We start from the raw sequence: 52153 nt of genomic DNA on the forward strand, positions 1-52153 counted from the left end.
CAACCTTTTGGCGCATGGGACGATGCTCTAATCAACTGAGTCACCCGGCCAGGGCGCGTGACTATTTTTATAACCGGCAATTTGTACTTCTTCATCTTTCAACTTTTCCGCCCATCCCCCCCACCTCCCTCCCATCTGGAAAACATCAATTTGCTCTCTGTATCTCTGAGTTTATTTCGGTTTTGTTTGTTCATTTATTTTGTTTTCTTGGATTCCACATGTAAGTGGAAATCATACGGTATTTGTCTTTCTCACCATGGATATTGAGCACAAAAAAAATAGCAAGTTTCAAAATAAGACACGCTCTGTAAGCTCAAAACCACCAGGACTTATAAGACTAACGCACAAAAATCCGCTGTGTCGTATACACCAGCAATAAACAATCCAAAAGGAAATTCAGACAGCAATTCCATTTACAGTAATATCCCAAAAAATTAAATACCTGGGAAGAGATTGAAACAAGGAGGTGAAAGACTTGTGCACTGAAAACTACAGAACGTTGCTGAAATAAATGAAAGAAGACCCAAATAAGTGGAAAGACATCCCTCTTAATGAACTGATAGATTTAGTTTTGTGAAAACGGCAGTACTACCCAAGCAACGTACAGATTCAATACAATTCCTATCAAAATTCTAATGACCTTTTTTAAAATATATATATATATATTTTTTAAATATATTTTATTGATTTTTTACAGAGAGGAAGGGAGAGAGATAGAGAGTTAGAAACATCGATGAGAGAGAAACATCAATCAGCTGCTTCCTGCACACCCCCTACTGGGGATGTGCCCGCAACCCAGGTGCCCTTGACCGGAATCGAACCTGGGACCTTTCAGTCCGCAGGCCGACGCTCTATCCACTGAGCCAAACCGGTTTCGGCAAAAAATATATTTTTTAATTTATTTCAGAGAGGAAGGGAGAGAGAGCTAGAAGCATCAATGAGAGTGGGGTGGGAACTGGGTGGAGGGGAGCTATGGGGGTAAAAAAAAAAAGGAACAACTGTAATAATCTGAACAATAAAGATTTAATTAAAAAATAAAAAATAAACATCAATGATGAGAGAGACTCATGGAGCAGCTGCCTCCTGCACGCCCCACACCGGGGACCGAGCTGGCAACCTGGGCATGTGCCCTTGACTGGAATCGAACTTGGGACCCTCCAGTCTGCAGGCTGACGCTCTATCCACCGAGCCAAGCCGGCTGGGGCCCTATGTGATCCTCTATTCTTTGTGTGAGGTCCTCACATTCGTTAAGAAATCACTCCTCAGGCGTTGGAGGCCCCTTGGTGTCCATGGAGAGTCTTGCTTCTCCGACTCTGTGAATGTCCCAGCCCATCTGTCAGCCCGGAGGTCAAGGCTGCCAGGACACACGCTGTAATTAGCCAGTCTGTGGCTTCCCCAGCTGCCTACGCTCACTACTTGTCCCCTTCCTCCCACCCCCCCACCCAGGCAGGGGGTCCACACACACACACACACACACACACAACAACCAGACGAGGATCCTTGCCAACCTCTGTTCCCGCGGACCTAGAATGTGCTTCTGTTTCCCCACAAACATACACATCCTAGCCCCCATCAGCGGCAGCTGGGAGCCCTTGTGAAGTTGGTGAGTAACCAGAGCTCTGACCCTGTGGTCAGCCTGGAAGAGACACGTTCTTGAGAATGTAGTCTCCACGTGGGGGGGTGTAGCCCAGCCCGGCCTTCTGCTTGGGGTTGAGGTGGGGTGAGGTGGGGTGGGGTGGGGTGGAGGTTGGCGGAGGAGCCAGAAGTCGCTGCTGGAGGGAGTGTAAGCTCGGGAACAGGGCAGCAAGGCACCAGAGCTTGGCTGCAGGGAGATGAGTGCCGGGCAAGGTCCTGCTTGGGAGCAGGGCACCTGAGGCCGGGGAGCCTGGAGGACCCCAGGGGGAAGGAAGGGATCCCAGCTGGAGAAGAGGGGGGCCCCCGGGCCTGGTGCTGACCCCCAGGCCCCCAGGTTCCCAGACGGACAGACAGGATGCTCAGCCAGAGGAGCCAGGACTGCAGGTGGGTTCCAGCTTGCTTCGCTTCTGAGGCTGGGCGGGGAGCTGGCAGGGGGCAGGGGGCAGGGGGCCAGCCAGCTCCCTTTGCCTGGCCTGTGCCCATCTGTGAAGTGGGAGACTCTAGGATTTAGGGGGGGGGGCCTTCCCATAGACATGCTGTGGCTCCTATCTTGGAGTCCAGGCTCTGGGCCAGGCCGTGAGCTGTTTGGAGGTCCCCACTGCCCCCCTCTCTCCCGTAGGAGGACCCAGAAAGAAATGAAACTGTTAATGAAAGCGCGAGGCGTGGGGGGGTGTTGCCCCAAATGGGAACAGGGTAGGGGCGATGAAATGTTTTAGACTCAATGCCAGGAACAGGGGGTGTGAGGGGGCCGTGGGCTCCCTGGGCATGAGATGGGCTCTCCAGAGTGGTACCCGGCTGTGCTGAACAGAGAAGGCATCCGTGAGCCCTCGGACGGTGGTGCAGGCAGGAGGAGGAGGGCAGGGAACTGGAGAGCAGGTGCCTGCGGCCGGCCCTGAGCTTGAACCTTGGCCTCCTGAGCTGCCAGGGGCCCATGCAGTTAAGTGGCCACCAGGTGGCAGGCTAGTCCTCAGGGAAGGGGCCACATTGGGGCCCGTAGCGTTGGTTTCTGCTCTTTGTACAGAGACGTGAGGGAGGCCATGCCTAGCTCACAGCAATGTACCCGCCGTGGGGACTTCAGGCCCCGTGACAACAGGAGAGGGCTGGGCTGGGCTAGGCTAGGGGCTATATTACAGAACCTTGTGGGTTGCTGACATCCCTTCACTGTGGGCATGAGCCCCAGGACATAGAACAAATTGTCTTAGAGAAATCTTAGCCCGGCCGGGCGTGGCTCAGTGGTTGAGCGTCCAGCTAGGAACCAGGAGGTACCGGTTTGATTCCCCGTCAGGGCGCACGCCCAGGTTGCGGACTTGATCCTCTGTGGGGGGCGTGCAGGAGGCAGCTGATCCATGATCCTCTCTCATCCTGGACGTTTCTATCTCTCTCTCCCTCTCCCTTCCTCTCTCTGAAATCAATACAAATATTTTTTAAAAGAATAAATCTGGATTATATCTTGAATGCAGGGAGTTGGGGTAGAAAGGACCCCACTCTTCTGGAGGGAGGGCTTGAACCAGCTGGTGTCAGAGCTGGGGCAGGGCTCCAGCCCCTCTCCCTGCCCCTCCCCTCCCTTCCCTCCCCTCCCTAGCTCTCTGGGGGAGTTCTTTAAATTTTTTTGTTTCAATGACAGCTTACAGTCAATATTATTTTGCATTGGTTTCAAGTGTACAGCATAGTAGTTAGAATTTACAAAGTGTTCCGCCCCCCTCCCCCGACCCCCCTGATATTTCCACTGCCCACCTGACACCATGCAGAATCATTACAGCACTATTGACTGTATTTCCCAGGCCAGTGATGGCGAACCTATGAACTCATTTTTTTTTGGTTGATTTTTCTTTGTTAAATGGCATTTAAATATATAAAATAAATATCAAAAATATAAGTCTCTGTTTTACTATGGTTGCAAATATCAAAATATTTCTATCTGTGACAGGGCACCAGAGTTAAGTTAGGGTTTTTCAAAATGCTGGCACCCCGAGCTCAAAAGGTTCGCCACCACTGGCCTAGGCTGTCCTTTACATCCCATGCCTATTTTGCAATTACCAACCTGTGCTTCTCGGTCCCTCCGCCCGTTTCCACCCAGCCCCCCAGTCCCCTGGGGGAGTTTGCAAGTCCCAGCTCCCTGCCCCCTGCCTCTGCGGCCTCTGCGCTCACAGGTAACTGGGCCACCTCATTCTAGAGGGATTTGACCCCAGGAGATAACTGGAGACGGGTGAGAAAGGGCTTAGGGATTAGACCAGGATATCTGGGAGGGGAAGGGACTTAATGAGGGGCTCGGCTGTGGGAAGCGGGCGGGGAGAGGATTTCTGTCCTCACAAAGCCAGGTGGACTGCGGCAGGAGGAGGAAGGGGCCCCTGGGAGGAGCCCAGGAGGCTCAGTTTCTCCGCTTCTGTTGTGTCTTCAGAAACAACACGTAATAGTGTTAACAACCCCGCACAGGTGTGGGCCCATCACCTTCCCAGCCATTATTCCCCTCGGAATTCTCACAGGGGCCTTGGGAAAGAGCCAGGGATTACATTTCCCCCCAGATGACCAGCCTGTTCAACAGGAGGCCCCAGAGGGAGGCCCAGAAGGAGGAAGACCTGCCACCATCCCTGTTCCCCGCTCAGTTCCTGGGGTGCCCCCAGCTCAGGGATCCCAGGATAGCCTCTCCCCTCGGCTCAAAGATCCTTCTAGACGCCTCCTGCACCCCATACCCCCGAGCTCCGATTCTTTATCTGGCCCCCACCACCCAATCTCAATCTGGGCATGCTCCCCACCCCCAATACTCTAAGTTCCACGGAGGCAGTTTTATTTTATTTCTATATTTTTTAAAAAATACATTTTATTGATTTTTTACAGAGAGGAAGGGATAGGGACAGAGAGTTAGAAACATCGGATCAGCTGCCTCCTGCACACACCGCCACTGGGGATGTGACTGCAACCCAGGTACATGCCCTTGACGGGAATCGAACCCGGGACCCTTCAGTCCGCAGGCCGTCGCTCTACCCACTGAGCCAGTTAGGGCAATTTTATTTCTATATTTTAAATTTTTATTTATAGATTAGAGGGGGCGGGGAGAGTGAAACTTTGATGTGTTGTTCCACTTATTGATGCATTCATTCGTTGCTTCTTGTATGTGCCCTGACTGGGGTTCAAACCTGGAACCTTGGCGTATGGGGACTGAGCTCTAACCAGCTGAGCTCCCCGGCCAGGGCGACATGAGGAGAGTCTTTTACTCCGTGATCAGCATAGTGCTCTGGTAAACATGTGCTGAATGAATGGGTGGATGAATAAATGAATGAAAAGGGCTCCTGCCCCCTCTAATCTGGCTGACTCCTGCTCAGCCGTCTGATCTCTGGGGAACCTGGGATGCCCCCAGCCTCTAACTGGGTGGCGCCCCTCCAGTCTGCACTGTACTGGGGGGTGGGGACAGGTGTAGGCGCTGCCTGGCCCGTAGTCCCTCTAACCAGGAAGTCCTTGAGGGCAGGGCCTACTTGGCTTCATCCTCGGAGGCGTCCCCATGCCTGGCGCCATGAACACTGCAAAACAGTACCAACCGGAGCAAATGAATGAAAGCTGCTCTGTCTCCCAGGTCTGGTCAGGGCGGGGTGGGGGGTGTGGGGGCGGGGGAAGGAGGGAGAGTGGGGGTGGGCAGGGACAGGAGGGAGCCCATCGCGTCCTCATTCTACTGTCCAGGCCCCGCCGTGCAGTTCCAGGTAGTTCTGATTTCTTCCTTCCTCCCGCACTTTGTGGGGAAAGGCCTGGGGGCACCTGCAGCCCCACATGGCGGGGCGGGGAGGAGGCAGGGAGGCAAGGAGGTTCAAGGCAGGGCTTTTCTGCCCGGCCGCCTGCTGGCACAGGGCTGCCCTGGCCTCGTGGCGGTAGAGTGTTCCACAAATATTTGCGGAAGGGTTTGAAAGTCTGCTCCCTCCAACTCGCCATCCCCCGTGCCAACCTCCGCACCAGCCCGTTCCCGCTGACACCGCAGAATCGGAGGCCAGGGCCCCCGGCAGCCTTTGATCGCCAGGTCAACACCCTTGTCGTAGAGGGGAGATGGCCCAGGCTGGAGGTCAAGGGCAAACAGGCCTGAGGAGGCCCCACGTGCCCATGGCGGATTGGTCACTGAAGTGCTTTCACTCGAGAACTGGGCCGAGCACCCAGGCTCTGGACTCCCCGTCCAGTGCTCCTGTCTGTGTCTGGAGCTGCTTCCCGGATGAATCCCAACCCCAGGGCGCTGACTCCCACGACTGGAACCGTGAGCCTCTGTTCCTCGAGATCTCGGCTCTGGCACCCTACTTTCAGCTGTTCACACCTCCTCGCCCGGCCAGGTGCACTCGGAACAGCACACCAATCCCCGAGCTGCCAGGTGGATGGTGTTTGATAGACACAACTATAACCCACAGTGTCAGTGTCAAGGTCAGGAGACACAGGCTACTGGGGGGCAGAGGTCACGCTGGGTTGGGTAGATCAGGGGGAGGTTCCTGGAAATGGCATTGGATCAGGGCTTTGCGGGCCAGGGAGAATCTAGCACAGTGGTTCTCAACCTTCTGGCCCTTTAAATACAGTGCCTCATGTTGTGACCCCCAACCATAAAATTATTTTTGTTGCTACTTCATAACTGTCATGTTGCTACTGTGATGAACCGTCATGTAAATATCTGGTATGCAGGATGGTCTTAGCCGACCCCTGTGAAAGGGTCGTCCGACCGTCAAAGGGGTCACGACCCACAGGTTGAGAACCGCTGAGGGGGAAATGGGTGAGGGGCAGCAGGGCGCTTCTCGCACTGAAATGAACGTGTGTGTGTGAAGGGAGATGGGTGGCAGCTGAGGATGCGGGTAGGTCCTGAATGTGAGTCAAGGAACTAGGGAGCCATGGCAGATTCTTGAGCAGGGGGGCAACATACCTAGCAGGGAGGCCGAGTTGCTGGGCAGGGGTTGGGGGGGATAAAGAAAGGGTGAGGCCGGAGAGGAGGGACTCTCTCTCTTAGTAACCAGCCGGGAGGAGTTTACCAGATGATTACTCCGGGATTTATATGATCAGATTAAGTAGCTGCTCCCTAGTGGGCGGGCGAGAGATAAATTTCAGTGGAGGAAGGAGAAGGGAGCCAGGGCACCTGGGGAGGGGAGACAGGAGGAAGGGTAACTTGGGCCTTTATCAGGGTAACTCCAGACTCCCGGGGGGGTGGAGGGGGTGAAGGGGGAGGTTGGAGGTGAATGTTTTCCCTGTGCATTCCTTCCCGAGCAGCCTCTGCAGGCAGCTCCCAGGTGAGTACGTCCCCTGGCCCACGGGCACCTGGTAACCTATGGACTAGAAACCTGTAACTTGGATTCCCAACTCTGCACGCCCTCTTTCCCGCAGGTTCCTCAATAGATCGCCTGACCCTCCTAACTTGGGGGGGGGGTCCCCGGGGGTTTAAATGAACAGCTAGACCGGAAAAGGCCTTGGAAACTGTGAAGTGCTGAAACCACGTACGGGTCGTTCTTCTATTTCCCTTTGACACTGAAATGAACATGTTGCCCCTGGAAGGGTGGTAGGCACAGGTCCCGGCCACATATCCAGCCAGGAAGGCAGCCAGGCCCTGCCCTAAGCCAGAAGCTGAGGGTTCCTTTATTTATTTATATATAATTTTTTTTAAATTGATTTCAGGGAGGAAGGGAGAGGGAGAGAGAGCAAGAGAGAAACATCCATGATGAGAGAGAACCATCGATCGGCTGCCTCCTGCACGCCCCACACTGGGGATCGAGCCTGCAACCTGGGCATGTGCCCTTGACCGGGAATGGAACCGTGACCTGCTGGTTCATAGGCCGATGCCCAACCACTGAGCCACACCAGCCGGGCCAGCATACATTTATTTAACAGCTGAGATGTGTGCTAGATGCTCTGCCGGGGGTAGCGGGCTTGTGGGGGTTCAGAGGTGAGTAGAACAGGGCCCGAGGCCCCCGGGACCTGATGGCCTAGCAGGGTGAAGGCCGTAAGCAGGGCCACCTGGAGGTTCTGCCGGTCCCCCCTGCCACCTCCTCTCCCCGCCTCTCTGATTCTGGCCACGTTTCCCACCAACCACCACAACGTTGCTCACGCCTTTGTGTCCCCATGGAATGAACGGAACTTTCTATTTTCTTCCCGCCCCACATTTTCAGTCTCGGCTCCAATGCCACTCCTTCCCGAAGCTCCCCAGGGTTCTTCCAATCCCAAACGAATGGTCCCTCTCTTAGGCTCCGTCCCAGTCACTTGCCACCTCCTCTCCTTGGAACATCGATCTGGCCCTGGCATTGTAGGTGATGGTGCTTGTGTGTCTTATCTCTGGAAGGGCAGGCTGGTATCTGGTTCATTCATTGACCCCAGAACAATGCCTCGGGCCTGGTACACAGTGTGAGGAAAGAAGGGCCCAAGGTATGTGGCGTAGGTAGGTAGGAGGGGAGCGCTGTGGGTTCCGAGAGGAGGAAACGGGCTCATTCTCTGGGGGAAGGGGCTGTGACTGGGGTACAGCAGGACAGTCGGGCCTGTAGCTACACACAAGAACCCCCAGCTCCGACCCCTGGGTGTAAGGAGGGAAGGGGGTGAGGCAGCAGATAAGCTGGCAGCAAGCCTAATTTCACTGGGCCATGACTTACACTTTTTTAAATTTATTTTAAATTGATTTCAGAGAGGAAGGGAGAGGGAGAGAGAGATAGAAACATCAATGATGAGACAGAATCATGGATCGGCTGCCTCCTGCACACCCCGCACTGGAGATCGAGCCTGCAACCCAGGCCTGTGCCCCCACCAGGAATCGAGCCCTGACCTCCTGGGCCAGAGGTCAACGCTCAGCCACTGAGCCACAAGGGCGGGCCGGGCGGCCCATGACTTTCTTCCTTCTTCTCCACCCTGCACCCCCACCCGGAGGTGGAAACCTGGCCAGGCAGGCAGCAGGGCAGCCCAGGGAGTGGTCCCAGGGGGGAGCCCCGTGCTGGGCCCTGCCCTTACCTCCCTTTACCCTCTCCTGCCGACCGGAAGCCCAGATCATCTGCCTCCACTGAGCGAATGGAGAAGCTTGGATTCAGAGGTGACGCGGCTAGCTGACTAAGTAAGCCTCATCGACGTGGAGGATTTAGAACTCAGACTCGGCCTTGGCAGCGTTCTCATGCTGGCGGAGGGTGCGAGCAACCTAGGAACAGCTCTCAACATGCCGGGAAGGTCAGATCCCAAAGGACAGGGCCCTGGGTGGGAAGAGCAACCAAGACCAGGGACTTCCTCACGCCCTCGGCCTGTCTGACCCGCAGGAGGAGTCAGGCTGTCCGTCCCCACAGGCCCTAAGCTGGGTTGGCCCTCGTTGTCCAAAACCCAGGGCAGAACAGAAGAGGGCGAGGGCCCTAGAGAGGCGGCCCATGAATACCACTGTTCCCAGAGTCGGGGTGATGGCCAGGCTTAGGGGACCTGATCCCCCGCCCACCCCCTCCCCAAGTGGCACCCCAGGCAAGCTCCCTGCGTCTGGGGGAGAGAGGTCCTGTGCTATGGGGGTCTGATCTTAGGAGAGCCCATTAGACAGGACTCAGGTGGGGACACTGAGGCCCGGGGAGCTCAGGTGTCTCTCGCACGGCCACATTGTGAGCTTGAGATAAATCTGGGGCTGCAATCCAGACTTCCTGCTCTTCCAATGCCCTCTGGCCGGGCGGGGCGGGCAGCTCCTGCTGGTCTCCGACCTCAACAAGCGAAGAGGAGTCCCAGCATCCCCCCCTCCCCCACCCCTAGAAATCCAATAAAAGGCGGGGCTTGGCGGGGCGGCCACTGCCCAGGCTAACGGCTGGGACGTTAGTTGCTCCAACAGCAGACAGCCAGTCCGAGCTCCATCAGCCGCTGCAGCCGCCCCCCGCCCGAGCCCGAGCCGGAGCCCGAGCCAAGATGAGCGGAAGAGTCGGCGACCTGAGCCCCAAGCAGGAGGAGGCTCTGGCCAAGGTGAGCCCCGTCCTGGCCGGGCCCCGTCCGGGTGGTGGCCCCTTCCCTCCGGCGACGAGCCCGGGAGGTCTGGGCGCGGGGGACGAGCGACCGTCCGGGTCCCAGGCGGCCGGGCGGCGGCGGGAGCAGCAGCCGGAGACACCTGGGCCCGCCGGTCCCCGCGCCCCCCGCGCGCCCCGCGCGCCCCCCTGCCCCCGCGCGCGCCCGCCGAGGCGCCCGGGGAAGTTTGCGCACCCGGCCGGCGCCAGCCCCGAGAGAGGCCCCGAGGTCCCACCTGGGAAGACGTGGGGGCTCGGACGCCCTTGGAGGCAGCTCGGGGCACAAAGGCGACATTCATCTCGGGGCTGGCAGCCGGGCCCTGGCAGCCGGGCCCCAGGTTTCCTTCCATTTCCGGGAGGATTTCCTGCGCCAGGGCAGGGGCACGGATGGGAAGGGCCCTGGACAGCTCCCGGGGTGGCCCCTGCCCGGGGTCCAAGGCCCCCCCGGCGGCCGTGGGCAAGCCCGTCCTGCGCCCGTCTGCCCCCTGATGAGCTGAGAGGCGGTTGCACCAGATTCGGTGCAGGGAGGTCTGGGTCCCCGGCGGTGGCGGTGACTCAGGGGGTTGGGGTTCGTGGGAGCGGAGGCCGGTTGCACTGAGCTGGGCGGCCATCCCGCCCCTCTCCCGCCTAGGACTCGGCCTGAGGCTCTCTCTCCAGGCCAGGAGGTCAGCCTGGCTTTGCCTGGGCACCTGGGCACCTGGGCACCCGGGCAGAGGAGGAGGCGACAGTTCGAGGGCTGCCCCCACCTCCCCACTCCCTGACTCTCCACTTCCCTGCCTGTTGCCCATGGGAAGAGGGGAGGTTGGCTGGTTTTTTTTGTTTGTTTGTTTGTTTTTTTAAATATATTTTTATTGATGTCAGAGAGGAAGGGAGAGGGAGAGAAGATAGAAACATCAGTGATGAGAGAGAATCATGGACCGGCTGCCTCCTGCACGCCCCACACTGGGGATCGAGCCTGCAACCCCTGGGCATGTGCCCCTAACCGGAATCAAACCCGGGACCCTTCAGTCCACAGGCCGACGCTCTACCCACTGAGCCAAACAGGCTAGGGCAGCCGTGGCCAAACTACGGCCCGTGGGCCGGATCCGGCCCGTTTGAAATGAATAAAACTAAAAAAAAAAAAAAGACCCTACCCTTTTATGTAATGATGTTTACTTTGAATTTATATTAGTTCACACAAACACTCCATCCATGCTTTTGTTCCGGCCCTCCGGTCCAGTTTAAGAACCCATTGTGGCCCTCGAGTCAAAAAGTTTGCCCACCCCTGGGCTAGGGCGAGGTTGGCTGTTCGGGGAGCCAGGGCCGATTTGGTCCGGTCTCCAGGTTTGCAGGCTCCATGGCTGGGAACGGTGAGGGGAACAGACGGCTCCTGCTATGGCAGAGGTCGAGGCACGCGTGGGCCAGGACGGCTTCGCACAGGCCTGGCCGCCCCTTCCCAGGGAGGCTGCAAAGGAAGGTTTCGGGTTGTACTGCTGACCTGCAGGGGAAGCCAGGCAGATAAGGGATTCGATTGGGTGGTGGTTTCACGGGAAACGGGGGGCTGGGGAGGGTCCTTGGTCAGTGGTGGCTTCATGCCCGAGCCCTGGCTGAGCGGTGTGCCTGGGCTTCTGGCAGTTGTTGGGGGATGGATGGTCCGAGTCCTTGGCTGACCTGGGCCAGGGGCAGAGGTGGCCGGTCCTCATTGGCCCCTTCTGCGGCCGCCCTGTGGGTCAGTGACAGGGAGGGGTGAGTGGCTGGGAGCGTTGGGCCCGGGGAGGGCCTGGCAGCAGGTGCGCTGGCCTACGGGGTGGTGAACCGTTGGAAGTAGGTGTGGCCAGCCCTCGGGGTCACTGTCCACTTTCCCTGTGTGACACTCCCTGCGCCTTCCCACCGTCATGGCTTCCCACTGGACTGTTCCCTCCACCTGGATAGCCCTCCTTCCTCCTCCCACGGCCTTTGATGCCCTTTAAGACCAGATGAAATGCCATTTTTTTAAAATATTTTTTATTGATTTCAGAGAGGAAGGGAGAGGGAGAGACAGAAACATCAATGTTGAGAGACAATCACTGATCGGCTACCTCCTGCACACACACACACACACACACACACTGCCACCCCCCATGGGAAATCAAGCCCCAAAACCTGGGCATGTACCCTGACCAGGACTCGAACCTCGACCTTCTGGTTCATAGGTCAGCACTCAACCACTGAGCCACACCGGCCAGGCTCAAATGCCATTAAAAAAAAAAAATGAAGTCATGTAAGACCACCCTGTTCCTGGCCCCGGTCAGAATCAAACTCTTCCTTCACTCTGCTCTGCCAAGAACATTGTTCTCCTTTCCATTACTGAGTAGGGTTTTGCGGGGGCTGGGGTGGGGGGTGGGGGTGGAAAACCATGAAAGAGCGTATGCTCTGGCCTCCGACAGACCCGGGTTTGCGCCCAGCTCTGCTGTTTAACCTCGGGCATGTTACTTAACCTCTCTGAGCTCCTAGTTCCTCATCTGTAAAATGGGGACAGTAATGCCTCTAGGGACTCTGAGTGAGGCAGGAATAAGACAAGTGCCAGGTTCAGCGCTGGGCACTGGTAAATGATTGCGGCAGGTCCCACAGTGTCTACTATCTCAGTTATCTGCGATGATGCCCACCGGCCCACCACAGGGAGTGGAGCGGGCACGCAGCCAGGCGGGGGCAGTGTCTTACTCCCTTCCCACCCCCTCCTGCTACCCAGCTCCCACTCGCATGACAGACAGAGTGCCCCTCGCAGCCCCAGTGCTCAGCCAGCGTCTGCAGAGTTGGCTTGTGGTGAATGGTGAAGGGGGGGGGGGCGGGGGCAGCAAAGCCCCAGTGGAGAGTCCTGGGCAGAGGGCAGCTGGTGGGACCTGTCACTCACCCCGCCGCCTCTCTCTACAGTTCCGGGAGAATGTCCGGGATGTGCTGCCCACCCTGCCGAACCCAGACGACCATTTCCTGCTGTGCTGGCTCCGAGGTGAGGGGAGAGGGGCTGCGGGAGGCTGGGGTAGGGCAGGGCTCCTTCTGGGCCACAGAATAGCAACCTCTGGAAACCCTGGGCCTGGCCATCTGAGAACCTGGAGTCGTCAACCCCGAGGGGCAAAAGGGCCCCTGGCGATTACGTAACCTCACCTCCTACTGCATAGATAACACTGAGGCTGAGAGGTGAAGTAACTCGCCCCAAACCACACCGTGCTTGAGCTGCAGGCAAAGAGTGGGGACGGGAGAGAGCCCGGGTTGGCTGAGTCCCAGCCCAGTGTGCTCCCCATCCACTCTGCTGATGGGCTTGGGGAAACAGGCGGAGGAAAACGCCGAGAAAGGCCCCAGGCATGTAGGACGACGGAGGCAGAGGCAGGTTTAGAACCAGGGTCCCGGCTTCTGGGAGAGGCTGGGCCCCTCTGTGGCCTCCTGCAGTGCAGGCAGCTTGAAGGTGGGGAACATGGGGGGCTCGGCCGGAACTAGGTGGACAAGACCCTCCTCAAGCCGCCGCCAGGCTCCAGAGTCCCGAGTTCCACTTCTACTCCTGCTCCGGCCGGGCTGTGGCACCTGGGCCAGGGGTGAGCATCTGCCCTCGGCCCCTCTCTGGGACAGCAGGACGGGACAGGGCTACCTGCCTGTTGTAAGATGTCACGTGGCAGAGCTCTGAGCATGGGATCCACGTTTCTATTAGCATCGGGGGTCAAACTCAACCCCTACCCAAACTCCTGGGATCCTTCTGTCCTTGACCCTCTCTCCTCTTCTGTGATTCCAGTCACGTGGCTCCCTCTCTGGTTCTTGTAACACTTTCCCCCGCCCCCTTTTTTTAAAATATATTTTTATTGATTTCAGAGAGGAAAGGAAAGAGAGAGAGAGATAGAAACATCACGGATGAGAGAGAATCATGGATCGGCTGCCTCCTGTTCGCCCGAAACCTGGGCATGTGCCCTGACCGGGAATCGAACCGGGACCTCCTGGTTCATAGGTCAATGCTCAATCACTGAGCCACACCGGCTTGGCACGCTTTTTTTTTCCTTCTTTATAGAAACTTTATTACTAGACATAAAAATAATAGAGAATAAATTCCACTTTCTTAGATTAGCAGAGATTAAGCTGTGATGTGGAACCATAGTTCAAAAATTAAAGTACAAATCATCCCTGATTGTTTATCTATAGATACATGACAATCAGAGTGCCCCATGCACCCCAAATGCTCAGCCAGTGTCTGCAGAGTTCACACACGCACGCACACATACACACACGCACACACATGCACAGAGTCTCGGGGCAGATGAAGAGCTGGGTTCCCCTTTTCTGTGCAGACATGGAACAGACTGGCATATGCTCAGACAGGGGTCCTCAAACTACGGCCCGCGGGCCACATGCAAATGCAAATATTGTATTTGTTCCCGTTTTGTTTTTTTACTTCAATATAAGATATGTGCAGTGTGCATAGGAATTTGTTCATAGTTTTTTTTTTCAAACTGTAGTCCGGCCCTCCAACGGTCTGAGGGACAGTGAACTGGCCCCCTGTTTAAAAAGTTTGAGGACCCCTGTGCAGGCGCCCCAGGGCAGGTGCAGCCAGGAGAGCCACACGGGGCTCTGCACCTCTGGAAGTGCCACTTGCTCTTTCCCCCCAAAAATCTACAACCCCACAACCCCGGCCCGCCCAGCCAGAGGGCTGGAGGGTATTTTGGCCCCGCAGTTTACTGAAGGGCTGTAGCTACAAGTGGGTGGGTGGAGAGAGTGAGAAGCCAGATCATCAAACCCACTACCCAACTGCTGTTAGGTGAGAAGTGTGGTTTCAGAGAGCTGTGAACAGCAAGGCAGCTCTCTCTTTTTCTCTCTCTCTCTCTAAAATATATTTTTATTGATTTCAGAGAGAGGAAGGGAGAGAGAGATAGAAACATCAGTGATGAGAGAGAATCATTGATTGGCTGCCTCCTGTTTGCCTAAAACCTGGGCATGTGCCCTGACCGGGAATCAAACCGGGACCTCCTGGTTCATAGGTCAATGCTCAATCACTGAGCCACACCGGCTTGGCACGCTTTTTTCCCCCCTTCTTTATAGAAACTTTATTACTAGACATAAAAATAATAGAGAATAAATTCCACTTTCTTAGATTAGCAGAGATTAAGTTGTGATGTGGACCCATAGTTCAAAAATTAAAGTACAAATCATCCCTGATTGTTTATCTATAGATACATGACAATCAGAGTGCCCTATGCACTGCCTCCTGCACGCCCCCCACTGGGAATCAAGCCTGCAACCCAGGCATGTGCCCTTGACTGGAATCGAACCTGGGCCCTTCAGTCCACAGTCTGATGCTCTATCCACTGAGCCACACCGGCTAGGGCTCTCTCTTTGATCTAAGACAGTGATTCTCAACCTTGGCTGCACATTAGAATCACCTGGGAATCTTTTTGGAATGAGGCCCAGAAATCAGGATTTTAAAAAGATTCCCAGGTGATTCTAATGTGCAGCCAAGGTTGAGAACCACTGATCTAAGAGGCGGTCAGCCTGGGTTCCTGCCACTGGTCTCCCAGGCACCCCCAGCTCCCTAGGCCTGGGGTCACCTCTCTCTTTGCAGGATCATTGCAGAGTGTGGTCACCCTCATGTGCCAGATGAGAACACTGAGGCTCAGAGAGGGCAGGACACTTACCTGAAGGCACACAGCTAATGTGAAGCAGAATCAGGGCAGAAACCAGTGTCCTCCCCGGGAAGCCACGGCTGCCCCGAACGCCAAGCCGCGCCTCTGCAGACGGAGGAGCAGGAGCTCAGGCTGGTCAGACTCTGCTATGAATCTCAATTAGGGTTTTGTTGCCTCCCTCTTTTTTATTTTTTTAGAAACCTTTCCTTTTTCCCCTTGGTTCTAAAGGAAGCATCTGTAAGGTGCATGCCCTCGAATGGCTTCTTCTAACCCAGGTGTGAGCTGGGGCTCCATTCTCCCCGCTCCCACTAGGCAGACTCAGGGTTCTCCTGGCTGCGGGCCCTGAGAGCGGACCCACGGGTCTCCACGGCCTCTCCCCGCTGGCGCTGGCGCTGGGCTCGGGCACTCCAGCTAGGAGAGTCAGGTGACAAGATAAACACAAGGAAGTGGTGGAACCCTGGGAAGTGGCAGAGCAGGTCTGTCACCTCCTTTTCCAGGCCTAGGCGGTGATCACATGAGAGACTGCGATGGCCGCTCCTAGGTGGGCTTCTCGGGCCATGCCCTGAGCCACGCTTTTTAAATTTCTTCCTTTATTTTTATTACCTTTTAAAAATTTGTTTGTTTTATTTTTTGGTTAATCCTCACCCGAGGATACTTTTCCATTGGTTTTTTGTAGCGAGTGGGAGGGAGAGGGAGAGACACAGAGAGAGAAACATCGATGTGAGAGAGACGCATCAATTGGTTACCTCCCACATGCCCCCCGACCAGGGCGGGGAATCGAGCCCTGCAACCGAGGTACATGCCCTTGACTGGAATCGAACCCGGGACCCTGCAGGCCTCGGGCCGACGCTCTATCCACTGAGCCACACCGGCCAGGGCCCAAGCCACGCTTCGAGCTGCCCCTGACCAGGGCAGCAGGAGCCCCCGAGGGGCCTGACTCAGCAGGTGTGGGAAGAGATCAGGCCAGGTGCTGCAGGAGGCAAGTGGCGGCTGAGGGAGGGCCCTGGAAGCCCCTGGATGTTGGACCCTGGCAGATAAGGGTTAACTGGAGAGCCACCCTGAGATAAGGGGGCTCACAGTCCACCGCCAATCCTGTTTGCTGGGAGATAAGGTTTCTTCTCACAGCTAGGGGTGTCCCTCCTCCAGAAGATCCCCACTTTCACATGCTCCCCATCATGAGAGCAGGCTGCCTTGCACCTTCCACGTGTTTCTAGCTCATTAGATGATTCTGTCAGAGAAGTGCGGCATCTTGTTCAAGGTCAGGCAGGGATGGGGAGTGGCTGAGATGCAAACCTAGATTCTGTTCCTCTAAGAGCTGCCCCTGCTGCCACGCTGGCACATGATGGGCCGTCCACAGTGAGGACTGGTCAGTTCTGCACATGTGTGTCCAGCAGCGATGAAAGGTGGGGCGCTGGTCAGGCCTCTCGGGGCAGCCTTTGGACACATCCTGAGTGCCCTGAATTTCACGCTAACAGGGAATATGCTTGGGCACCTCTGGGAGCAGCGCTTAAAGGACCAGAGAGCAGCCCGGCTGGTGTGGCTCAGTGGTTGAGCGTCGACCTATGAACCAGGAGGTCATGGTTAGATTCCCGGTCAGGGCACATGCCCCGGTTGTGGGCTCGATCCCCAGTGTGGGGTGTGCAGGAGGCAGCCCGTCAATGATTCTCTTTCATCATTGAAGTTTCTATCTCTCTCTCCCTCTCTCTTACTCTCTGAAACCAATAAAAAAAAATATTTTTAAAGAAAAGGACCAGCCCTGGTCAGTTTGGCTCAGTGGATAGAGCAGCAGCCTGCATATTGAAGGGCCCTGGGTTCGATTCTGCTCAAGGGCACACGCCGGGGTTGCAGGCTTGATCCCAGTGGGAGGGGTGCAGGAGGCAGCCAATCAATGATTCTCTCTCATTGATGTTTCTCTCTCCCTCTCTCTTCCTCTCTGAAATCAATAAAAATATATTTTTTATTAAAAAGGCCAGAGGACAGCCTCTCTGGTCCAGGCTCCGGGGCCGATCTTGGGGTTGGTCAGACCCACAGAGGACACACAGCTGGGAGGGACCACTCATAGGTCAGATGACAGAATTGGCCAGAATCTGTATCTCACAGACCCTTTAAACTAAGGATGAAATTAAGCTGACGGCAACAAGATGAAATCGGATCGGGGTGGAGCCAGAAAACCACCTCGCCACATCGGGGTGAAGGCTTAGCGGCAGGCCAGCTGAGATGGACTTGGGGGTTCCACTGACTCTGAGTCCCCCTGAGTGAAGGGGGTGACCATTGCCAAGAAGGTCCTTGGGCTTTCCTGGAGAAGGGCAGGCAGCACCTGGTGCCGTGCTCAGCTCTGGGCCACACGAAGGAAGAGGGGCTCTGGAGACTGGAAAGCGTCCAAGAGGAAGTAATGTGGGTGCACTTGAACCTGAGCTGTGAGGAATGGCGGAAGGACCCACGGAGGGGCAGCACTGGGCAGAGGAGGGGACTGGGGGGCGGGGGGCACAGTGGTTGCCAGTGTTTTTAGCGGGACAACTTTTGGGGGTTCATGCATGAGATAAAGTTGGCCTCGGTGAGCTTTAGTGTGAAATGTTCCAGGAATCCTGGCAGGAGGGTCCCCTGGGTCCCACTGAGGGATGCGTCTGTCCTTGCAAGACATGGCCAGGTTGACTGGGACTTTACCAACCCCTCCATCCTACTGGGATGTTCTGTCAGCTCTACCCCAGAGGATGGGGCAGCTATGTTCATCTTTTTTAAAGATATATATATATTTTTTATTGGTTTCGGAGAGGAAGACATCCATGATGAGAGAGAACCATGGATCCGCTGCCTCCTGCACGCCCCGCACTGGGGATCGAGCCCGCAGCCTGGGCATGTGCCCTGACCAGCAATCGAACCGTGACCTCCTGGTTCATAGGTCAACGCTCAACCACTGAGCCACGCCGGCCGGCCAGTTCACCTTTGAACTGTGTATCAGGTTCTCAGGTTTGGGTGTTAGGCTGTGGGAGAGATTAGGTTTGTGTCAGGGGAAGGCTAGGTGATAAGGGAGTCCAGGGTCCACTTTCCCCGGGCGGAGATAAGACCCTTCGCCTGACTGCACCCATTGGGGCCAAACTCTTTCGACCCTGAAGTTGCAATGCTGCTCCCACGTGCCCGAACCTTGACCTGCTCTCCAGGGTCTGTGGTTCTCTAGACCAGTGGTCGGCAAACTCATTAGTCAGCAGAGCCAAATATCAACAGTACAACGATTGAAATTTCTTTTGAGAGCCAAATTTTTAAACTTAAACTATATAGGTAGGTACATTGTTATTAACTTAATTAGGGTACTCCTAAGGCTTAGGAAGAGCCACACTCAAGGGGCCAAAGAGCCGCATGTGGCTCGCGAGCCGCAGTTTGCCGACCACGGCTCTAGACGCCTCCAGTGAAGGTCCTCACATTAGCTTCTACCTGGGGGGTGATCTGAGAGCCAGCTGGGGTGTGGACGGAGAGGAGCCGGTCCTAGAATGGGAACAGGGAAGATCTCTGTGTCCCTGGACGCCCGGTCTGCTGGCCTAACCCTGACCACGTTTTCCTGTTACAGCAAGAAGCTTCGACCTGCAGAAGTCCGAGGCCATGCTACGGAAGGTGAGGTCCATTTTGCCTCCGGATCCCGGGGCGGCCTCCGTTTCTACCCCTCAGAGGACCCCCGTCTTCCGCCCCTCCCGCCCACCTCCATCACAGCCTGTGGCCTGCTGTGACATCTCTGCGTGTTAGCCAACCACGACCGCCTGATCCCTCTGGAAAAAGTGCATCCCCTCCCCGGGGTACAGAGCCTGCTGGGGTCTGGGCCGGCCGAGGAGGCGTGTTCTGCCGAGACCTCTGAAAGAGGCAGGGCCTTGCCAAGACTGGTTTGGCTCAGTGGATAGAGCGTCGGCCTGCGGACTGAAAGGTCCCGGGTTCGATTCCGGTCAGGGGCATGTGCCTGGGTTGCGGGCACATCCCCATTGGGAGGTGTGCAGGAGGCAGCTGATCGATGTTTCTCTCCCCCATTGATGTTTCTGGCTATCTATCTCTTTCCCTTCCTCTCTGTGAAAAATCAATAAAATATATTTAAAAATAAAAAAATAAAATAAAATAAAAGAGGGCCTTGCTTCACATTCCTGCCAGTCGCTTTCTCATGACGCACCCCTTCATGCCGTCACCTAAGCCTAGATGTCTGTTAAGAGGTCCCCCTACCCTGATTTCCCTTTTTTTAAAAAAAAAGAAATATTTTTATTGATTTCAGAGAGGAAGGGAGAGGGAGAGAGAGATCAATGATGAAAGAGAACCATTGATCGGCTGCCTCCTGCATGTCCCATACTGGGGATCGAGCCTGCAACCCACAACCCGGGCATGTGCCCTGACCGGGAATCGAACTGGTGACCTCTCGATGCCGGGGTCGACGCGCCACCCGCTGAGCCACACGGGGCTGGGCTCCCTTTTCTAAAGCCCTGATTGTGTGTTTGCAGCACGTGGAGTTCCGAAAGCAGAAGGACGTCGACAACGTCCTAAACTGGCAGCCGCCAGAGGTGAGGACAGAGGGGTCCTGGCCCACCCCCCGGTGAGGTCATGAGGCCCACAACCTGTGTGCTGGGTCTGTGGGCCTGGAACCCCAGAAGAAAGCTCTGACCATGCCAAGGGGGCCCTCGTGGTCCCCCGGACGGGTGCCCATTGGCCCCCGGGGGACGGCTGTGGAGGGAGAGCCTGGGGAACCCAGAGGGAGACCCTGGGATACGGGGAAGGTGCCCGACCCGCCTGCTGACCAGGCGCCTTCTCCGTGTCTTGGCCCAGGTGGTCCGGCTGTACCTGACGGGGGGCATGTGTGGCTACGACAAGGAGGGCTCTCCCATCTGGTACGACATCGTGGGGCCCCTGGATGCCAAGGGTCTGCTCCTCTCAGCCACCAAACAGGACCTGCTGAAGACCAAGATGCGGGACTGCGAGCTGCTGACGCAGGAGTGTCACCGCCAGACGGAAAAGGCGAGTGACGGGCCGATGGCGGGAGAGGCGGTCCCGCGGCAGCAGGGACGTCCCACGGGGGACTTACCCACGGCTTCGGGGCTGAGGCCTGGGCCTCAGATGGCACAGGACAGTGACATATCAAACTCTTAGGGACTGACATATGTTGCCAAATTTTTATTTTTCCCGGGAAGGACTTTAAAAAAATTTTTTGCCAGCAACCATGACCATCATTAACCCCCAAAACCATAGGAACGGCCAAATCTCCGAATAAAGGGCAGCCCTTTAAACAGGGTAGATTTAGCTTCCCAAAGAGCTTAACGACATTCCTGGTATTCTTCTCGTGTATCTGGGCCCCGGTGAGATCTCTGTCCTCAGACAAGTGTTTGGGTGTCGCGGGTGCGGATGAGCGAAGGGAGAGTCCGTGTTGCCCTAACTCTGTGTTTTAAAAAGCACACGGCTATCTGATTTCCTCGCTGAGAAAGTGCTGGAGAGCAGGCTGGAGCTGCTACCGTGATCTCTCCTCCTTCCTTCCTTCCTTCCTTCCTTCCTTCCTTCCTTCCTTCCCCTTCAGCGACTGTAAAGATCCAAGGACCTGGTGCAATCAGCGGGGGGGGCCGTTTCAACACCGTCACCCACACACACTCACTGAAGGCTAGTGTGTGCAGGGACCCCGTGAGCTGGGGAGGCGAAGAGGCATGCGATTGGAATGCACCCTGGAGGGCTTAGGTTGGACAGAGAGCACCTCTGTGCACAGAGAACCGGCCGCGCAAAGCCTCACGGGCCGAGCGCTCCGTGGTGCTGCCCACGGAGGAGCAGGGCAGACTGCAGAACAAGGGGCCCTCAGACGCTAGCTGGATGCTCCCAGGGGGTCACTGGATGAGAACACGGACAACCAGGCGGGCAGGGTGGCCTGCCTGGGTCACAGTGAGATCCTGGGACACTTATCTCCGTTGGGGACACCGTGACCAGGTGCCAACGCTGCCAAGGTGGATTCGACCAGGTCCCTTGAAGAGCTCTAGGCCTTTTTGTTTTGTTTTGTTTTGTTTTGAAATATATATTTTTACTGATTGCAGAGAGGTAGGGAGAGGGAGAGAGAGAAACATCCATGATGAGGGAGAACCATGATTCGGCTGCCTCCTGCACGCCCCACCCTGGGGATTGAGCCACAACTTGGGCCTGTGCCCCGTCCGGGAATGGAACCGTGACCTCCTGGTTCACAGGTCGACGCTCAGCCACGCAGGCCGGGCAAGAGCTCTAGGCCTTTTGGGAAGGGAGACACCAAGACCTCTTGATCTAGGGAAGAGGTGAGGCCTCCCTCAGCCCAGCGCCATGGATGAGAGTAGCCCGAGGAAGCAAGGCAGCACCGTTTCAGGCGGAGGAACCGCGTTGAGCAAAGGCCTTGCACGCCATGGCACAGGCAGCTGTAGAGTGCACGGCAGGGGATGAGGCTGAAGAGGGAGCCGGGAGCAGCTGGGTAGGGCCCGGCCCATATCCCCATATCCGGCTGCAATATGCGCACGTGATGCGATCAGCATCTGCCCTGAACCCGGTGGGCTCCTGCGGCGAGAGCCTGTGGTGACTCTCTGCCCCTCTGTGCCCTGCAGCTGGGGAAGAGGGTAGACAGCATCACCATGATTTACGACTGCGAGGGCCTTGGCCTCAGGCATCTCTGGAAGCCCGCTGTGGAGACCTACATAGAGGTGCGGGGCAGGGGGCAGGCCTGGGGAGGCGGGCGGAGGGGGAGGTGGGGCAGAGAGTAGGGCAGGGGGCCCCTCTGCCGGGATGCCCTGTGGGTGGGCGAGGCGATGGGGGCACAGGCCGTCCTGGAGGAGGTCTGCGCCCACCGACTCGGTGCTGTGTTCCCACAGTTTCTGTGCATGGTGGAGGACAACTATCCCGAAAAACTGAAGCGTCTCTTTGTCATTAAAGGTAAGTGGAGACCTCCGTGAGGACGCCACGGACAGGTTTGGGAGAGGGACACGTCGGGAGCCGGAGCAGGGAAGCTGAGGGCCCTCAACGTGCGCGGACGGCTTTAGGGTCCACACAGCGTTTAGGATGCACCAGTGCCTCCCGGCCGGCCGGCCGGGGGAGACCCACTTGACTCTGTCCGCTGTGCAGAGGGTGAAGCTGGAAATGAAAGAGGTGCCCGTGCTGAGCCTCACCCCCTGGGCTGCCACGTGGGCCCCAGGGCGCTCGGGCAGGTGCGGCTGACATAGGGCGCCCAGGGCGATGCCGTTGGGGACAGAGTGGGCGCTGCGTCCAGCCTCGCGCTGTCGGCCTCTGTTCCAGCCCCCAAGCTGTTTCCTGTGGCCTACAATCTGGTCAAACCTTTCCTGAGCGAGGAAACGCGCAAGAAGATCATGGTCCTCGGGGGTGAGTAGCCGGGGCCCTTCTCAGCTGCGCAGGGGGGCTGTGGCCCCGCCTGGGATGGCTTTAGAGGGAGGGCCACAGCCACAGGCACAGGGTGGGCGGACGGTCCCTCTGCTGCTCTGGTGGCAGTGGCGCCTGGGAGCAGGCTGGGGCTGGGTTGGGGTCTTCATATCTGTTTTCTTTCTGTAAGTGTATTTTATTTAGTTATTGTTATTCCTCACCCGAGGACATTTTCCCGTTGACTTTTAGAGAAAGGGGAAGAGAGGGGGAGAGAGAGAGAGAGAGAGAAACATCAATGGGCTGCCTCCAGCACAGGCCCCAACCAAAGCCGAGGGACATGCCCTTGACGGGAATCGAACCCGGGACCCTTGAGTCCGTGGGCAGACACTATCCACTGGGCCAAACCGGCGAGGGCTTCATATCTGTTTCCCTAAGAGCCCCTGCTCTCAGACAATCTAGAAGGAAGTACTGAGCCCAGCGTCGTAGATTCAAAGATGAATGAAACGCCAGGCACTGCCATCAGGGAGCTTACAGAGCCGCAGGAGAGAGAGGACCTGCAGGGAGGAAGCGGGGCTACAGACTAGAAAAGGCGCTAGCGATGGCCCAGAGAGGGTGCCACGCGGGTCACGGGAGCGGAGGGTGCCCTCAGCTGGGGGGCAACTCGCTGAGAGCACTTACCAGGTGCCAGGCCCTGGACGAGGTGCCAAGGCTACAAAGGCGAATTGGACCCAGTGCCTTGCAGCCTCTGGGCCTCTTGGGGAAGGGAGACACCAGGCCCACTCGATCTAGGGAGGAGGTGAGGCCTCCCTTGGCCGAGCGAGCGCTGTGGGGAAGAGCAGCCAGATGAAGCAAGGCAGCGCGCTTCCCGGCAGAGGGAACAGCATCGAGCAAAGGCCTCGCGCCCCATCGCACAGGCAGCTGTAGAGTGCGGGGCAGGGGGTGAGGCTGAAGAGGGAGCCGGGAGCAGGTCACGGAGGACCCGGGGCCGAGGGGCTGGGCCGTGACTCTGCAGGCCCTGGGAGCCAGCGGGGAGTTCTGAGCAGGGGAGCACCAGGGTCAGATCGTACATGGAGACACAGCCCACTGGGGAGATGGTGAAGGGCAGATAAAAGTGGCCTCTGTGGGCAGGAGGTGTTGCAAGCCGGGGCGGGGGGCGGGGGCAGCGGGGGCAGCGAGGAGAGGAGGACTGCCAAGGACTTCTTTGGGAAGTAAAGCAGCAGAACTCGAACGCTGGGACGTAGGAAAGGAGGAAGAGGAACCGAGAATGACGTCCTCATGTCTGGCATGAGTTGTCTGCGCAGGGCAGTCACTCTGACGCAACAGCGAGGTCAATGGAGGAAGACAAGGGAAGAATGAGCTTGAGGCTGAGTTTCAAGGGTGTGTGAGAGCCCGGCCGGTGGGGCTCAGTGGGTGAGCGTTAACCTAGGAACCAGGAGGTCACGGTTCGCATCCCGGTCAAGGGCACGTGCCCGGGTTGTGGGCTCGATCCCCAGTGGGGGGCGTGCAGGAGGCAGGCGATCCATGATTCCCTCTCATCATGGATGTTTATCTCTCTCTCTCTCTCTCTCTCTCTCCCCCTTCCTCTCTGAGATCAATAAAAAAAAGAGTGTGAGATATACAGATATTGGGGATACTTGAGCCTGAAGCTGAGAGGAGGACTCCAGCCTGGGCATGTGGGAGCCATCAGATGCCAGTCAGGGCCCAGCCAGGAGCCCGTTTGCTGGAGCAGGAAGTGGCGTGTGTGGTGGGAGAAGGGGCTAGAAGGGTAGCTCGGGACTAGGGAGATCGTGGGTGACTCGAGGCCACCTCTGGGCTTGAGCGTGGGCATGGGGAACGGGGATGCGGGAGGTTTCTCAACGTTCACCTTCAGGCCACACGTGGCAAGTGGAGAATTTCCAAGTGTGTGCCGGCGAGTCCTGGGAGCGGAGCGAGGCAGGCTGGAAAGCCCGGGGCTTCTCGGTTCTGGTCTCGGTTCTGCCTCTCGTCACCTCAGTGACTCTCCCTGTAAGATGGGGAGAATTCCCCCGCCCCGACCCCAGCTCTGCCGCTGCGCTGTGGGGAGACGTACAGAATCCCGCAAAGGCTCGGGTGGTGCTGGCTTCTCGGCTGCTGCCACCCTCCCTGAGCATGAGAGACAGGCTTCCGGGCAGCATGGCCGTGGAGGAGGTGCAGCCTGTTCTCCCACCCACACCTAAAACCCTCCCAACCTAACCCGCCTCGGGCCAAGACCCAGCCTCTCCACCAGCGGAGGGAGGAAAGGCGCTGGGGAGGGAGGACAGGCGCTCGGGCCGGCTACTGGAGCTTAGCAGCACAGATTACATCGCCCCGAGACCACAGGGGTTGCCTGGACTCGGCCCCTGCCGTCCCGGGTCTGGGAGGCCCCGGACGGCCTCTGTGGGTTTCCAGCCGGGGTCGGCGGCAGAGTCCACCGGGTTGCATCCCGTGACTTGGAGCTGCTGCATTTGTGCGGCTTCTAGCGTCAGCGTGGAAAGGTTTCCACTATCAAAATATTGTTCTTGGCTGGTATTCGTTGCGGACTTTGGGGTGGCGGACACGTGGTTCGCAGCATCGGTTGCACTAGAGTCAAACTCTCCTAGTCAGGAAAGGGCTTGGTTACCAGAGAGAGAGAGAGAGAGAGAGAGAGAGAAATCTTGGCCGCTGAATGGTCTAAAAAAACCCCCCAAAAACAGAAAACAGGAGCAGATGTGAAATCCTGGCTGGAGTTGAGCCAAGAGAACCCGTGTGAAGGGGCCGCCCTACAGCGATGCGTGCATTCATTCGGTCACAATTGAGCGCCCTATGTGTAGCGGAAGCTGGGGGCGGGGCGGCGGGTGTTGCTTGGTTGTGCCGCACGTGCTGTTCCCTCTGCAGGGCGTGCCCTTCCCTCCCTGCTGTGTTCCCTCCTGGTCACCCTGCAGATGTGTGCCTCACCTGGCTGGGGGCGGTGACCCACTCTCCCACGTGCAGGGCGCTTTACCTGCTCTCTCAGGTGCTTCGGTCACTTCACTCCCACCAGAACCTGCCAGAGGCAATGGGGACCCAGGTCCCCTGACTGCAGGGCGGGGCAGGGCAATCCTCGCGGCGAAGGCCGCCCCCAAACAGGGGAATGTGCTGTGGGGCGTCGGTGCTCCGAATGCCTGTGTTTGGGGGGAGAGAGAGAGGCCGGATGGTTGTTCTCCTGCCTCTTCTGCGTAGACAGTGGTGACCCCTCTTTCTCCTTCCTTACCTCCCCTGCCAGCAAACTGGAAGGAAGTGCTGCTGAAATACATCAGCGCCGACCAGGTGCCTGTGGAGTATGGGGGCACCATGACCGATCCCGACGGAAACCCCAAGTGCAAATCCAAGGTACGGGCCCCGGGGGCTGGAGGTGACCCGGAGGCCGGACCCCGGCTCACCGCACGCTCCGTCTCTAGCTCAACTGGGGGGGCGACATCCCCAAGACCTACTACGTGCGCGACCAGCTGAAGCAGCAGTACGAGCACAATGTGCAGATCTCCCGCGCCTCCTCCCACCAAGTGGAGTACGAGATCCTCTTCCCCGGCTGCGTCCTCAGGTAGGGAGGTTCCAGATCCTTCCAGGAGCCTCGAGCCCTGCAGCCCCAGGCGCTGGCGGGACCCCCGGGATCCCCCAATCGCGCGCCGGAAAGGGCGGCTGTCCCGCGCAGGTGGCAGTTCTCGTCAGAAGGCTCGGACATCGGTTTTGGAATTTTCCTGAAGACCAAGATGGGGGAGCGGCAGAAGGCGGGGGAGATGACGGAGGTGCTGCCCAACCAGAGGTACAATGCGCACCTGGTGCCCGAGGACGGGAGCCTCACCTGCAGCACCCCTGGCATCTGTAAGTGTCCCTGTCTTGGCTTGAAACCCCTGCCCTTGACGCCTGCCGGGGAGGCCCCTCTCCCCCCAGAAACGCCGGCTCTCAGGCTGTTAGAACCGCAAGCGGAAGGCCCATCCGCGCAGGTGGGGAGACGTAAGACTCGGGCAGGTGGCCTGACTTGCTCAATAGCGTGGGTTAATAGCTGGTTATTATAATGCAGGGTAGGACTCTCACCCGGTCCTAACGGTAGCAGCGAGTCACAGAGCTGGGTGATGACAGGGGACTGTATCCGCTCTGGTCCAGGTGTAACTGGGTTGTGACTGCGATCAGACACCTCTTGGGAATTCTTCCCCACGCGTCAGAGAGGCAGGACGGGCTGGCGGGGTGTAGGGGGTCACCGGGTGAGCAGTGCTCGCGAAAGCCCAGCCTTGAGCCCTCGGGGCGTCACTCATCTCCAGGTGGCACGTGAACAGGAAGTTTTAACTCAAGAGGAGTAAGAATGGCAGATGGGCATTTGAAAAGCTATTACACCTCACTGCGCTTGGCAGTATCAATCAAAACTCCCTTGGACTCAGCAATTCTACGTCTAGAAATTTAAGCCTACAGAGCTGTCTGCACAAAGACACAAAGACGTAGGATGTGCTTAGCAACCTGGAGGCTGGCAACACATTACATGGCCTCAGTAGGGTCTTGTTAACTTAATTATGGTCCATCCACACAGTGCAGTAGAATATACCCGTTAATGAGACTAAGTTGACGGGCTATTCATCTTTCTTGAATGTGTGTATAGCTCATATTTATTTCAATGTTTGTGTAATATTAGAAGTGGCTGGGGTATTTATTTTGGAACGTCGGTGTGGTTTTTTGTGTGACCAGAAACATGCCGGAGAATCTATATCAATGCGTCTATGGTAGAACTGGTTTCCTTATACGTTGTGTCAGAGCTCAGGGGTTAGGCGTGGAAAATCAGTGAGTTAAAGCTGACAGCTAACTAGTCCTCAAGCAAGTGACTCAACCTTCCCGAGCTTCAGTTTCCTGATGGCCAGGGTGGGGATGCAGTTCTCTGCCTCAGAGGGGCCCATGGTGGTTACATGTGATGAGGTCATGGTAGCACTTAGCGTGATACCTGGCACACACCAAGCCCTCAACACACTTCAGCCACCGTGGTCGTTATCTGGGCAAGACCTGGGGGAGAAGGGCCGTCCTGGAGACGGTGCCGCAGGTGGGAGGAGCCCTGGGCTCCATCTCCATAGCAGCGCCACCAGGATCTCCGCCTGCAGCTATCCTGGCCTCTATGCTTGGCTACACCAGCACCCCAACCTCAGATTCTGTATCCTCGCCCCCATCCCAGGCAACTTCCAGTCTCTGCCGCCACCTCCTCACAGCTGCTCTGTGATACGGCTCCCCGGGGAGGAGAGTATTCTTGTTAGTGAGCAGCTGGGTCCCGGGGGAGAAGGCATAGACTGTACGTGCGCTTCAGCAAGAACAAGCTTAGCACCGAAATGGATACGGCCATCCGCAGAGCATACGTCATTGTATACATACACGCTTGACTTTCTTTTAAAAAACAAACAAACACACGTTTTTATTGATTTTATTTTTAAAATATTTTTATTGATTTCAGAGAGGAAGGGATGGGGGGGAGAGATAGAAACATCAATGATAAGAGAGAATCACTGATCGGCTGCCTCCTGCACGCCCCACACTGGGGATCGAGCCTGCAACCCGGGCATGTGCCCTGACCGGGAATCGAACTGTGACCTCCTGGTTCATAGGCCAGTGCTCAACCACTGAGCCACATCAGCTGGGCTGTTTTTATTGATTTTAGAGAGAGGAAGGGAGAGGGAGAGGGAGAGAAACATTGATGAGAGACAAACATCAATGGGCCACCTCCTGGTTCATAGGTCGATGCTCAACCCCTGAGCCACGCATGCCGGATGGGCTCTCTGAATGCTTTTGAGCAAGTGCCCCTAAATAGTTAAGTTTTCCTCTTCTCCTTAAAACTCGGGAGTGAGCCAGAGCAAGAAATCTTAATTTGGGGTTCAGGGACTCCCCAGAGCAGTCATTATACACTGAGTGGCCAGATTATTATGACCACCCCATCAGTACAATGAAGTGAATTAGTTATGCAAATCCTATCTAATAATAGACGAAGATGCAAATTGACCGTACTTTCACTATGCCCACCATTGGCTAATCAGAGCGATATGCAAATTAACCACCAACAAAGATGGCGACTAATTTGCATATACCGGCTGGGATCGAAGACGGGGTAGGAGCGGCAGAGACGGGAGCGAAGCCCTATTCTTGCAGGAATCTTCCTGCAATGGGCCTCTAGTAATAATAATAAAACCTTGAGAGTATTTGCTTAAGAAGTTTCCAATATTCAGTATTTTTGGAAGTGTCAATGAAGTACTGATGGGGTGGTCATAATAATCTGGCCACTCAATGTAAATCTTAAAGAACAAACACCTCCCCCTTTATAATAATAGTGTCTTATTGTCCCCTTGACTATCCTGAAATATAACAACTCACACAGATAATTTTTAAAAGTCAATATCATCTCCTTAGTTGGAGAAATTAAAAGAAGCTACTTTAGAATACAGGGTGTCCCCCAAAATGTATACACACCCTTGGAATAATTATTAATTCCAATGGGTTCAATCTGTAAAGAAAGAAACAGTCATTGAACTCTCGGTGGTTAAGTGTGTATACATTTTTGGGGGAGATGCCCTATATCTATTTCTCAGTACAGACATGAGAGGGCATGCTTATAGCCAGTCTCTTCAGATTGGCACCTTTCCCAGTGGGGACCTCTGCCCTGGAGGGTCCATGATGGGCCCCAGAGGATCTGAGATGGTGTGCAAATTTCATCTCCAGATGAAAGCATCAGATTCTCAAAGGGGTCAGTTCCCCAGCAAAAGTTGAGGAGCCCTCGCTCGCCTGGAGGATCTCTGGGGGCTCTCCGAGTCTGTGATACAAGATTAGTGTCCAAACGAGCCATGCAATTCAGGAACTCCACTACCCTTGGGCCTGGGCCTCCTAACAGCCCCTCCCTGCTTCTGAGGGCAGAATATGACTCGAGGCAGAGCCATCTCGATGGTGCTTGGTCCGAGAGCGAGAAGACTCCTCTAGTACCACGGACCCTGGTTGCTAAGGCTTTGTCATCCAGGGCCGAGAGCAAGCGCCCCTCTTTCCAGAAGGATCAGGGCTCCTGAGAGGCCTCTGGCAAAGAGAGAATCAGTGACTAATTTTCACCTCAGACCACGAAGATGGAGGGTGGTGTATCTACCGTCGTTCTAAACTACGCACCTGATCTAGGGGCAGGGAAGGGGCCAGGGGAAGTATCAGGATTAAATGCACAGTTTGTTTGTTCGTTTGTGCTGGGCAAAGTGAGAGAAGACCAGGATGGAGAAGGACCAGAGCTAGCTGTTTTGTTCTCATACTCTGTTCTCTCAAAGGGGTTATTGGACCAAAATGGAACAGACTCTCCAAAAAAGGGGGTTGGATTAAACACGGTCGGCCCCGTTTCCTCTCCGCAGAGGGAACCACCTAACAGGTCTCATCTATTCACTTATCAGAGTCCTGTCCCTTTACAAGCATCACGTGTTGCCCTAATACACAGGATGTGCGCGCACACGTATCCATTCACGTCTGTCATTAGGTGTATGTTGGCAGGAACTTTGAAATTGTAACACTTGTCACAGGGTTTGAGAAACGTTCCTTGCAGACAAGATCAGGCGTGTTCAGGGTGGTATGGCCCCATGTGAAAACCTCCCTTTAGGAACAGGCACCCGAGTAGTGTCACCCAAGAGAACTGGGAGTGCAGGTAGACAGAGCAGCAAAGCCCACAGTTATTGTCATATCTCTATGAACCCAAACATTACAAACTACTCATCATGTTCTGCAACTTTTTTTTTTTTTTTTGGCCAAAGGATAACTGTGGCCATTTCCCCCAGGCACTTCTTAGGAGGCTAACTCCTTTCTTTTACCATCAGAACAGTATTTCATCATATGGATTGCAGCATAAACTTTGTAAGCAATTCTCCTTAGAACACTGGCGTTTTCCCAAGCGTTCAGTCCCCCAAACAGGGGTGCAATGAACGTCTTTGCCCGTGTATCTTCCTGCGGGATACAGTCCTGCTTCAAAAAGTCTGCACAGTTTACCTTTTCTCAGAAACGGGACAGGACAGGGCTTTCCAGGGCCCGCGTCAGGCAGCAGTTCGGACCAGAGGGAAATTCTAGTTCTGTCACTTCCTCTCTGTGTGACCCAGTGACTTCCTTTTTTAATAGGACATAAAACAGGACTCATGCTGAACTCATAGTTATTTTGAGAAATAGTGAAATAACACGTATAGATTACCAACCCAGTGCTGACTCACAGAATGAGCAATCGTTACCATTACTCTTATTGTTGTAACGACGACCGATCGCTGCTATGAATTCTACTCCTCACTTTTATGGATTTCAGAGAGGAAGGGAGAGGGAGACCAAGATAGAAACATCAATAATGTGCCGAAACCGGTTTGGCTCAGTGGATAGAGCGTCGGCCTGCGGACTGAAAGGTCCCGGGTTCGATTCCGGTCAAGGGCATGTACCTTGGTTGTGGGCACATCCCCAGTAGGAGGTGTGCAGGAGGCAGCTGATCGATGTTTCTCTCTCATCGATGTTTCTAACTCTCTATCCCTCTCCCTTCCTCTCTGTAAAAAAATAAAAAAAATTTAAAAAAAAAAAATGAGAGAAAATCATCGATAGGCTGCCTCCTGCACAACCTCGCAACCCAGGCATGTGCCCCGTCCGGGAATCGAACCGAGACCTCCAGGTTCCTAGGTCGATGCTCAAACCACTGGGCCGTGCCAACGGAGCTCTACTCCTCACATTCAAGGCCCAGTTCAAGCTCTAACTCCTCTAAGAGGCCTTTCACATAATTTCACCCTACAGGGTGCTCTCTTTCCAAGCTTTACAGGAGTGGTTCTCTCTCACTCATCTGGCACTTGGCATGTTCTAGGGAACCCTTTGTCCATCCAGCTAACCTCATTTGCAGAAGGTGAAGGACCCCTGCTTAATGCTACCATCATCCTCAGTACCTACCACCTGGCCTTGCTCAGTCAACAAACACCGCTGTCCCCAAGCCCTTTGGTGGAACCGCCTGAACGCCCTGTTTTCTGCCTCCCCTCAGATGTCCTGCGGTTTGACAACACCTACAGCTTCATTCATGCCAAGAAGGTCAGCTTCACGGTGGAGGTCCTGCTTCCAGACAAAGCTTCAGAAGAGAAGATCGAACAGCTGGGGCCGGTCACCCCAATGTAATGCCTCCTCCCACCGCAGGCCTGGCTCCCTCAGTGTCTCCCCGTCAGTTTCTGTCCCCTGTCGCAGTCATTTTTCCAGCACCCTGATGGCCAAAGGAACTGGGGCTAGAAGGAAGACCTCAGCTTGAATCTGGGGAGTTTTCATTTCAGAATTAGGAAGAGGGAGCAGAGCAGGAGGGGGTCTCCCGGTCTTTCAAGCTACGGAGGAGTCCCCAGGGGCTGGGCACTGTGAAGGGGTCTGTATGTCCTGAAAACTGTGCCTACAGCACCCACCCGTGACAGCTGAGACAGGAAGGGGGTCCCATGGGGTGGCAGCAGGGAAGAAACTGGAAAAAAGGGGAGAGACTGAAACGTAACATTTCAGCGAAGCCAGCAGCAGGGGAGAGGAACTTGCAACCAAATGAATACGTAAGCCCTAGATCATAATGAGCAGCAGGAGGAGTTGCTAGAGTTACGCTGGGGGTCAGAGGCGCTTCTAAACCCTCTATCACTGAGGCTGGGGTCCTGTGGCCTCCCCCCGCCCCCCGTCTCAGGAGGTGGCACACAGGTGGCATAGAGCTTCCCACTCAGGGGTACCACAGGCAGGTCTTACCCTCACCTTGAGAACTTTAGCAACTCCGGGGTCCCAACGGCTGCCGATTTAATTACTGATGATTGTCATTGATTCAGAGCTTCCTGGGACAGTGAGCTTCGGTACCGGCCACTGTCCTCCGACGCAAACAAAGCACAGGGAAATTACCTCCAGGGATCCCAGCTCTGGGGAGGGAAGGGAGGCTCCGGGTGCGTGTGAGCCTGAGGTTTCCAGCCTCCCATGTGAGCACCCCACACAAAAATGACAGGTGGGATCCAGATGGTAGAACTCAATGAGGGCATTTGCCAGTCTGAGCCGTCCACGGTGCTCGCCGACCCGCTCCCTGTCGGCCCGAGCAAAGCCTGGGCAGTTCCCATCTCTGGGAGAGGCGTACCGTGGGCGCCATGGGTTCCTAGTGCCTGGCCTGGCGGGGAGGCTGCCCGGCAGGGGGCCAAAGGCAGGGCCAGCATCTGGGAGAGCCCGGGGCTGGGGGCCGCCACAAACAGCCTCGCAGGCCCCCGGCCCCTCCACCCACGGTGACAAGCAGGGATGGCCCTGGGCTCGCTCAGCGACCAGGAGCTGGAGGGCAAGGACCCTTCGAGCCACCATCGCGCTTATCCCAATCCCACGTCCTGCAAACGCACACCAGGTCCTGGGCTGCACAAAGGCAAGAACACGAGAAGGCAGCCCAGCCTGGGGAGCTGGCCTGGCGGAGCGGACGGGAGCAGGAGGAGGGGGGGCCCCCTGAGCCCGCATGGGTCCCAGCCAGAACACTCAGGAGGACATCCCGACCTTGGTTTACAACGCTCTGTTAGGAAAATTAACCAATGAATAAAGCAACGGTCAATGCACAGAAAGTGGAAGTCCATACCGACCGCCCCGCCCCGTTCTTCGCTGCTCACGCGTCACCCAGAGAACCCGGAGCTTAGCGACCTCTATCCGCCAATAGTAGGTGGGGCGCATGCGCAGAAACCACTCCCTGCTCTTTGGCGTGCGCTTTCTGGCGCCTCCTGATTGGCCTACCCGGTGGGCTGTCTTCCGCCATCTTTGCTAAGGGCACTAAGGGTGCTCTGGTCGCCTTCACGGTCAGGGGGGAAGCCCCGCCCCGCTCGGGTTTCTAAGGGTGCGCAGGACGCCAGGCGGTTCTTGCGCGCTGACACACGTGGGTCTGGCTAGCGCGCGGTGCCCGCGGTGGGCCCGAGTAGGGAGGGAGGCGGGGAGGAACGATCACGTGGTGTTAGGGACCGTCTCCTAATTCTGCGCCGGCGCTGCCCCGAGCCCGGCTTCTCGAGAGGTCACCGCTGACCAGGCTGTCGAACCCGATCCTAGGGAGACAGCGACGCCCAGGGCTGAAAAGAGGACCCTCAGGAGGGAGTCAGACGTCTTCATTTTTTCCAACGTCATTTAATGATAATAAAAGCTAATTCTTTAATGAACCTCTGCTGGGTACCACACACCTCTGTACTTACAAAGAAATAATATGTGCAAAGCGCTTGGAAGAGAGCCTGGTACACGTGAGCACGCAGTAAATATTAGATAGTCTCTCTCTCTCTCTCTCTTTTTTTTTTTACAGCGGTGGCCAGCAGGTAATAGGTGGCACAACTGGGACTGGAACCCAGGACTGCCTGTCTTTAATGGCTGTGTCTTTGCTTGCCTTACCCCTCAAAAGATTCACGAAGCTGCACTCATGGCTCACATGGGTAAACTGAGGTTCAGCGGGGGAAGAGCTCCCTCCTTAGTCATCACTCCCCGCCCAAGCCCCCTCATTCTGTTCTGCTCATTTCCCTGAAGTCTTACATCACAATCCTGTTTCCCTGGCCTCATGATGCATTCATTCATTCATTCATTCATTCATTCAAGGTCTTGTCCCCAAGAGGTTCTGCCCAGTATTCATACTGATCCAGTTTAGATGTCAGTGCTGACCGATAACCGTGGCACGTGTCGGGAAGGGACTTTAGAGCCCAAGTATCCGTCTCACCAGGTGCTCACCACTCACTCTCCCAGCCTCGCTGACTGAGGTCTAAGAGCACGGGATCTGGGGCCAATGCCAGCGTCACAGCGTAGCAGCTGTATGACCTGGGAACGTGCCCCATCTTTTCTGAGCCTCTATTTCCTCGTCTGAAAAATGGGGGTCACAGGTTGATGGGAGGGTTTAAGGAAGTCCTCTGTCTATAGAGTCTTTTCCTGGTGAAGTCTTCAGCTGTTCGTCTTTGGCCAACGGTCTGGCCGGTAATAAACACAGTCACAGATGACTTGTCATTCACCCTCGTCCCAGGAGTGAACGCCGGGGTGCACCCCGTTTAAGAAACTGAGGCTCAAAGAAGCACAGAAGCGTGAGGTCACACGGCTCTGACGTGCAGCTGGGAAGGACAGGATCTTCCATTCGAACCACAGCCAGTCCTGGGAGAGGATCGTGCCAACCCTCGAAAGCCCTAGAAAACGTGAAGAAAAACTGTAAGATCCAAGCCCGGGAGAGGGGCTTTGGTGCTCGGGGGAATTTACAGACGCTCCCTGCTTTCGGTGACAGCGCGCGACCTGCCTGTCCTTCAGTCCGGGACCTTCAGTCCGTCCGGCCACCTTGGACCGGAGGAGGGCTTGGGGGCGCTGAAGCGGCAGTGGTGGCTGGGACCGGCTGCAGTGGCCAGGGCTTCCGCGGAAGGGCCATGTCCGAGTCGTCCCCGCAGGGTGCTGAGCGCGACCTTTTCCGGGACACGTGGGTGCGATACCTGGGTGAGAGCGGGGCCAGGGGCACGGCGACTCCCCGACCCTGTAGCTGGGGAGGCAGGGGTCACGGTTTGCCAGTTCTGGGTCCTGGAGAAGGTGGGAGGATTCCTCTTAGTTATTCTGCCCAGACCAGAGATTGGGCTCAGAGAGGGTTAGGGGCTTGCCCAAGGTCACACAGCTCTGGTTGGTCCAGCCCTGCCTATGTGTGTGTGGTGGTGATGGGGGGAGGGGAGGGTCGGGAAGGGGAGAGGGGCAGGTCTCTGCTGGTCCAGTCTCCCAGATTGAAGCTCGGACCCTACTGGGAGAAATGGGAATGGGGTGCGCAGGTTGCCTTCTCTGCCATGCCGGAGCTCTGACTGGAGCCCGAGTACCTGGAGCTCAGTCTGTGGCTGCCTGTTCCCCCATTAGCACAGAAGCTTCCAGAATCCAGACTGGAAAGGCAGGCGAGTGACTGATCACGGTGACTGCACTCAGCTCTCCCACAGTGGCCCTAGCGTTGAGGTAGGCATCGTGGGTGGCCGTTTTACAGGTTCAGAGAGATCCAATCCCTGGTCTAAGGTCATCCAGCTTCTGTGTTGCAGGCTGGGGCTAGAGCCAGCAAGCTGGAGCGCCCCCTGGTGGAACAGTCGCTGCTCCCCGGAATTAAATGTCCCCTTCTGTCCAGGCTACGCCAATGAGGTGGGGGAGGCCTTCCGCTCCATGGTGCCGGCGGCGGTGGTGTGGCTGAGCTATGGGGTGTCCAGCTCCTACGTGCTGGCTGACGCCATTGACAAGGGCAAGAAGGCAGGAGAGGTGAGTGCGAGCCTGCCCCTCGACACGCACCCCCCCCAGGCCATTCCCCTGCTGGGTTAGTCCACAGCCTTGCATGTGATACCATCACTGTGGCATAAAGCATGTGGACAGTCCCTAACTCCGTCCTGTTTGTAGGATAGTGCACCCCCCGCCCCCAGCCTTGCGTGTGACATTTGTTGATACCCCAGTCCTGCATGTGGACAAGTCTACCCTCAGCACTAAATGTGGTAGAGTCCAGAGCCGAATACAGTGGGGCCTTGACTTACAAGTTTAATGCGTTCCGTGACGGAGCTCGTAACTCAAATTACTCGTATGTCAAATCAAAAAGTGAATGAGTGAGACACGTGATGCTGGGCTGATGTTGTGGCGTGCACTGTGACGTTCGCTGCGCCAACTAGCGGTGGGGTATCTGAAGCTGGCTCATAACCCGAATTTTAGCTCGCAACTCAAAGCAAAAAATCGGCCGAGAGACGGCTCGTATCTCGAAAAACTCGTTAGTCGGGACACTCGTAACTCAAGGCCCCATTGTACTAGCAAGGTTTGTCCCAGCTCCCTCTCCCCTCCCCCCGCCCCACCCCTCACTCCTCCTCTGCCTACTTCTCTCTCCCTGGTTCAGCCTCATGCCACAGGGTTTCCTGACTCTGCTACTGCTGAATTCCATTTCTCTTGTGCCCACCAGGTGCCAGGCCCTGAAGCGACCCGCCGCACCAGGGTGACCGTGGCCGTGGTGGACACCTTCGTGTGGCAGGCTCTGGCCTCCGTGGCCATCCCAGGCTTCACCATCAACCGTGTGTGTGCGGCCTCTCTCTACATCCTGGGCACTGCCACCCGCTGGCCTCTGGCTGCCCGCAAGTGGACCACCACGGCCCTGGGACTGCTGGTCATCCCCATCATCATCCACCCCATCGACAGGTGGGCGTGGCTTCCAGCCTCAGGGTCCTTCTCTCTGCAGATGGAGAGAAGCCCTGGGAGGCAGGGGGTGCACCCACTTTGCACAGAACAATCGCAGCAAAGGCAGGGCTGGCACTCGGGGCTCCAGAGGTAGAAAGGACAGTCTTTGCCCTTGGCATATGATCTGGCAGATATTTTGGCAGTAAAGGCAGAGGCCGGGGATGCCTGGAGGCTATAGGACACAGGACTAGTAAATTCCCAGAAAAAAAAAAAAAAAAGTAGTGTTACAAAACAACCAGAGGCAGGCGGGAGCAGGTGCACCTGGAGGGTGTTAGTGACAGAAGTAGGAATTGTTTTGTGAAACTGAAAAGTCATTAAGCTGCTGTCAGGCATGGCTGGATCTAGGCACCCAAATGATGTCATTAGGGGGTCTGGGTCTCCCCATCTTGCTGTCCTTTCCTCCACCACCTCCCCATGTTGGCTTCACTCACACTTTTCCCTCATGGGAGCAGAGATGGCCCCCAGCAGCTCCCAGCTTCCATCCCACCAGCTTAGCAAGCCCCATGGGAATCTTCTTAATAGTGACAGCAAAAATCCCAAGGAAGGCTGTCATTGGTCCATTATAAACTGGGTATCCACCCCTAAGCCATTGCCCTTCTCTGATTGGCCAGGCTTGGGTCATGTGCTTGCACTTAGAACCAGACATGGGGCCAGACCAACATGGAGTGGGAGGAGTCTTTCTCCAATGGAACACAGCTGACCCTGAGGCTATGAGTGAGTCTTGTACCCTCTCTGTGCCTCAGTTGTCCTAACGGAATAAAGAAGAGGGTGAAGGCTGCCACTTGGATGGCACTTGTGCCCTGCATCCAGAGAGTCCCTTCCCCTAGCCCTGACCTCCTGCCTCCCATTCCCCCATTGGTCACTTGTTCATCACCCTCCCTCGCCCCACAGGTCAGTGGACTTCCTCCTGGACTCCAGCCTGCGCAAGATCTACCCCTCAGTGGAGAAGCCCAGCTCCTCCTGACCACAGCCTGGCGCCTGGCCCGGGGGTTGGCACACTCCCTGCTTTCCAACCTCCTCCTCCTGTCTGGGGATTCAGTGCTTGGCTCCTTGGGGTCGTAAGGCTCTGGCACCTGAGTGGGTGTGAACTGGATGAAAACAATGACAAAGGCCTCAAGGAGCAGCCGCCGCAGCGACTCAGAGGCAAGCCCCGAACCCCGGAGTTCGTGATACCGAGTGGCAGCACGACTGGGTGGGCCCTGCCTTGTCTTTTTGACAGTAACATCCTCCCATGGAGGAGAAGGGGACTGAGCCCAGAGAGGGCGAGGAATATGGCCACGATCACTTGGCAAGCTGGGGACCCAGGACTCCCAGAGGCTCAGCCAAGTCACCCCATGGCAGCGTGGCTGGACAGAGGAGCAGCAGGCACTGGGGGTGCCACGGTGGGGGACCCTGAGGCCTGAGTCTCTGGCCAGCCCATTCCCGGGGCACTAGGAGGCAAGACAGCCCTGGTCTAATAAATCCTCGAGAAGTTTCGTTTTCTTCTTTTCTGTTGGGGATGAGCAGGGATGTGGTGGTGGAGAGCAGGGCTGGGGGCCCTCTGAGGCGGAGGCTGACTGCTCGGGCCAGGTGGCACTCTCCATGGCCAGCGCTGGGCCTTTCTGGTCCCTCCCCGCCCACCAGCGCCCCCTGCAGATGCCTGGACGTCCACTTGGTGCTGCAGCCTCCTGCACCCACGCCTCTGGGAGGGGAGGCCTCCCAGCCTGTAGGGTCACAGATCAGACCCAGCCCCGGTCTGCTCTCCCCTCTCCAGAGGCAGCTGGGTAGGGAGAAGGGAAGGGCCTGGGAGGCAGCCCCTGCTTGTCCGGAGCCCTTGCTCTAGGTTGGGCGCCCACCTGTGGCTGCTGCCCCAGCACCTGATGTTCGGGCTCAGGCCCTTGTCTCTCTTCCCTGGCTGCTCCCTCTCCCTCCATTCGCATCTGTCCCCAGTGCTCTACCCCCACATCTCCTATGTCTCCCCTCCAGGCCAGCATGAGGGCAGCGGCCTCTGGCGTGCCTCCCTCCAAGCTTCTCTATTTGCCAACTGCTTCTGAAACCGTCCAGAACCGAGCCCGGGCTTCTGCATCAGGATCTGCACAACCTCACCCTCAATTTTTACTCCAGCTATTCTGTCCTTTCTGGTTCCTTGGATCTGGAGGTTCTTTCTCTTTTTAAAAAAATATATTTTATTCATTTCAGAGAGGAAGGGAGAGGGAAAGAGAGATAGAAACACCAATGATGAGTGAGAACCATTGGGTTCTCAACCTGTGGGTGGCGACCCTTGGCCATGGGTTCTCAACCTGTGGGTCGCGACCCCCTTGGGCATTGGGTTCTCAACCTGTGGGTCGCGACCCCCTTGGGCATTGGGTTCTCAACCTGTGGGTCGCGACCCCATTGACCATGGGTTCTCCACCTGTGGGTCTCGACCCCCTTGGGCATTGGGTTCTCAACCTGTGGGTCGCGACCCCCTTGACCATGGGTTCTCCACCTGTGGGTCTCGACCCCCTTGGGCATTGGGTTCTCAACCTGTGGGTCGCGACCCCTTTAAGCTCTGCCTGTTTCCCATCTAGTTAGTCAGAGAGGCCCTTCAGGACCAGAGAATCCAGAAACTCAGGCTGCCTCTCTGCCACTGGCTGGCCGCACGGCCTTAGGAAGCTCCCAGCTTCTCTGTAGGCCAGCGGCTCTCAACCTGTGGGTCGCGACCCCTTGGCCATGGGTTCTCAACCTGTGGGTCGCGACCCCTTTGAGCTCTGCCTGTTTCCTATCTAGTTAGTCAGAGGCAAGAATCCAGAAACTCAGGCTGCCTCTCTGCCACTGGCCCTCCGCACGGTCTTGGACAGCTCCCAGCTTCTCTGTAGGCCAGCGGTTCTCAACCTGTGGGTTCACAGATTGAGAATCCATGCCCAAGGGGTCGCGACCCACAGGTTGAGAACCCATGCCCAAAGGGGGCGCGACCCACAGGTTGAGAACCGCCGCCCTAGAGCATGCTGGGAGCCAGGTCCTTCCGTGTCCACTTTCACGCAATGCTCAGCATCACCACCAGGAGGCAGCATCTCCCAAGGTGCCCATGTCAGCTGGTTCAAAGTGCTCCCAGGGTTAGTGAACTGCTCCTAGAATGTGCCAGGCCCTGTGCTAAGTGCTTCCTGTGATGTGTGTGGCTCACTTACTCCAGCAAACACATCCATCCTGGTTAGGTCCCTGTTTCCTGGAGTCTGAGTCACTGGCCCAAACTCACACAGAGCATCCACAGCCTTTGACCTTCCCACTGCCTCACCTCACCTTTCCCCCCGCCCAGTACTGATCCCCTGACTATTGCCTTCCAGCCCACAGCTCTCTGCATCGTCGGGGGCAGATCCGACTCGCAGGCTGAGCGTTGGTCTCCTCACGTACAACTCTACGTAATGATCTCCCGAAGTGAGGATTATGGGAAAAATGGCTCCCGAAGGCACTCAGCCAGGGCAGGGGCTCGCAGGGCGAGCTCCACAAACATTGGCTGTCCTTTTTTCTTTCTTTTAATTAATTTTTATTGATTTCAGAGAGGAAGGGACTGGAAGAGAGAGAGAAACATCAGTGATGAGAGAGAATCATGGATTGGCTGCCTCCTGCCTGCCCCACACTGGGGATCAAGCCCGCAACCCGGGCATGTGCCCTGCCCAGGAATCAAACTGTGACCTCCTGGTTCATAGGTCGACGCTCAGGACCTGGGGCTCAAGCCAGCATGTCTGTGTCCCTGACTCGCAGCACAGAGTTCAGGTGGGCGTCAGGGGGCTGTGCTTCCCAGAGGCCGTGCCAAGGAGGGGCAGGATGCTGGGCTTCGGGGCACAAGCCCTGCCTGGCCTTCTGCGAGTTTCCTTGGACGGGTGGCTTAAGCATTGTGTGTCTCCATTGCTCCAGCTGCCCGATGGGCATAACACCTCCTCTGCCCACAGACGTGGGTTGGAGATGGTGACCTCCAGGCCACGTCTACTAGAAGGTCTAGAACAAACAAGCCACTCCTTCTCTCCTTCTTTGTACACGAAGGGCCTTAGAGAAGTGGTAGTATGGGGCAATTAAGAGCAATGTCTTTGGAGTAAAGAAAAAGCAAACCAAACAAAAAAAAAAACACCCCACCTTGGGTTTTGGAACCGCTACGGAACAGCTGTGTGATGTTGGGTGAGTGACTTCACCTCTCTGAGCCTTCGTTCCCTTGTCCATCAGGTGGCCGCGATGAACGGCCCCGGGGGAGGCACGAGAGTGAAACAAGCTAAATTCATAAAGCACTTGGCAGTCTGTGTGGTGCACAGAGAGCACTCGCTGAATGATAGCTCTGATATTATTATTATTAATATTATTATTATTATCGCCAGACAGCTGCTAGGGTCAGATAGGACTTCCTTTGTTCCCAGGAAAGTCCCTTTGTTTAAAACACAAGCTGTAAGTTCCAAGGGAAAGAAATGAGGGTGGGAGTGATGGACAGGGGAGCTCTGCACCCTGAATCAGATAGAGTCTTCATGGGAGCATCGCCTACCGACCCCAAGGGGGCAGCCACTGCCAGAAATCTGGGGGCTGATTGCCTGAGTGTCCAGGATAGTCAGTCCAACCCCCTCTGGGGCTCTGCTCCTGTCCAAGGTGCTGAAATCTGCCCGGGTAGGCAGGCGCCTTCCCCTCATGCCCATCCATGATCACCTACTCCCTATCTCCGTTCAACCTCACAAGGACACACTGTGAAGTTGTACTCCTTACACACATCTGCTATACAGGGAGTATAAGTAAAAAAAAAAATTAGATACATCTCCAACCCAAATTGCTCAGAGTTCTTTTTTTTTAAATATATTTTTATTGATTTCAGAGAGGAAGGGAGAGGGAGAGAGAGATAAAAATATCAATGCTGAGAGAGAATCATGGATTGGCTGCCTCCTGTCTGTCCCCCACTGGGGATCGAGTCTACACCCTAGCCCTGTGCCCTGACCCGGAATTGAACCGTGACCTCCTGGTTCATAGGTCGACGCTCAACCACTGAGCCACGCTGGCCAGGCTCCTAGTTCTTAGGAAAGAAATTCAAGCAACTTAGGAGATGTGGGGGCAAAGGGTAGGAGATTGACTTTTCTACTTCTTGGGTTTCAGTGACCTCTACATCTTGCTTTGACCCTTGCTTCTTTCTCTTCTGCAACATTGGCCTCCTCCAAGGCTGTGTCTCTCATACCTTCCCTGATGTGACCACAGCATCTGAACCTTCCCCCAAAGCGGCTCCTTCTCTACTCATTACTGTCAGGCTCAGGAGAACTAATGATCAGTTTCTGGCGGGAGGACAGGAGATATATAGGCAAAGCAGGGGGCCAGAGATCTCTGCGCAGCGACGCAGCACCTAGATGGGGGTGAGCTCCTCGTCGTATTTCTGCATGCCTTTGTCTGGGAGCAGTACCTCCACCGTGAAGCTGATCTTCTTGGTGTGGACAAAGCTGTAGGTGTTGTCAAAGCGCAGGACGTCTGGGGGGACAGAGGGACACACAGGTGGTTGGCCCTGGCTTGACACTCCTGTGTCCCTGCCCCAGCCACGGGGGAGGACTGGCTGTGTTCCCCCTTCCTGTGTTTGCCGAGCGGAGCCAAGTTCTCACCACGACTGTTTCCTTCCCCATGGGAACGGCCACCCCTGAGCAGGGCCTGTAAACAGACACTGACCTCCTGCTGGCCCGTGTCCAGCCTGGCTTTGGTTGCACAGACTGGCAACCAGAACAATGGCCACGGCAGCCCATTGTCTTCACACCTGGACGCTTGCATAATGGGGGCTGGCGGGGGGCCATCAGAGGCCTCCCGGCCCCTGGGGTTCTGGGCCAGGCCTGCACATGCCCTCTGCCTCCCCCACGGGCAACCCAAGAAGCAGGGCTTGTAATCTCTGCTTCACAGGTGAGTGCAAGCCAAGGGTCCAGACAGGAAAGACTTTCGCCCAAGGTTACACGGCAAGCACGAGGCTGAGGTGGCATCCTGGCCCCGCACGCGGCTGTGCGGCTCTGGACAAGCTGACTGACTTCTCTGAGCCCAGCTTCCTCCTGGGGAGAGTTGCACCTGTCCCATCAGCCCTGGCCTGTGTGCCGGGAACCAAGGTTTCTCAACCCCTGTAGGGTCCGTGGGTCCCTGGCTCTTGGTGCACACAGGTGTGGACCAAATGAGCAGCTTCAAACCCTGGCCAGTTTGGCTCAGTGGATAGAGCGTCGGCCTGTGGACCAAAGGGTCCTGGGTTCGATTCCGGTCAAGGAAGGGCACATACCTTGGTTGCAGGCTCCTCCCAGGCCCGGGCCCTGGTAGGGTCCGTGCAGGAGGCAACCAATCAACCAATCAACCAATGGATGTGTTTCTCTCACATCCGTGTTTCTCTCTAAATGATCAATGGAAAAATATCCTCGGGTGAGGATGAACCAACTGAGCAGTTTTGTGAATGAATGGCGCTGACCTCAGCTGTGTGTGCCTGGGGCGGGGGGGGGGGGCAGCGCCCCTGTTTCCTTCTCTACACCCTGGGACAGATGACGGCAGCTTCCAGAAGCTGGGTCCCGGCTGGGGTGCACTTACAGACGCCAGCTTCCGAGCAGGTGAGGCTCCCGTCCTCCGGTACCATGTGGGCGTTGTAGCGCTGGGTGGGCAGCACCTCCGTCATCTCCCCCGCCTTCTGCCGCTCCCCCATCTTGGTCTTCAGGAAAATCCCGAAGCCGATGTCCGCCCCATCCGAATAGAACTGCCACCTGGATATGGGTGGGGGACGACGGACAAGTTACCTACCGCTCAGTCTGAAGGGTCCCCGAGGGACTAGTCCCCAGCCAGGGGTGGGTCAGTGGCCTGTCCCTACCTGAGGACACAGCCCGGGAACAGGATCTCATACTCCACCTGGTGCGAGGAGCTGCGGCTGATCTGCACGGAGTGCTCGTATTGAGTCTTTACCTGGTCCCTCACGTACATGGACTTGGGGACCTCCCCACCGTAGTTGATCTGCGGACATAGGATGGGATGGGCTGGCTCCCAGCTTCCAGCCCTTGCATTGTTCATGCTGCTGCATCTGCCTGAGATGCTTTCACCATTTCCTGGAAGTATTCTGCTCATCCTGTCCTCCCCGCGCCCCACCCCTGACCCTCCAGGCTGGGTCAGGGCCTCCTCTGAGAACTTCCTTTTCCAGCTCATCCCTCCGGGCCGAGCTGGAAAAATGTCCTCATTCCTTGTTCGCCTGCACAGCTGCTGAAAGGCAGGGCTGGGCCTGTGTGGCTCCACACCTTGCTCACAGGGGTCTCTCCATAAACATTTGTGGAATGAATGAGTGGGTGAGAAAGCAACTCAGCTCTACTCCCCTCCCCTCCCTGTCTTAGGGGGTCTCTGTACCTTAGTTAAACATTTAGGGTTCCCATCTGGGTCAGTCATGGTCCCCCCATACTGGACAGGCAGTTCCTCAGGACTGATGAATTTCAGCAAACGTTCTTTCCAGTTGTCTGGGGTCAGAGGCGTTGAAGGACAGTTATTGGGCATGAAGGGAACCTGCCCCCGCCCCCCCCGGCCCCCCCCCCCCCGGCCTCCTACCAGGAGGACCTGAGCTCAGGGAGAAACCACACAGAAGCTCGGCTGCCAGGGCCACTCCCCAGCCTCCCAGGCCTCAGGCTGCAGGAAGAGTCTCCCAGCATCGTGTTGCTATGGGAACATGTTTCCCCTTGGCTGATGGTTTGCACATTTTTGAGTCTCCAGTCCTTGAATAAGAGTTCTTTAATTGTCTCACAGAAATGTATCTTCTAGAAATGTACCTTGTTTTTAACTATTCACACCTCTTTATAATCAACTTTTTAAAAAGCTTAACGACCTTTCCCATGACAGCAAATCATTTTTCATGGCTGCCCAATCATTTACCAAGTGCATGCATTATTTACTTATCCAGCCCCTTCTGGCGGAGCCTCCCTTCTCTGAATCACGTCTCCTTTTCCTGCTCTTTTTCCTCATCTTCCTAAGCCCAAATTGCCGTTAAAAGTACTGAGATGATGAGAGTTGAAAGGACACTGACGCCTGTAGCCCAGAGGTTGACTAGCAACCAACTGAAACCAATAAGGAGGAAGGGGTGAAAGCCTTAGTCACCAATAACAGGGAATGAGGCAGGGGTCACTGGGGAGACTCCACAGTGTAAGACCCGCCTCGCCCTTGAGAAACAGGAGTCTCTGCCTCGAGGTGATGTGTGGATCTCTGGGTGGAGTGATGGACCCACCTCACGCCAAAGCTCATGGGGATGCAACTAGGACTACTTACTTCCCAACACTATGATTTTCCTGCGAGTGTCTTCACTTAAGAAGGGCTTCATGAGGTTGTAGCCCACAGGGAACAGTTTGGTGGCTGGAGAGATACAAGCAAAGATAATGGGGAGAAAAGAGTTCCATCGACCCACCCTCTCCATAGCAGTCATAGCCAACAATATGGCGGAATCGTGAATTACCTCAGCAAACTTCAATGCCCTGCACCTGACAAACCATCCAGCCAACTGGTCAACCAACCAACAAGCAACAACTAACCAGCCATTCAATCAGTCATCCAGTCTATCAACCAACCAATCAACAAAGTTCCAATAAATTCACTGTCTAACCAGCCCACCAACCAATCAGCCAACCTATCTAATAGTCGAACAACCAATTAACACACCAGCTAATCAGCAAACCAACAAGCCAATTAAACAACCAGTTAACTGGCTAGCCAACTAGACAACCAACTAACCAACCAACCAACTAACCAATCAACAACCAATTAACCAGCCAACCATCAAACATACATCCATCCTTCCCTCCTTCCACCCACTCAAATGACAACCACCCAAATACCCAGGGATCATCCACCTGGCCCCAGGCTTCAAGGAGTGGAAAACCCAGCAAGGAAAACAGGATGAATACACGCAGGACAACTGGTGGTCCCAGAAGGCAGCAGACAAGAAAGGCCAGAGGCAGTTTAGGAAGGGAGAGATCAATGAGGCAGGAGAGCTGGGGGGAGGGGGTCCTGAAAGAGCTGGGGCTGGAGCTGCCTCCTTGTGCGGTGAGGCCGACCACAGAAGCTTCCATGTAGGGAGTGCTTGCTCTGTGCCAGGCATTCTAAGTGATTTGCACGCAGCCAAGCAACCCACCTGTCTCCCTGAAACCCAGGGAAGAAGGCGCTATTCTCATCCCCAGGGTACAGATGAGGAAAAGGAAAAGTCACTTGCCGCACACCTTTCAAAATGAACAGGGACTTCAGCGTCTCCGGATAATTCTCTTCAAGGAGGCTAAAGAACTGTGGGACCAAGAAAGACCCCCTCAGAGCCCGTACCTCATCTCTCTCTACCCCCACCGCCTTTGCAACCCAGAGAGCTGGGGGGCGTTCCCCTCCTTTCCATCACCTCACCTGGCCCTTGGAGGGGAACTTCTCACCTCAGACAATTGCAACCATATCATAATAGTCATTTGAAGTAAGATTACAGTAATGATAGTATCGTAATAATAATGACTACTATTTATTACTAGTAAATGTTCAGTATTTGCAAGCGCAGTGTATACACTTTACATATTAACTCACCGGAGTTTCCGTGTATCCCTCCAAAATGTAGACTATCTTTATCCCCAATAACTTGCTCAATTCACAGAGCTGGGGGTGACAGGGCTGGGGAGGCCATGGAGGAAACTGGCCCCTCTGGTCTCCATACAGTGTTGTCCCCGAGGCCTGTCCTGTGGGGCCTTCTAGGAAGCATGTCTCTGGGTCCTGAGTCGCATGCTGGGGCCCCGGGAGGCTACCACCTTTGACCAGATCTTGGCTGTGAGTGAGCAGCCAGATCGCAGCAAGCCGAGCTGGTCCTTAAACCACGGGGGGGACGGGGGGGGGGGGCCGTGGGGCTTTCTCCTCACCTCCTGGTACACTTCCACCAGAGGTTTCCAGAAGTGCTTCAGCCCCAGGCCCTCGCAGTCGAATATCATCACAATGGTATCAATCCTCTTCCCCAGCTGCAAGGATGAGAGCAAGGACCAGTTCCCAGGCTCAGGGTGCAGGCTCAGGTCTTGGGGCACGGTGACGCTAGCATATGACACCTCAGGGTTTCTCCCAGCCCCCTACTCTGTCCTCAGATGAATGAATGAACAAGACAGTGCATATATTTATCCATCCATCCATCCATCCATTCTTCATCTATCCATCCATCCATCCATCCACCCATTAACTCATCCATCCATCCATCCATCCACCCATCCATTAACTGATCCATCCATCCATCCATCCATCCATCCATTAATTGACCCATCCACCCATCCATTCATACTGCCATTCATTCATTCATTCATTCATTCCTCCATTTGTCCAAATGATATTTACTGAGCACCTATTGTGTGCCAGATACTGAGAGCATAACACAAAATGCTCAATAACCCACACTGTTGTCTTCAAAGAGTTCACAATCTGGTTGGGGAGATGGACAAGCCACCAGGTCATCCTGGTCCTGAGATGCGTGCTGGGGTGGGACAGCGTGGGAGCTGTGGGAACACACGTTAGCCCAGACGAGGGCCTCAGAGAAGGTGACATCTAAGGTTGAGACCTGAAGCTTAGAAAGGAGAGAGCCGGGGGAAGCATGGCAGGCAGGTGTGTGTGCTGGGGGTAGTCTGATCCAGATACACGAAACAGCAGGGGCCACGAGTCAGCAGGAGTAACAATAACCGGCATGGTTGAGAAAGATGTTAGGCCCTGTGTGCTAGGCCGTATACTTGCATTATCTCACCGAATCTCTGCAACCGTTATTTATGATGAACCATTTTCTAGGTGAGGAAACCGACTCAAGAGGTGAAGTGACTATTCGAGGCTGCACAGCTGGGAAGTAGCAGAGCTGGGGTTTGGCCCCCGAGCCCTTCGACCATAATAGTAGTACAGGTGGGTGCTACTCCTGGGACCATATGCCCTGGCAGCCTCACCCGCCCCAGCTGCCCGCCCCCCTCAGCCCAGGCCTCACCCGCTCCGTCTGCAGCTCACACTGTTGCAGGATGCGCTCACGGTCCCTCATCTTGGCCTTGAGCAGGTCCTGCTTGGTGACTGAGAAGAGCAGGCCTTTGGGGTCCAGGGGCCCAGCGATGTCATACCACACGGGGCAGCCATCGCGGTCATAGCCACACAAGCCCCCGGGCATGTATTTCTGGACCACCTGGGGTCACACGGAGAGAGACACGAAAGTTGGCATGATACACATCGCCGGGGACCCCCAGGCTAGGTGGCCCTGCGTGCCCCAAGTCTGTACACACTCCAGGTGAGAAAACCAAGGGCCTGCAGGGGAGGGCCTTGCTCAGCAGGTACACAGCAAAGCCTGGGCCTGGCCCGAGGCCTCTGGGCTCCTTAGTTCTGCCCCTGACATCTCCCACGTCCCTTTTCATGGAGGGACAAGTCATAGGAAACATGGATCCTGAAGGTCAACCGGCCTGCTTCAAATACAGACACCACTGCTGCCCTGCTGTGCATCCCTGAGCAAGTGGTCCCCCTATCCTCCTCTGAGCACCATTCCACCTCCTCTGCTGCCAAATGGTTTGGATAGTTCCTCCCTCATGGGATTGTTGGGGACCGTCCCCAAGATCATGTCGGCAAAGCGCAGCGGCTGGTCTAGAGCTCCTACTCCATCCAGGAAGCCATGGCCATTGCTTTACTAGGATGTCAGCGGTGGGGCTGTCCTCCTGATGCCTTGGGAAGCTCACTGTCCTTCCCACCCGGACAGGATGCTCTGAGCGAGGCCCCAGGGGTGAGGGCGCAGGGGCACAGGCTCATTGTGGTGGTCCAGGGACTCACAGGCCTGAGCTCAAATCCCAGCCCCACCTCGGGGTGGTGGGCCTTTGGGTAAGCTGCTTAATCTTGGCTGGGCCTCAGTGTGCTCGTCTGTAAAATGGGACAATAGGACCACCCCATAGAGTTGTGATGATCCAATGATCTCACGCAGGTAAAGGCTTGACCCCCAGGCCTGGACCTCATAAGCCCCCAGGAGAGGTACCTGCAGGCCCAGGAGGTTCCACAGACTCCCCGCCCTTCACTCACGTCCCCAGTGACCCCCAAGGTGGCTTCCCGGGATGTTTGGGAAAGACCAGGGTGTGAGCGGAGGTGCCACTCACCTCTGGAGGCTGCCAGTCGAGGATGTGGTCAATGTCCATGGCCTTCCGGAACTCCATGTGCTGAAAGGGAGAGCAGTGGTCAGGCTCCCAGCACCCCGTGGGAGGGGCAGCAGGGGCCGGAGGCGTGCCTGGCCTCCCATGAAGCCCCTCCCCAAATGCCCAGCGGTGGCCGTGGGTCCCACCTTGCGGAGCATGGCCTCTGCTTTCTCCAGGTTGAAATTCCGAGCTGTGGGGAGATGGAGGAAGGAGTGAGTGGGGGAAAGACTGTCCGGCAGGTGCCTTGTCCTGGTCCTGGCCAGGGGGAGCTGCAGGGGGCCCTGGGTGGGGCCTTCTTCCCTGCCCCCTGCCCTCTCCTGAACCTGGACGTGTGGAGCAGGGGGTGTGCTTGGAGCCTGAGGGCCGTGCACCGTCCTGGAGCCTCTGGGACCAGCACCCTCTTGCTGCCCCCCTCACCTCTCGCTTTCCCGCCTCTGCCCTCACCTCGGAGCCAGCGCAGAAGGAAATGGTCATCAGGGTTGGGCAGGGCAGGCAACACGTCCTGGACATTCTCTCGGAACTGGGAAGGGAGAAGGGGGTTAAGGTGGTTTTCACGATGAGCCTGGGCCCCCTAGACTCAGCGATGGTTTTCCTTAACCCGTCCCACAATGACGGAAGGGTGGGCGGGCAGACGAATGGAAGGGACATAGATCACTGGATGGGTGGTTGGACGGATGGGTAGGTGAACAGAAGGAAGGCTTTATGGGTGGGTAGATGGATAGAAAGAAGGATGGATGGATGGATGGATGGATGGATGGATGGATGGATGGTGGGTGGGTGAATGGGAAAAAAGGAAGGAGAAATCAGTGAATGAGTAGGTGGAGAAAAGGAGAGGTAGGTGGGTGAGTAGAAGGAAGGAGAGTTTGGTGGGTGAATGGATGGAAGGAGGGATGGACAAACGGGTGGTGGGGTGGGAGGATGGGTGGAAGAAAGGATAAATGGGTGGGTAAGTGGACTGGAGTATGGATATACAGTAGTCGTCCCTTATCCACGGGGGATACGTTCTAAGACCCTCAGTGGACACCGAAGCCACAGAGAGTGCTAAGTGCTATATATGCTATGTTTTTTCCTATTCATACATGCCTATGATAAAGTGTAATTTATAAATTAGGCACCGTAAGAGACCACCAACAATAACTAATACAAAAACAGAACAATGATAACAATACTAGAGGCCCGGTGCACGAATTCATGCACAGGTGGGATCATAGGCCTGGCCGGTGATGGAGGCTGATCAGGGCTGTCTCGCAGGGGGAGGGGGGGAAGGAACCACGGGAGGTTGGCTGTGGGAGCACACTGACCACCAGGGGTTGGCAGTGGGTAACTAAAACATGGAAAGCGATATGGTGGATAAGGACAGACTCCTGTATTCTTCGTTCCTTCTGTGTCAGCCCACCCAGACTCCTGCCTTTTTGTTGTTGTTAGTTTGTGAATCTTCACCAGAGGATATAGTTCCCTTGAATTTTTTTTTTAGAGAGAGTGGAAGGGAGAGGTAGAGAGAGAGAGAAACATCGATGTGAGAGAGATACGTTGACTGGTTGCCTCCCACGTGAGGATTGAGCCTGCAACTGAGGTATGTGCCCTTGACCGGAATCGAACCTGGGACCCTTCAGTCCAACGGCCAATGCTCTGTCCACTGAGCCAAACCGGCTAGAGCTCTCCTGCCTTTTTAAAAAGTCCTGTCTTCTACCAAACCATGGTTAAGGATCATGTACCCTCCTTCCCCCTGGCTCTCACACACCGGCCACCTCTCAGGGTCCTGGGAGGGGTGGGAACCGTAGGAGGGCACCACCAGCACCCTTCAGCTCCCACCTGAGGGGCCTGGAGGGTGGGGAAGGGGGCGGCTTTCAGAGAAAGCTCTGGGTCTGGCTCCTGAACGAGAAGAGGTCAGGCTTGAGCTGGTCCCCCCACTACTGACCGGGCGTGGTGCTGGTCCCTTAACCCCTTCCCCGGAAAGGTCTGATGTCACTGTCAGACCTGACCTTGGGAGAGGTGACAGCGGAGAGACAATGTCAAGGACATGCTGGGCCAACAGAGTAAGGCAGGGTGGCAGCCACCGCCCCTCCTCTGCTCCCCAGCCCTTCTCCCTGGGGCTGCAGGGCGAGGGACTCTCACCTTGGCCAGGGTCTCTGCCTGCTTGGGGCTCAGGTCTCCGACTCGGCCGCTCATGGTGCTGGGCGAGCTGGAGGAGGAGGGACCACTGTAGGCAGCGTCCAAGCCTGGTCTGGGGCCCTGAGCCAGCAGGCCTTTTGCCCCTTTGCTGGGTGTGGCTCCAGGCACCTCCTCCCAGGACAACTGTCGAGTGGCACCTTACATAATTGGGATTAAGTGAGGTCCCGTGTTTGGCTCTGGGCCAGGTCTGAGGGGCAGGCAGGCACGGAGGCTGGGAGGGAACGAGGCCGGCCTCCCGGGGCCTGGGATTCGAGGCTGGGCCCTACAGAACCCCCTTCCGTGTTCCCAGGCCTCCAGGGGCCACTGTCCCGGAGAAAGAGGGGGACTTCAGGGAGAGGGGGACCCGCACGCTTTCTCTTCCTGCCTCAGTTTCCCCGTGTCACTGATGAAGGGACTCCACACACAGGGTCCTGCAGGTCGCCACCAGCCCAGCTCTGGCAGGTAGGGGTCAGGGACGTGGTCAGTTTAGTAGGCGGTTCATTCCCTTTGTCTGGGTAGGAAGCTCATGTCCTTTTGCAACAAGAAGAGACAGGCTCGCCCTGACCGGTTTGGCTCAGTGGATAGAGCATCGGCCTGTGGACTCAAGGGTCCCGGGTTCGATTCCAGTCAAAGGCATGTACCTTGGTTGTGGGCACATACCCAGTAGGGGGTGTGCAGGAGGCAGCTGATGGATGTTTCTCTCTCATCGATGTTTCTAACTCTCTATCCCTCTCCCTTCCTCTCTGTAAAAAAAATCTATAAAATAAATTTAAAAAAACGAAAAAGAAAAAGAGACAGGCTGGGACAGAATTCAAGTGTCCTTGCTAAAGGCTTGTTCTCTCCAAAGGGCCGATGCTATGGTTCCTGGTGTCTTTCAAACTCCATCGTGCCATGCTGGCCCTGCGCCTCAATGAGGGGAGGGGCTGAGCGCTCCCCACCCTGCAGCCCTCTCTTCTCTTCCCTGAGGCCTCGCCCAGAATCCCACATCCTGGGCCCTAACGCAGAGGTGGGGCAGGTGGGTGGCCCTGGGGGGAGGGGGGGGCAGGTGTTTCTTGGGATTTTAAACCGAGGGTGCAGCTCCCGCTCGCCCTGACCCGTGAGGGGTGCCCACCATCTGTGCGAGGTGATGGAAAAGCCCAGAGGGTCCCTGTCCTTTGATTTCTGTCGCGCTGCCTGATCTTCTACCATCACACGTGCCCACAAGGCCTGGCCC

General features: G+C 56.2%; 3 protein-coding genes across 4 annotated transcripts; 2 read left to right on the top strand and 1 right to left on the bottom strand.

Moving 5' to 3' along the window:
- The first annotated feature begins 8768 nt into the window (after positions 1-8768).
- SEC14L2 (SEC14 like lipid binding 2) lies at positions 8769-33078 on the top strand. Of its 2 annotated transcripts, none has more exons than XM_070399850.1 (13): positions 8769-8784; positions 9404-9543; positions 12471-12546; positions 18759-18802; positions 19666-19725; positions 19988-20176; positions 21763-21858; positions 22027-22087; positions 22448-22531; positions 25767-25873; positions 25942-26081; positions 26193-26362; positions 31521-33078. In XM_070399850.1, exons 2-13 carry the CDS (start codon positions 9490-9492, stop codon positions 31649-31651), a joined length of 1212 nt encoding a protein of 403 aa, XP_070255951.1. In that variant the 5' UTR covers positions 8769-8784; positions 9404-9489; the 3' UTR covers positions 31652-33078. The 2 variants fall into 2 exon arrangements, with proteins under 2 accessions (XP_070255951.1, XP_070255952.1); XM_070399851.1 differs by having other exon boundaries at positions 9416-9543.
- Positions 33079-34681: 1603 nt separating this feature from the next.
- Positions 34682-37734, top strand: MTFP1 (mitochondrial fission process 1). Its single transcript, XM_070399852.1, has 4 exons — positions 34682-34951; positions 35610-35737; positions 36417-36649; positions 37580-37734. The coding sequence occupies exons 1-4, from the start codon at positions 34885-34887 to the stop codon at positions 37650-37652; spliced, it is 501 nt and encodes a 166-aa protein (XP_070255953.1). The 5' UTR covers positions 34682-34884; the 3' UTR covers positions 37653-37734.
- Positions 37735-41460: 3726 nt separating this feature from the next.
- Positions 41461-51022, bottom strand: SEC14L3 (SEC14 like lipid binding 3). The gene is made up of 12 exons (XM_070399461.1): positions 50905-51022; positions 49234-49309; positions 48936-48979; positions 48754-48813; positions 47616-47804; positions 46528-46623; positions 45859-45919; positions 44915-44998; positions 44009-44115; positions 43485-43624; positions 43211-43380; positions 41461-42133 (listed from the first exon to the last, which is right to left on the bottom strand). The coding sequence occupies exons 1-12, from the start codon at positions 50956-50958 to the stop codon at positions 42012-42014; spliced, it is 1203 nt and encodes a 400-aa protein (XP_070255562.1). The 5' UTR covers positions 50959-51022; the 3' UTR covers positions 41461-42011.
- Positions 51023-52153: the final 1131 nt, after the last annotated feature.

The sequence above is a fragment of the Myotis yumanensis genome, unplaced genomic scaffold (assembly GCF_028538775.1).
Source record: "Myotis yumanensis isolate MYYU_CA2020_CCGP unplaced genomic scaffold, mMyoYum1.0.hap1 SCAF_19, whole genome shotgun sequence".
NCBI classification, from domain to species: Eukaryota; Metazoa; Chordata; class Mammalia; order Chiroptera; family Vespertilionidae; genus Myotis; species Myotis yumanensis.

Bases quoted from the DNA above. Each gene is read 5' to 3' on its own strand.
- MTFP1 (XM_070399852.1), top strand. From the start codon at position 34,885: ATGTCCGAGTCGTCCCCGCAGGGTGCTGAGCGCGACCTTTTCCGGGAC. The intron at 34,952-35,609 runs GTGAGAGCGGGG...CCTTCTGTCCAG, and splicing joins CACGTGGGTGCGATACCTGG to GCTACGCCAATGAGGTGGGG. The intron at 36,650-37,579 runs GTGGGCGTGGCT...CTCGCCCCACAG, and splicing joins ATCATCCACCCCATCGACAG to GTCAGTGGACTTCCTCCTGG.
- SEC14L3 (XM_070399461.1), bottom strand. From the start codon at position 50,958: ATGAGCGGCCGAGTCGGAGACCTGAGCCCCAAGCAGGCAGAGACCCTG. The intron at 48,814-48,935 runs GTGGGACCCACG...TCTCCCTTTCAG, and splicing joins CAGAGGCCATGCTCCGCAAG to CACATGGAGTTCCGGAAGGC. The intron at 43,625-44,008 runs GTACAGAGACCC...CTATGTCCGCAG, and splicing joins ACCCTAAATGTTTAACTAAG to ATCAACTACGGTGGGGAGGT.
- SEC14L2 (XM_070399850.1), top strand. From the start codon at position 9,490: ATGAGCGGAAGAGTCGGCGACCTGAGCCCCAAGCAGGAGGAGGCTCTG. The intron at 9,544-12,470 runs GTGAGCCCCGTC...CTCTCTCTACAG, and splicing joins AGGAGGAGGCTCTGGCCAAG to TTCCGGGAGAATGTCCGGGA. The intron at 22,532-25,766 runs GTGAGTAGCCGG...CTCCCCTGCCAG, and splicing joins GAAGATCATGGTCCTCGGGG to CAAACTGGAAGGAAGTGCTG.